Here is a 59,514-nt window from a genome sequence, read left to right on the forward strand (position 1 = left end):
CCCGTGGTGAGGGAGTGGGTAGTGAAGGTGACTGTGGTCAACATAGAGGAGGCAGCTGAGGAGGGGCCAGTGGTGATGGAGTGGGTAGAGAAGGTGACTGTGGTCACCATAGAGAAGGCAGCTGAGGAGGGGCCCGTGGTGATGGAGTGGGTAGAGAAGGTGACTGTGGTCACCATAGAGGAGGCAGCTGAGGAAGGGCCCATGGTGAGGGAGTGGGTAGAGAAGGTGACTGTGGTCACCATAGAGGAGGCAGCTGAGGAGGGGCCAGTGGTGATGGAGTGGGTAGAGAAGGTGACTGTGGTCACCATAGAGGAGGCAGCTGAGGAGGGGCCCGTGGTGATGGAGTGGGTAGAGAAGGTGACTGTGGTCACTATAGAGGAGGCAGCTGAGGAGGGGCCCGTGGTGATGGAGTGGGTAGAGAAGGTGACTGTGGTCACCATAGAGGAGGCAGCTGAGGAAGGGCCAGTGGTGATGGAGTGGGTAGAGAAGGTGACTGTGGTCACCATAGAGGAACAGCTGAGGAGGGGCCCGTGGTGAGGGAGTGGGTAGAGAAGGTGACTGTGGTCACCATACAGGAGGCAGCTGAGGAAGGGCCAGTGGTGATGGAGTGGGTAGAGAAGGTGACTGTGGTCACCATAGAGGAGGCAGCTGAGGAAGGGCCAGGGGTGATGGAGTGGGTAGAGAAGGTGACTGTGGTCACCATAGAGGAGGCAGCTGAGGAGGGGCCCGTGGTGAGGGAGTGGGTAGAGAAGGTGACTGTGGTCACCATAGAGAAGGCAGCTGAGGAAGGGCCAGTGGTGATGGAGTGGGTAGAGAAGGTGACTGTGGTCACCATAGAGAAGGCAGCTGAGGAAGGGCCAGTGGTGATGGAGTGGGTAGAGAAGGTGACTGTGGTCACCATAGAGGAGGCAGCTGAGGTGTGGCCAGTGGTGATGGAGTGGGTAGAGAAGGTGGCTGTGGTCACCATAGAGGAGGCACCTGAGGAATGGCCAGTGTTGATGGAGTGGGTAGAGAAGGTGACTGTGCTCACCATAGAGGAGGCAGCTGAGGAAGGGCCAGTGGTGATGGAGTGGGTAGAGAAGGTGGCTGTGGTCACCATAGAGGAGGCAGCTGAGGAGGGGCCCGTGGTGAGGGAGTGGGTAGAGAAGGTGACTGTGGTCACCATAGAGGAGGCAGCTGAGGAGGGGCCCGTGGTGAGGGAGTGGGTAGAGAAGGTGACTGTGGTCACCATATAGGAGGCAGCTGAGGAGGGGCCAATGGTGATGGAGTGGGTAGAGAAGGTGACTGTGCTCACCATAGAGGAGGCAGCTGAGGAAGGGCCAGTGGTGATGGAGTGGGTAGAGAAGGTGGCTGTGGTCACCATAGAGGAGGCAGCTGAGGAGGGGCCCGTGGTGAGGGAGTGGGTAGAGAAGGTGACTGTGGTCACCATAGAGGAGGCAGCTGAGGAGGGGCCCGTGGTGAGGGAGTGGGTAGAGAAGGTGACTGTGGTCACCATATAGGAGGCAGCTGAGGAGGGGCCAATGGTGATGGAGTGGGTAGAGAAGGTGACTGTGGTCACCATAGAGGAGGCAGCTGAGGAGGGGCCCGTGGTGAGGGAGTGGGTAGAGAAGGTGACTGTGGTCACCATAGAGGAGGCAGCTGAGGAGGGGCCAGTGGTGAGGGAGTGGGTAGAGAAGGTGACTGTGGTCACCATAGAGGAGGCAGCTGAGGAGGGGCCCATGGTGATGAAGGAGGCGGAGAAGGTGACCGTTTTCACCATAGAGGAGGCAGCTGAGGAGGGGCCAGTGGTGATGGCGGAGCATGTGACCATCATCCCCATGGAGGAGGTCGTTGAGGAGGGGCCCGTGGGGATAGAGGAGGCAGAGAAGGTGACTGGGTTGTGGTGGTTAATTTATTTACTATCAAATGAGAAGAGACACACTTATCACACAAGTCAGAGTTATACTTAAACTACATTTTTAATCACTTATTAATAAGGGAGCAGGTCAATACAACGCACACATCGATGGGGTGCACTACGATAATGATGGCTGGTCATGGCTGGTCGGCGATTCACGCTCAGATGATTGGTTGAGAGTCCCGAGACAAAAGTCCAAAAGTCTTTTATAGCCAAGATACACCTCTTTCAACCTACATGACAAACAACATATATAGAATGGATCACAAGGTTAAGATCTGTATGAAAGATACCTATTTATTTATTTATTTTTAACCAGGCAAGTCAATTAAGAACAAATTCTTATTTTCAATGACGGCCTAGGAACAGTGGGTTAACTGTCTGTTCAGGGACAGAATGACAGATTTGTACCTTATCAGCTTGGGGGTTTTAACTTGCAACCTTCAGGTTACTAGTCCAACACTCTAACCACTAGGCTACCCTGCCGACCTAATACATAGCAGACAGTATCTGCTGTGTCAACAGTTTCTATTGTATAGAGAGACCAGTGTCTGGCCCTCTGACTCTAAACTGGAACCATCTCTCCCTGGCACGGTATAGAACAGAAACATTAACTCTTTAGGTTTTATCACCCAAAAGACATGGTAAATCTCCTGTCAGTGTTATCTCCCAGAGGCCCATCCTCAGTAGAACACACACACAATAGTTAACAAAATACTCTATTCTGTTGCATAAAACAACCATTTGATGCAATAAAAGTATTATAAAATAGTCTTGCAATTTTCAACCATAAGGGTCACCATGGCGTAGGCCGTTGAGGATGGGCCCTTGGTGAAGGGGAGACGGAGAAGGTGACCGTGGTCACCATGGAGGAGGCAGTTGAGGGGGGGACGTGATGATGGAGGAGGTGGAGAAGGTGACTGTGGTCACATTGGAGGACACAGTCAAGTTTATAAACGTAGAATAACGTAGCATTCATAGATTGCTTCATAAGCACTAGTCTATACATAATGTTGGCTTGAAATTAAACTTATTTACACTAAAGAGACACTTTTTAAATTAACTTCACAAACATGTTGACATTTGCCATCACGGTTGTCCTGGAGGCAGAATTGAGTGATTTCCCCCTAGATAGGACAGCTGGCTATATTGTAAAGATTCATGGTCAACAAAATTAGCTTTTTGGTCTTAATTTAGGGTTATGGTCAGGCATTAGGGTTAGCATTGTGGTTTGGTTCAAAATCTAATTTTATGGCTTTGTGGCTTTGCCAACTAGTGACCACTTTGCAGAGCTGCCTCTAGAACAAGATTCATGGCGGAAAATGCTAACCTGCACTTCACAATTTCAGACTCGGGAACAATGCACAAACTGTCTATTTTCAGAGAATGTACCAGCTCGTTTTACAAGCATTGCGGCGTGAGAAAAATAGCTTCTTATTTGGCAGGATATTTCAAACTTTTTTAACAAATCAAAAACTGAAAAATTGGGCGTTAAAAATTATTCAGCCCCCTTAAGTTAATACTTTGTAGCGCCACCTTCTGCTGCGATTACAGCTGTAAGTTGCTTGGGGTATGTCTCTATCAGTTTTGCACATCGAGAGACTGAATTTTTTTCCCATTCTTCCTTGCAAAACAGCTTGAGCTCAGTGAGGTTGGATGGAGAGCATTTGTGAACAGCAGTTTTCAGTTCTTTCCACAGATTCTCGATTGGATTCAGGTCTGGACTTTGACTTGGCCATTCTAACACCTGGATATGTTTATTTTTGAACCATTCCATTGTTGATTTTGCTTTATGTTTTGGATCATTGTCTTGTTGGAAGACAAATCTCCGTCCCAGTCTCAGGTCTTTTGCAGACTCCATCAGGTTTTCTTCCAGAATAGTCCTGTATTTGGCTCCATCCATCTTCCCATCAATTTTATCCATCTTTGCTGTCCCTGCTGAAGAAAAGCAGGCCCAAACCATGATGCTGCCACCACCATGTTTGACAGTGGGTATGGTGTGTTCAGGGTGATGAGCTGTGTTGCTTTTACGCCAAACATAACGTTTTGCATTGTTGCCAAAAAAGTTGCCAATTTTGGTTTCATCTGACCAGAGCACCTTATTCCACATGTTTGGTCTCCCAGGTGGCTTGTGGCAAACTTTAAACAACACTTTTTATGGATATCTTTAAGAAATGGCTTTCTTCTTGCCACTCTTCCATAAAGGCCAGATTTGTGCAATATACGACTGATTGTTGTTCTATGGACAGAGTCTCCCACCTCAACTGTAGATCTCTGCAGTTCATCCAGAGTGATCATGGGCCTCTTGGCTGCATCTCTGATCAGTCTTTTCCTTGTATGAGCTGAAAGTTTAGAGGGACGGCCAGGTCTTGGTAGATTTGCAGTGGTCTGATACTCCTTCCATTTCAATATTATCGCTTGCACAGTGCTCCTTGGGATGTTTAAAGCTTGGGAAATCGTTTTGTATCCAAATCCGGCTTTAAACTTCTTCACAACAGTATATCGGACCTGTCTGGTGTGTTCCTTGTTCTTCATGATGCTCTCTGCGCTTTTAACGGACCTCTGAGACTATCACAGTGCAGGTGCATTTATACGGAGACTTGATAACACACAGGTGGATTGTATTTATCATCATTAGTCATTTAGGTCAACATTGGATCATTCAGAGATCCTCATTGAACTTCTTCTAGGGCTACTAAAGTTGTTCAGACCAATCCACTGCTCACCTCTATCAATCAGCATTGTGCCAGGTGCCTATCTTAGTAGGCTATAGTTTGTGAAATGTATACTGTCAAATTCAGTTTTTTTATACCATGAATATAATAAATGACAACAATTAATTTAGGTAAAATAACTATTAAATCATATGCTGCTGTAAATAGGCATACTACGTTATTGTCCTTCATCAGGCAGTAAGCTTTAACAGGACACATGTCCTACCATTTGAAATGATCATGTAGGGTACAATGCACTGCTGAAATGTATGGGTTGGGCAACAGTACATTCCACTCAATATCAGATTACAAAGATGATGTTGTACTTAGAATGTTGCAAGGGGCAGCAATGGCTTGCAGCATGCTGCACCAACATGTTTTATTATATCAAAATAATTCATTCATACTATGTAAACGATTGAAACACACACTCAGAGCTGTTAGTGGTTAATGCATTCATTTATTAAGACATTTATTTATTTATTTTAGCAGTCCTATTGAGACCAAGGACTAATTTGCAACTCACAATTACACAAAAATCCCAATCAAGGCAGCATGGAAAATACAAAAACATTATTTTTAAATCATGAAGAACAACCACATTCCACAGTAAAGAGGTTCTTAACCAACAGACTGAGTTGCTGATGATGTCGCTATAGTCTAGGATCAGAAGAAACGAAGGTGAGGAGAGGAAACATGGCAACAATGACACATTCCTTCTCCACTAGCGCATCATCAGACAAATTACATTTCCCTGGATGGGTTCAGAAGGTGAGGGGTCAGGGGTCAATGTCAGGAGACCAGGCTGCTCCCAAGGGAGGTGGTGGCGGCCTTCTTCCTCTCCTTCATGAGAGAGAGAGTCCGAGAGAAAGAGGCCGGGGTGGTGTATGATTTCAGAAAGCATAGCAGTCGCCATCTGAGCTCTCAGCAATAGGACTTCTATCTTCATCTGAGGTTTCATTTACATCAGAGTCATTAAACATAGCCCCTTCTCCCAGAATCAGCTTGTGGTAGGTGTTCCTGCTGTTGTCTTGGTCTTGTGTCAGTTCACTCAATCTTCTCTTCAGGAGGAAGAGAAGGCCATTCCTCCCTCCCTCTGACAACTCTACTGCATTGCCTAAAAGTCACATGTAAAGTAGTCAATTATTAACAATTTCATTACACAAAATAGTAGGAAGGGTATTTGTAAAGCAAGACAAAAAGTTCAGTCCAAAATATAGTATAAACCTCAACTCACTCTGATCTTGCAGCTGTACGGACAGTACCTCCAGAGTTCCCGCTGCTCTTTGTAGGCTCCCCAGTGCCTCTTCATCTCCTGCACCAGGATCCTCTAATCCTCCTGCAGTCTGTTCACCAACATCAGTCTGTCGAAGATTGCCTTTTTGATGGCAAGATGGCTGTTGTCTGTGAGATGTAAACTCACAGAGGTGTATAACAGAACAACAGCAATGACTGCAGCCTATGCTGAAGGTAAACATTTCATCACAAATAGATACCTTCTGCAATCATATACTTATACTTACTGGTGCCAAGTCTCTCCCATTGCCACACAAAGTTGTCAGTATTGAGCAGCGCATCCATTGTGGGGAGACTAAACTCTGCCTGTTGCTTGTGAGGTTGAACAATGGCAGCTGTCAAGGCTGCTTTGTCCTCAACAATTTTTTCTCAGAATCTGATGCTTCCTGTTGTTGCCGTCTGAATAAAAAAGGGTGATAAGATAGACTGTATATTCAGATACATTACATGACTATAAGTTATAGAGCTACTATAGAGGCACAAACAAAGAGAGTACAAAGCTATCAACTAATTTCTGTTTATGGTCACATGATTTCTCAGTTTAATTAAATGTTTTGCATTAGATCAATGAATAACATAGGGCGTGCCGGCATTTGACCATTAACATGGTCTGATGTGAACGACTAATGCATCTTCTTTCACAAATCAGTTTTACTGCTTGATTTCTAATGTGTTTGAGGTCATATTGTTGTTGGACCTTACCTGTCAAACAGTAGAGGTAGTGTTTCCTCTGTTTCACAATGAGGTAAAGCCCCTCAATCTTCTTCTGGAGATGCCCTGTCTGACTATCCTGAAGATTGGCTGTCAAACATAGGACAAGTTACAAACATGCCTCCACTGAGCAGAGAAACATTCACTTTTCTACCTGTTGGATTCTGGCTTGAAATATAGTTATTCCTATCATCATATTAGAATGTATTGATTACTTTACTTGTATAATACATGTATAGGTTAATAAAGGGTGAATGAAGGGTGAATAGGAACTTTGGGTATGGAAAATTACTGAGTGAGACAAGGGGAAGGGCAGAAAGTGAATATTCTGTTGCTGAATATTGATATTTCTAAGGAAGAAGACAAAGGGGAGCAGTCTAGTTTCAATTCCTGATACTGCAGGCCAGTTGCTGAGGAACTAGGACAATGAGGGATGTGGAACTTAACTGGAGATAAGATCAGCAGTTGAAGAGAGAAGACACTGCTGGGAGGGGGGCCATAGGGACCCACCCCGAAAATCATCTGACTACAGTCCTATCCCATACACACACACTTCCACACCTATGAGGGTCCTAGACTTAGGCAGGCCATGAAAATACCAGTGAGAGGAACATACTGTGTTTCTGACTAACAACAGAGAAGGAGTGTTTATCTTAGACATGCAAGGTGGCAACTCCGTCTACTCAGATGGTATAAATATATGTTTGTGGGTCGAATAAACTTGGTTTGAACTTTTTCTGGTTGTCCGTTTCAGTTTTTGCTCTATTTGTTCAGAACCTAACGTACCTTCAGACATGTAGAAATAGATAAACATTAATGAGAAAGCAGATACAGCAACAACAAAAAAGATTATTAAACCCCCCCAACGTAAAATTGGCAACAGTTTGCCAACATAAAATACATGTTAGTGAACTTCCTCTTATTCCAACCCATTGCCAGTGGTGTATAATGTCTGTCTGTACTGTTGGAAAAACATCTTCAGTCAGCTATTCTAATAAATTACTACTCTGTGGCTCAACAATCAACATAAAGATTTGTCATGTAAGATTTTAAAAAAATACAAGAAAAACATTAACATTATATACAGTGGCTTGCAAAAGTATTCACCCCTCTTGGTATTTTTCAATTTTGTTGTCTTACAACCTGGAATTTAAATGGATTTTTGGGGGGTTAGTATCATTTGATTTATACAACATGCCTACCACTTTGAAGATGCAAAATATGTTTTATTGTGAAACAAACAAGAAATAAGACCAAAAAACTGAAAACTTGAGTGTGCATAACTATTCACCCCCCCAAAGTCAATATTTTGTAGAGCCACCTTTTTATAGCTAATTATAAATCAATAATACATATGTTTCACCTAATGTTGTTTTTGATATTTTTATCACCTTAAGTTCTTGTGAACATTACACGTTTTGAACTTCGATTTGCCAGTTATGGCCTGTAGGCCTCATTGACCTGAGCTCATACAACTCGTTTTTGAGTAAAAAAAGCATAATGTATGGCTTATTTTATCTATAACAAATACTCCGATGAAACATATTGTGCTATTTATCACAGACTACTTCATGTCGAAGTTTAACAAGGACTCTGTCCTCCTCACCAGTGTCACGATCAAAGATGTGATCAAGAGCCTCACATACAGTATATCGTTTGGTCATTGTGCTGCCACAGAATTAATTGTGAGCAAGGCCTCAAAAAAGTTGTATATACCTGTGCTACGAGAAAAGTTCAATATATTATTGAATCAATGTTTGTGAGAATGCCAACAGGTGTGATTCCCGTGGGGGAAAGATGTTATTGGTTAAAGGTTCCCGTGGGGGGTTGCCATGGAAGCCAAGAAGGGGAGTGAGGTGTGTGTATTATCAAACACACATCCATGTGGGCGTCTGGGAGAGGAAGTGTGTTGCCAGAGAATGCCAGACTTTGATGACAAAGTTTGATGACAAAATTTGCCCACGAAGGACCACCTCGCCACCTTCCTGTTCAAGTGAGCACAGCACAACAAGGTGAGTCTCAACATGTCTTGTATGCTGCTGTATAAATGATGTAATATGCCATGGAGATATGTTACTGTAGCTAAGAAAGTAATACTAAGTGTATGTTGTGTAGTAAGCTGTTAGTAGCCCTTGTGCCTCACCTTAATAATTTGGTCTATTTTCCTCTCTTAATTTTGCCTACTGTTCTGACTTGGTGGTGCACATTTAGCCTATAACCTGTTTTAGAGAATTGTAATCATCTAATATTGTAAGAGCTTTCATTGTCTGCTTATAGTCCCTCTTTATTTGGTGTACAGGGAGAATACTGTAAGAACGGCCCATGTTTTGAATTCTGTCGCTGTACATTTCAAAAGTGCTGAACAAATAGTTATATTGACTATGTCTGTCCCTGCTTGCTCATTAATGTCTTATTCAAAATTACAGCTTGGCTCTTACCTGCTTGTCATCCCCGTATGCCATAGTTTGTGTATATCAATTGTCAGTAGAAACCACATTTGTTTAAACAAGTCAGCCATAACAGCTATGTTTTTTTAAAGGCAGTAAATGAGGCTGAATGAACTGTTTCTCTGCCAGACAAGGTGTAGCAGTGGTAAGGAGTAGCAGTAGTAAGGTGTTGGTCCTGCTGTTGGGACTCTGCTGTTGGGACAGCTTTATGTAGACCCTAACAGCACCGTTTGTCACCGTTATTGTGCAATTCATGTATTGTTTAGTGTTGTGCTGTGCTGTGTAGTGGCTTTGCTGGCATGCATCCCACATTTGTTTTTACCCCACAAGATTGACATGCTAAAATCACCACTGACAATGAAAAGGGTGAATATGCAGAGTGCACACTCACCTGGGATATTGCTGATGCTCTCTGCTGGTGCCAATAAGGTAGGCTACACTGTTGTTCGCTCAATGAAGTTGAGAAAATGTATAACTAAAAGACAGATTAGAGTCTTTTCATTGTCTTCTGTTTCCAGCAACCATTTGTTTTCCAGCAATTGTATTTTGAAATATTGTGAGGTGCATTGCTGGGCCTCTACTTCTCACTGACAGTTGCAACTCATAAATAATGCATTTGGTATTTTCTGCGCCCGCTGCCCAAGTTGCGCATGCTGCCTTTCCTTCTGACTGTAGGCAATGTGATTTAAAACAATCCAAGCTAATGATCCTTTGTGGCCAAATCATGCTTTAATAGTCTATTTTGAATGCTTTTATTTATTTTTGGATAGACAGGAGTAGCCTAATAGGTGTATAATTTTGTCAATTCAATTTACTTTAGGGAAGGCTTCCCCTAGCCTTATGGATGCGTTGCCTATGATCATAACTTTCAAGGATTTTATGTTTACATAAGAGGTACATTGAGTCATTGTTGCTTCTGAAAATCTTATGCTCTTCAGCCTACCTTGTCTTCATCTACATCGATCAACTGTGTGCATCCGTTGATGGTTAAATTAGTTATAATGATTGCACAGCTACAATCCACAGATTTGAAGTGTTTCTGTTGCCTATGTCATCACAAAACCGCGTTCAATTTTGCACAGATTGTCTTAATTTTGGGCTCGAGAAGCACCATCGTCCTGGTACAGTACATGCCACTGGCCACGTTTTTTTAATGCTCTGGAATTGAGATTATTAGCAAAATATTCAGAGACTAAAAGGCTGAACAGATACACATTTCTTAGTAGTGGGGAATTACATTGAATCGAATGATTATTCCAATGATTTACTGCACGTAAGGGTGGGGTGCTACTACTAGCCTACTTTGTAATTCACTTTGACCAAATTAAACTTCCATTAAATGTTTGATATTGACATTGGATTGTACATTTCCAATACAGCCAATAACGTAGCACCGATTATATACCATAGATGACCACACCATTCCTTGCTCCTCTTTCATACTCAGAATGTTCAATGATTTTCTAGATGCTGTTGTGCTCGCACATGTCCACAGGGAGAGAGGCAGCAGAGTATATGTTACTGGCCTGTCCTCCTCTGCTCCTCCTGGTACTATGACTGGGGCCAGGAGTTAACCCTTGTCAGGTCCTGTAGAAAATGTTCTTGTCTGACTCATAACTATGTTCACTGACTGGCATGTGAGTTAAGCTTTAGAGCTGCTTAATTTGAGGTTATGTGATATCATTATAATTGCTTTCCATTATCTTCGAAGGTGTTGGATTCTGGGGTAATCTTTGAACATTGTTATACTCAGAGTATAGGAACATTAGTTACAAAGGAGACATGCAGGGTGCCAAAATGAAGCTTGGGAGGGGCTGAGTGCAGAGAAAACAATTGCATGTTACAGTATGCTAAGGATAGAAACCATTAAAGGCTCATATCACTTCGTTCCCTACTTAGCAAGAATGATGCAATGTTTAGAGATAAGGAGGATACTTCACCCAAAGTGGGGTATGAATGTCACCACGGGGGAAGCCATCTATTGGTCTGAATTACAGCTCTAATGACCCTTTGGCAAGAATTAAACTTGGTTAATTAAGCTTCTCTAGTGTCCGTAAGTTATTTACTCTGAAAAATTAAAACCTAACAAATGATATACATAGGTTTAATGACAGTTTAATAACAGTTCTATTTTTGTTCTTCAAAGAAAAGATCTAAGGACAGGATCGAGTTAACACACACAAGTGAGTAAATGATGGAGAGATTATATTTTCTTGCTTTCTCTCCCTACAATGGCCAAGAAAGGCTAAGAAGAAAATATATCTTAAATTTATATTTTACTCAAAAACTATTTATTAGTGTTTTGTTCATTAGACAATTGATAACAGGATCCAAAAAGTTTTGCATGTAAGCACTTATATTTTGAAGATAAAGCACTTTCAGAATAGAGCAAAAACTGTGATGACAAGGCAAATAAAATGTGTATTTAAAAGTTTTTTGTAAAATATCCCTTTAAGCTTAATGCATGTGTAACAGTTTTCTTGACTTGAAGGAGAGGCGGACCAAAACACAGCGTGGTGGTTATTCATGTTTTAATTTATAAAGACACTATACATGAATAAACTAACAAAAAAAGAATTGTGAACAAAAAAAAACTGCCCTATCTGGTGCAAACGCAGAGACAGGAACAATCACCCACAAACACACAGTGAAACCCAGGCTACCTAAGTATGATTCTCAATCAGAGACAACTAATGACACCTGCCTCATAGAAAAACAAACATAGACTGCCCACCCCAACTCACGCCCTGACCATACCAAATAATGACAAAACAAAGGAAATAAAGGTCAGAAAGTGACAGCATGCACATACACTACCGTCAAAAGTTTTAGAACACCTACTCATTCAAGGGTTTTTCATAATTTTTACTATTTTCTACATTGTAAAATTATAGTTAATAACTTTTTATGTTCAAAACTGCGCACTCTCTTCAAACAATAACATGGTATTCATTCACTGTAATAGCTACTGTAAATTGGACAATGCAGTTAGATTAGCAAGAATTTAAGCTTTCTGCCAATATCAGATATGTCTATGTCCTGGGAAATGTTCTTGTCACTTACAACCTCATGCTAATCACATTAGCCTACATTAGCTCAACTATCCCGCGGGCGACCCACCAATCCTGAAAAGGTTGCGTTTGAGCCAATCATTTTTGTTGTTACAAGGTAGGGGGGTATACAGAAGATAGCCCTATTAGGTAAAAGTCCAAGTCCATACTATGGCAAGAACAGCTCAAATAAGCAAAGAGAAATGACAGTCCACTGACCACTGCCTGTGTCCACTGTGTAAACTAAGGTTTTATAGGAGACCAGATCTCTTTGTCAATACTTTCATTGCTGACATGGCTGATCAATTCATGCATGCAGTTCAAGAGAAATCATCCATCAGCCAAGCACAACGTCCTAGCAAACCTGTCGAACTGGGACAAACCTCAAGGCCTGCAAGTCCTGCCTGGTGGGTCTGACCTCTTTCTGTGAGACTCACCTGCAGCCTCATCAGATAGAGCCAGCCCTAAAGAGACACACACTGATTGACCATGTGGACAACCTGGAAGAAGACAGGACGTGTAAGAAGCACAACACATTCCTGGAGGTGTTCTGTAGGACTGACCAGATGTGTGTCTGCCAGTTCTGCACTGAGACAGACCACAAATATCACCACACTGTCCCTATAGAGGAAGAGTGTGAAGAGAGGAAGGCTCAGCTGGAGAAGACAGAGGCACAAGTGCAGCATCTGATCCAGGAGCGACTGCAGAAGATTCAGCAGATGAAACACTCAGTAGATCTCAGAAACAGAGAGAGAAAGCAAAAACCATTCAACTCTTCACTGATCTGGTGCAAAGCTTTCAGAAAAGCCAGACTGACTACATGGAGGTGGTTGAGGAGGAGAATAAAGCAGAAGAGAGGTGGGCTGAAAGGCTCATTTGGGGGTTGTAGCAGGAAATCGTACTGAGCTGGAGAAGCTCTCAAACACTGAAAACCATCTCCACCTTCTCCAGAGCTCTGCATCCCTCTGCAGTTTTCCTCCCACCATGGACTGGTCTCAGATCAGTATTCACACTAAGCTGTGTGTAGGAAACTTGAGGAGAGCTCTGTGTCAGCTTGCAGAGACTCTGAGAATCATGCCCCAGCTGTTAGATACAGTGAATACTTTACATAAGTCATTGTGTGATTCTGAGCACCAGAGGATGCAGCAGTATGCAGTGGATGTGACTCTGAACTCTGATACGGCAAACTGCAAACTTGTCCTGTCTGAGGACAGAAGACAAGTAAGACTTGGAGTATAAAACAACATCTTCCTGACAAACTAGCAAGGTTTGATACTACTCTTTGTGTCCTGGGAAAGGAGGGATTCTCTTCAGGGAGATTCTGCTGAGTTGGAGGTGAAGGGGAAAACTGACTGGTCTATAGGAGTGGCCAGAGAGTCCATCAACAGGAAGGGAAGGATTACACTGAGCCCTGAGAATGGATACTGGATTCTGTCACTGAGGAATGGAGATGATTACACCGCTGGTGCGCCGCTCTATCCATACTTCTGCCCTGGTAAACGTAATGGAAACTCTGTCCCTCTGATCATCTCTACTATCGATGAAATTGAACTTTTTCCGGTCAGCTGATTGTCATTCCTCATTGGGGTTGTGCAAAGAGAGGGAACATTCCCGGAAAAGTACCAATAATCAACAATTTGGGGATTCTTCAATAAAATGTAAAATGAAAAAAAATGCTGAAGATATAAACTATGTTTTTAATATTTTGTAATTCTAGCAGACCTCAAGGACACATCGACAACATTTTTCACCTAGTCAGTTCTGGGATTTCAGGTTTCTGGCCCAACGCTCTTAACTGCTAGGCTACCTGCCACCTTTATATGAAAAATAGAATCCCAAAACTGTAAAATATGAACCTAAATATAACTTAACAATTTAGTGAATATCGTCGCTGCTTTTTATGAAGATTTCAACATGGAATATCCTTTATATTCTTACATTTCTTTATATTTTATATATCTTTGTTGTATTTTTATGGGGCCGAAGTGGTCTCAATAGTTAAATACTTTCAGATTTGCTTTCAAATGCCATCATTGTTGATAAGATGCTTGTTTAATGAATAAGGCTGTTTTCTCCTGAACCATATGGTCTATCCACTAGAAATGCATGGAAAACATGGGCACAGTTATAAAGAATCAGAAAAATATGTATAATTTTAAATAATCAAGTGTAAATTCTCAAAGTTTCCATTTCAAAAATTACCTGTTAATTAATTATAATTTATTTCTGAAAAATTCCGGTAACTTTGGTAAATTTCCTGAATTTTTGCAACTAATTCGTTAAAGAGGAGATTGCAGTATGTAATGAAATGTCACAAATGACTGATCTTTGTCTCTCAAATCAAGGAAAAATAACACTAAACTTATCAACCTAAAATATTTTAAGAACATTTACTTTCCATTTAAGTTCTGTATGTATTCTGTACCATCAAATGGCAAGTCTCTTTAGGGCTGGGACTATCTGATGAGGCTGCAGGTGAGTCTCACAGTAAGAGGTCAGACAAACCAGGCAGGACTGGCAGGCCTTGAATTATGTAAAGAATTCAGACCCCTTGACTTTTTCATATTTTGTTACGTCACAGCCTTATTCCAAAATTAATTACATTGTTTTTTCCCCTCCTCAATCTACACATAATAACCCATAATGACAAAGCAAAAACAGGTTTTTTAGAAATGTTTGCAAATATAAAATAAACAACTGAAATATCACATTCACGTAAGTATTCAGACCCTTTACGCAGTACTTTGCTGAAGCACCTTTGGTAGTGATTACAGCCTTGCGTCTTCTTGGGTATGACGCTACAAGCTTGGCACACCTGTACAGTTTCTCCCATTCTTCTCTGCAGATTCTCTCAAGCTCTGTCAGGTTGGATGGGGAGCGTCTCTGCACAGGTATTTCAGGTCTCTCCAGAGATGTTCGATTGGGTTCAAGTACGGCCTCTGGCTGGGCTACTCAAGGACATTCAGAGATTTGTCCTGAAGCCACTCCTGCATTGTCTTGGCTGTGTGCTTAGGGTCGTTGTCTTGTTGGAAGGTGAACCTTTCCCCCAGTCTGAGGTCCTGAGCGCTCTGGAGAAGGTTTTCATAAAGGATCTCTCTGTACATTGATCCGTTCATCTTTCTCTCGATCCTGACTAGTGTCACAGTCTCACAGTCTGCCACCACCATGCTGCCACCACCATGCTTCACCGTAGGGATGGTACCAGGATTCCTCCAGACATAACGCTTGGCATTCAGGCCAAAGAGTTCAATCTTGGCTTCATCAAACCAGAGAATCTTGTTTCTCATGGTCTGAGAGTCCTTTAGATTGTTTTGGGCAAACTCCATGTGGGCTATCATGTGCCTTTTACTGAGGAGTGGCTTCTGTCTGGCCACTCTACCATAAAGGCCTGACTGGTGGAGTGCTGCAGAGACGGATGTCCTTCTGGAAGGTTCTCCCATCTCCACAGAGGAACTCTGGAGCTTTGTCAGAGTGACTATCAGGTTCTTGGTCACCTCCCTGACCAAGGCTCTTCTCCCCGAATTGCTCAGTTTGGCAGGGCGGCCAACTCTAGGAAGAGTCTTGGTGTTTCCAAACTTCTTCCATTCAAAAATGATGGAGGCCACTGTTTTTGGGGAACTTCAATACTATAGACAATTTCTGGTTCCCTTCCCCAGATCTATGCCTTGACACAATCCTGTCTCGGAGCTCTACGGACAATTCCTTCAACCTCATGGCTTGGATTTTGCTCTGACATGCACTGTCAATTGTGGGACCTTATATAGACAGGTGTGTGCCTTTCCAAATCATGTCCAATCAATTGAATTTACCACAGCTGGCCACCAATCAAATTGTAGAAACATCTCAAGGATGGTCAATGGAAACAGTATGCACCTGTTCTCGATTTCGCGTCTCATAGCAAAGGGGCTGAATGTTATGTAAATAAGTTATTTGTGTTATCTTTTTGTGTAAATTAGCAAACATTTCTGAAAACCTTTTTCACATTGTCATTATAGGGTATTGTGTTTAGATTGATGAGTTTTAAAATAAAATGTAATCCATTTTAGAATAAGGATGTGATATTACAAAATGTGGAAAAAGTCAAGGGCTCTGAATACTTCCCGAATGCACAGTAGACTATAATGAAGATCACATCCTTCATTGTCATAGTATCATCATTGTCTTTGGTGCTGAATCTCATATTGCCTCTATTGACACTATTTGCTTTTTTGTTTACTTATAATGTTGCTATCGTGAAACACACACACACACGCACGCACGCACACACGCACACATGCACACACACACACACACACACACACACACACACACACACACACACACACACACACACACACACACACACACACACACACAAACCATCCCCTGATTCCTGACCTACAGCATAGAATTACATATTCTAAATCTAATTTCATAGCATCTCTTTGGCCGACAGTGGGTTATCCCATCCTGAACCATGGTTTATGCATCTTTATGTAGGTGACCCATCCTTCCATCTGTCCTCCTCAACTGTTGCCTAGAAACCAGCAGTGGGTTGGAGCTGGAACATGGACGATACAGTATGTTATCACAATCAGATGCACCCAACCCCCGGGATACAGCCATGACACTTCTCCCCATGGTGGCATGACTTTGCCTTATAGGTCACATTCTTGGACGGCTCTTTTTTCTCAGTGTCTCAGAAAGCAAGATGCGTCCTGTTACACTTTTGATCCATTATTTTGTGTTAAGGACAAAGAGCCTTAAGGCTCAGTCCCGATCAGCCGCCAGGGCTGCATCCCACCTGGTTTGGTTATAAAATGCTGCAGGATTAGGTGGAAATGCCAGTGAGAATGATGGTGAACCTCACACTCAGTGATGTAATAGCATCTTGAAAATGGGCACGTAATCTGGGGATTAGCCACATTAACATGCTTGAAGTGAAGTGAACCTAATTTCCATAGTGCCACCCAACAACCACTGTTTCAGAGGTGGCAGATAGCCAATGTCTGCTGCCGCTCACATTATGTCACATAGGCCTATAATGTGGATACAATGAAGGCTGCTGAGGGGAGGACAGCTCATAGTAATGGCTTGAATGATGTCATTGGAATGGCATCAAACACATCAAACACGTGGTTGATACCATTCTTTTGACTCCATTCCAGCCATTATTATGAGCCGTCGTCCCCTCAGCAACCTCCACCGGTGTGAGCTACACGTGCTGTTTAGGGTGAGCATTGTGTTCATCTATCACACATAGTTGTCGTGACGTTGTATTAGTTAATGTGACGACTGTTGCTCATCGAATGATTACAAGTTTCTAATTGCGTGATTAACTGAATCAAGCTATTACTAACTCATTAACCTGGGGCACCATGGGAAAACTCATTTTTACTGAGTTTCTATTTCCCAAATTAACTCAAAGAATATCAGAATATCAATTTTACAACAGCCGCTAATTAACCAGTTACCTCTGCAATCTCTTTCTGAACATCGTATAGTCCGTGAATCTGCACGGACCCGGGTCTCCAATGAGTTCGTACCACACCAATCTTAGTTGAGTATTTATTTACTAGAAAGCTAAAATGATGATAAAAGATACACATACACAAAAACAGATTCTAGGCTATTGATTAGAACTTAGTATAATGGGCCAACACACTATGGCGTGTGTTACCCAAAATGGGGATTTCAAAGAGAGAGATAAAAAATAAAGTATATGAGAGAAAAATACATTTGGGTGAATTTATCAGCTATGCTATTCTAACCCTAGCTTTGCCCCAAACTGCTGCTCTTATGGGTCAGAATATAATGATGCAATTATGTGGGGGAGGTGTCTGAGGATTCTCTGCATGGACCGTTCAGGGGACCGTTCAGCTGCTCGATGATGCACCTCTCCGGCGCACCTCTCTGATCGTCCTCCCGATGTCAGTGTCCTTTTGTCTTAGGAGTCTGTTCCCTCACCCTTTGCTCTGGAAGGGGTCTTCTGAGGACAGACAACTCTGTAGCTCAGAGCTCACAGCGTTGGAATGAAACAGTGTAGTTGCCACGATTCAATGGGAGGCGGAGGCTAGGTGGTTCGACTTGAATTCACCCGCTTAGACACAGCTACTCATCCATAGCTTGGGTAGAAAGATATTTCTTTGTCTTCAAACTTGCGCTGCGTTTTGGGTTCGTTGACTTTTTAGACCTTGGCTGCAGCTTGGGTCACGTAGTTTTCTCTGGAAATTCTTTACTACAGGTTTTATACCCTTGGGTCAGAAGTGGGCGTAACCGCCTTTAGGGCAATTCTCTGGGCATACCGAGTTAATGTTCTGAGGCTTGTTCTCCATAGTAACATGACAAAGGAATTTGTCTGTGGCCTGAGATTTACCATGGGCGTGAGGGGTCATAAAACCCCCACATCTTCAGACCCCTAGATCTCTCCTCCTCTGTTGGGGTCTCTCCTCCTCTCCTGTAACCTGACCTGATCAGAACATTCATGACATAGTTATACGGATGTGTTTTCATTGTTGGGAAAATAATTGAGAGAAACCTTGTTGAGTAATGTGGAGATTCAATTCAGTGATTTCAGATTAGTGTTGGTTCATCCCAGTGTAACAGGTGGTTGCCTATATGACCGCGTGCGTTCTTATGACTAGGTGACTCCTTTCCAAAATAGCAACAGTGGAGAAACAAGTGTAGATCTTGAGCTCTACTCTTAACCCGAACACTCAGTTACATCGTGAAGTTTAGTCCTTATTCAGCACAATGGTCAGCTCCCTCTCCACAGACTACAGATCACAGACCACAGAACACGGACTACAGACCACAGAGACCCTACAACAGAGCCAAAGCTTATTGCTATAGCTGTGAAGAAAGTGACTACATTGCCAATATGACATCTCCCACTGGGTACACCCTGGTTGAAACAAGGTTGTTTCCTCATAATTTCAATGAAATTACGTTGAACAACGTGGAATAGATGTTGAATTGAAGACTGTTCCCAGCGGGCCGTTTGCAATTCAATGAAACATACTTGGCCACTCCCTCTGGAAACAGCAACCATTCTACATGAGATGGTGTTGTGTAATTACTCTCCATCTGATCCGGGAAATTATTCAAACTCAATGAGACGGAAAGAATCCCACAGTCTATCAAAGGCAGTCACATTGTTCATTTCCCACTTGCATATCACTCTCTCCCTCTATCTCTCTCTCTCTGTGTGTGTGTGTGCGAGTGTGCGTGTGTGTGTGCTTGTGTGTGCGTGTGCATGTGAGTGTATGTGTTGAGTTTGTGTGTGTGTGGCTGTCAGTCTGACTGTAGTTAAAATAGAGGGGTTCTTCAGATTGAAGTTGCTCCTACTATGTACTTGGCAACAGAGTGGATAGCCTTATTCAACTCAACAGGAGTATGTAGTGACGTGGAGGAGAAATCAATTTGTTGCTCTCCAGTATTTGTGTACAGAGGCATGCATATTCAAATAAATATAGAGGTGTATTTTATAACGGAATGGGTTATACTCAACATCACACAAGAGTTTGGACGGACTTTATTGAAGGCAAAAACAATGTATCTCTATGGAGAAAGTAGATTTTCCAAGGTAATGAAATGGTACCTCAGACTGAAATTATGTCCCTCAGGACATGCACATTTTTGTTGTAGCTCAGCACTAACCTACTTGATTCCACTAACAAATGGTTTGGTGACTGGTTGATTAGCTAGTGAGGTGTGTTATAGCAGGGATAGCTCAAACATTTTCACTCAATGGTGTCCCCTAGGAATGATTTCAGAAATACTTGTTTGGTAACGGTACCGTCGTTGGTTTGCAGTTGTGCAGTACCTGTATTTGACCACATGATGGCAGTGTGACCCAGCTGCTCAAAGTAACGTCACTGCTTCTTCCTTTTGTTCTCCTGCCAATATTTGTGCTATTAAGTTTTTTCCTAAAATACCTATGAAAGAAAAAAAAATACGCATCCTCGGGTTAAAATAAATAGCCTTTCACAGTTAATTTAATTTACTTTTTTGGTACATAATCAAGGTAATTCTGTCTAAAGCAAACAGGAATAGCACTGTTTGTTCGATTGGTTGCTAAGGAAAGCTTACTGACAAACTACTGCTTTAGTTAGTGACACCTGTTTTCATGAACATTTGTATAACTTTGTTAGTAGCACTTTATTTAACGGTACCATTTACTCTATTTCCTGGTAGGAAATGATGTGGTAACAATGGGTACATTCTACTTATATTATATACTGTATATTATATACTTTATATAGAACAATATTTCAAAGAAATACATATGCAACTCCCTGGTACAGAACAGGTGCAGGTTTTGATGAATTCCAAGGACAGAAGCAAGTCACTAATAAATATTATTATGTCATATATTTACACCATGTGTTAGTGTTATCTAGATGTATTGTCTTCATGTCAGTACTGTGTGTGGAGTCGTTGGGCAGAGAAGGCAGTGGGAATCGAGGTCACAGCTGGACTTTGGTCCCCTTATTGAAGTAACTTCTTAATCATCCTGTCCCCACCGCTTGTTTGTGTGTGTGTGTGTATGTGTGTGTGTGTGTGTGTGTGTGTGTGTGTGTGTGTGTGTGTGTGTGTGTGTGTGCGTGTGTGTGTGTGTGTGTGTGTGTGTGTGTGTGTGTGTGCCGGGTCTGTCCAAGGCGCTGCTGTCTTCACCCCCGGCAGGTGTGGTAGGTTACCCCACGCTGACGTGTTTAATTGTGTGCAAGTCCCATAGCTCGCTGGCGACTGTGTCCCCCTGCTGGGCCAAGGAGGACAAGGGGGACACAGGGCCCAGACGTGTTTGGCTACGTAAAGTTTAAAAGTTTTGATCAATATTACCTTCTTCCTTGTCCTATTAACAAATGAATGACAACAGGTCCCAACCATAGCCAAAACATGCCTCATTCCCTCAGCCCAGGCCAGCTGAACCCTCTCTCTAGGTGGTAGGGCCTGTGAAGTGAAGCTGGCTGACTATGGCCTACCCATTCTCCTTCCCGTTGTCTTCCATCTCTTCCTCTCTCCCTCCCTCTCTCTCCCACTTTCCCGCTCTCCCTTCCTCCGTCCTCCTCACCCGCCTGGGCTGGTAAATAAGTCCGGGTGTGTGAGAATCTCATTACCGCGACACAAAGCAGCATTTCCTCTGAGGATTCAGTATGTGTATCAGAGTGTGCCGTGTGTGTGTCTTGTGTGTGTATCATGTGTGTGCCGTGTGTGTGTTAGCCAGGTTCAATCACCACTCTGCTGATGGGGAGGGAGAGAGAGGCAGCTGGGGCCTCCCTTGCCCAGGCCTTCAATTTCCCTCCCAGTCCAGCCACTGGAGTGTGTAATTACTATGGGGGGCTGGCGTGGATGTGCGATCACTTCGCCTGGTAACACCACCCCCGCACCCCCCCCCTTACCCTCCATACATTCACCCCCTGCCACCCCCCACCGGCCCCCCCCCCTCTACCCTCCATACAGGCATTCCCCCCACTACCGTCCATTCAGGCACCCCCTGCCACCACCCGCACCCCACTGCCCCCCCCCTGCCCTCCATACAGGCACCCCCTGCCACCCCCCGCACCACACTAGCCCCCCTCTAACCTCCATACAGGCACCCCCTGCCAGCACCCAAGTCACACACTGAACACCCATGATCACCAACTGAGACAACCATGACACACTCATCCATGCACACACACACACACACACACACACACACACACACACACACACACACACACACACACACACACACACACACACACACACACACACACACACACACACACACACACACACACACACACACACACACACACACACACAGTCTTCTCTTCATACACTCATACCCTTCCTATCTATGGTTTGTTGGTGTGTATTCACTTGTACACTGTACTACGCAGTATGCTGGCGCCAAGTCCTTTGTTGGCACCATTTAGCATTTACACACTGCCGTCGTGCTGTATGAACACTTCTCACATGTACAGTGTGCAAGGGAGATGGGCTTAAAAGGTCACTGCATCTATGGTTTGAGGAAACTGGTTGATAGGATACAAACCTTTTATATTGACAGGCTATGCTGGTTTGATGCCTTTTCTTTTGTAAAAGTCTAACCAAACGCAATGCACCATAAATCTCCCAGCTAGGCCGATAATACAGAGCAGATACAGGAAGCTAGTTGGAGAGTCACTCACAATACACACACAAACATCTGCGTATACTATACGTATGCACATGCACACACTGTGTGTGTGTGTGTGTGTGCGTGTGTGCGTGCGTGTGTGCATATGTGCGCGTGTGCGTGTGCGTGTGCGTGTGCGCGTGCGTGCATGTGTGTGTGTGTGCGTGTGTGTGTGTGTGTGCGTGCGTGCGTGCGTGTGCGTGTGTGTGTGCGTGTGCGTGTGTGTGCGGGGGCGATTGCGGCTGTGTGACGGAGGCTGACTCTTTGAGGATTCTGTGGTGTTCGCTTGCATACCTCTTTGAAGCTGTTCGATGACCGCACAGGGCAGTTCACCACAGGAGGGGGGTGGAGGGGTGTGCTGCATGGCTGTCATTTGTATACAGCTGTTTCTTTCATCTAGTCCTGCCTGCCCCCCACCCTACCTCTTCCCCCCCTGTCTCCCCCCACTAAAACCCAGATTTTGGCCTTTCTTGAGTTCTGCACTAGTTGTGAAAAAAATAAATGTGGACTGACTGCTGCTTGGCTGGATGGATGATCTAGAAATCAAAGTGACAGCTGTAGATCTAGAAGGAAATAGAATGACCATGATCAATTCAAAAGGCATCACTCAATAATCAATCTTCATCATATTGCATAGGCCCCCTAAAACAAATATCAATGAATGTCCCACACATTCATTGATACGACCACATCCACACCAGAGTTCTGTGCTCACCTGTCTGTTGGCTGGTCCAGCCTCAGAGAGACAGGCTGAGACATGGGCCAACTGGGGCCTGACAGGATCCACCTGGGGCATCTCTTTGCTACACACCACCCAGTCCTTCTTACATGGCCCAGATACTAACGCTGTACACACTGCACAGGTGCTCTGCAAGCCAGTGTTAATTGCTGCTAATTGATGTAGCGTCGCGCTGAGGCATATGTTCTTTCTGTGTGTATTCTAATGAGAGGAGAGAGGAAGGAGGTTTGGAGGTACTGTTACCCTGTCATGGCAGACATGCAGACCTGTCATGACAGTACACTACCGTACGTAACAATAGATGTTACTAGTTTTGGTACCAAACATAGAAATGGATGACTTCACAGGGGTATCAGACTTGCATCTAGGACCAGAACATCTCAAATGTAACTGTCAGAATGGTTGGAATAATTGAAGCTAGACAAAGTGACACTTAGTCGAGGGAGACACATTCCTAACTGTCTGTCTGTCTGTCTGTCTGTCTGTCTGTCTGTCTGTCTGTCTGGCTGGCTGGCTGGCTGGCTGGCTGGCTGGCTGGCTGGCTGGCTCTCTCTGTCCCACAGAACAAGAACTTTGAAATAATGAGTCTCCCTGAAAGAAAATATGCTTGATTTCCACTGTGAATTATTCTAGCTTTAGTGGCTGATTTATCGAAAAAGGAGGGTTGCATTTGTAATAAAGCAGAAGAAATTATTGCTTGGTATTAATATTGGAGATTTGATTGAAACGGATACAGGAGCATTGTAAAATTGTCCAGTAAATCATTGTGTTGCAGCCAGGCTTGCTATTCTGAGGCAGGCTCAGAGGGTATTGACAGATAATGGCTTTTCTCTTTGCTAGAGATTGGCCATTACAGAGCCCTTATTGTCATTACCAGCCTATTTTCATTGTTCTGTGTTGAACGAGGAGACTTGATTTCCTTGGATTATCGTATTTTTGCTTCGTTTGTGTGCGTGTGGGAAGACATGGTGCGCACGCACGCGCGCGTGTGTTTGTGTGTGTGTTGTACGTCAAACACAACATGTCAGTGTCAGTGAAGGCTGCTAAGGGGAGGATAGCTCATAATAATGGTTGGAATCAAGCGAATGGAATGGCATTAAACACATGGAAACCATTTATTTCATACAATTCCACCGATTCCTCTCCAGCCATTACCACAAGCCCGTCCACCCCAATTACGGTGCCACCAACCTCCTGTGGTCAGTGTCCATCTCATGTTACCAGCTAGTTAGTGACAGTGGGAGACACTACTGTTTAGAGCAGTTTTGTTTGGTGTGCAACCACAATCCTGAGTATTGTGTTTTTGCTAATAATGGATGCTCCTCCACACCCTGGAAGTGTAGCTACATATTTACCATGTCAATAAACCAGTTTGAATAGAATTTAAATGCCTATGAGAGAGAGGGGGAGAGAGAGAGAGCAAGACAGAGCGAGAGAGGGCGAAAGGGAGTGAAAGAGAGTCCTATGGAGAGAACATTAATTGTCCATGACTCTGTGACTGTGTCTTCTCCTGTTTGCCTGCCACTAGCCAATCAATAGTTAACGTTGTCTGATTATAGAGGGAACACCCCCTCTCTTAAAGAGGCATTGTACACAACACCAATCAATAAGGCCACTGAAAGGCAGCTATCCATTGGTGCTCTGTGAGTCAGAGTAGGAAGACATGTTTTCAAGTGATGGGTAGCGACACACATCACTGTTTATGTTGTACCCTAAATGTTTATGCTGGCTACACGTGGTGTTCATTAGAATTACCGTAGGTTGTCAGCTTGCATCTTTCCCTTAGTACAGTACAGAAAATGTCTTTCATGACTATGGTAGTATTGTGTGGCAAATGTAGAATGACTATGGTAGTATTGTGTGGCAAATGTAGAATTACTATGGTAGTATTGTGTGGCAAATGTAGAATGACTATGGTAGTATTGTGTGGCAAATGTAGAATTACTATGGTAGTATTGTGTGGCAAATGAAGAATGACTATGGTAGTATTGTGTGGCAAATGTAGAATGACTATGGTAGTATTGTGTGGCAAATGTAGAATTACTATGGTAGTATTGTGTGGCAAATGAAGAATGACTATGGTAGTATTGTGTGGCAAATGTAGAATGACTATGGTAGTATTGTGTGGCAAATGTAGAATTACTATGGTAGTATTGTGTGGCAAATGAAGAATGACTATGGTAGTATTGTGTGGCAAATGTAGAATTACTATGGTAGTATTGTGTGGCAAATGAAGAATGACTATGGTAGTATTGTGTGGCAAATGTAGAATGACTATGGTAGTATTGTGTGGCAAATGTAGAACGACTATGGTAGTATTGTGTGGCAAATGTAGAATGACTATGGTAGTATTGTGTGGCAAATGTAGAATGACTATGGTAGTATTGTGTGGCAAATGTAGAATGACTATGGTAGTAATGTGTGGCAAATGTAGAATGACTATGGTAGTATTGTGTGGCAAACGTAGAATGACTATGGTAGTATTGTGTGGCAAATGTAGAATGACTATGGTAGTATTGTGTGGCAAATGTAGAATGACTTTGGTAGTAATGTGTGGCAAATGTAGAATGACTATGGTAGTATTGTGTGGCAAACGTAGAATGACTATGGTAGTATTGTGTGGCAAATGTAGAATGACTATGGTAGTGTTGTGTGGCAAATGTAGAATGACTATGGTAGTATTGTGTGGCAAATGTAGAATGACTATGGTAGTATTGTGTGGCAAATGTAGAATGACTATGGTAGTATTGTGTGGCAAATGTAGAATGACTATGGCAGTATTGTGTGGCAAATGTAGAATTACTATGGTAGTATTGTGTGGCAAATGTAGAATGACTTTGGTAGTAATGTGTGGCAAATGTAGAATGACTATGGTAGTATTGTGTGGCAAACGTAGAATGACTATGGTAGTATTGTGTGGCAAATGTAGAATGACTATGGTAGTGTTGTGTGGCAAATGTAGAATGACTATGGTAGTATTGTGTGGCAAATGTGGGGGTCATCCTGAAGGTTTGAGAGCTCTGTGAATCTTCTTGTGTCCTCTGTGGAATGACTATGGTAGTATTGTGTGGCAAATGTAGAATGACTATGGTAGTATTGTGTGGCAAATGTTGTGGTCATCCTGAAGGTTTGAGAGCTCTGTGAATCTTCTCGTGTCCTCTGTGACCTGCGACCGGTATTTCTGTCTCAAACACTTGTCTTCCCGTTATACGACCCCCAAACCCCTGCCTCCCCTATCTGCCTGCCTTCTGCCTAAGTCTCTGCATGTAGTAAATGGGAAAAGATGAGTCAAATCTAAACCTAAGAGATGAAGACTTTTTTAAGCTTTTGCACTTTGTTCTTCCCCTAAAATTGATTTGCCCACAATTTCCAACCCTCTGTAATTTAACCAATTTGAAAAAGGAAAATTACCATTGCTAAATGTTTCATTTCCCCTTTGGTAGTGCTGAGGAAGTTTGGTTCAATTTCCGACCTCTCAAATGCATTATGTTTCCTGAATAAGAAATAATTGCAAAAAAAAATCAACTACATTTCTTTTTCAAATGCTCTTTGAAAATGCTTTATGGTTTCAAGATTCGAGGCAAATCTAAGACATAAGGGATGGGAGGAGCGGTGTAGCTGACCCTGCATCGTTGACCTTTGACCTTGGTGTCATAAAGCACTAGCATTCCTGCCTTGCCTGGCGGACGAGGGCTTGAATGGATCACTGACGGCTAATAGAAGCGTGTCTCAGGAAGGAAGGAAATGCTGTTGGAATGACGACACTTTGTCCCATCACTCCAAGTCTCTTTTACTACCAACACACATTACCCATGTCTGTATTAAGATAACACTTACACCCAGGCTTCATTCAGGGCCTGTGACTGGGCCCCCACTTGGTTAACTCCAGAAGTTAACATTGAGGGACAGAGGGGGCCAGAGAGGAGTGACTCTACTCTCCAAAGTGTTCTACTTCTCTTGGCCTTGCAGGGCTCTTTACGTATGGCAAAGGGTGCAGGCGCTGAGTTAAGAGGATTAGTGACTTGAAAAAGGTAGCCGTCATTTAATTGAAGGCTTACAGGCTGCAGCAGAAAAGAGGAGAAGTCAAAGTGAAGGTAACCCAGCCCAGAACATCCTGAAGAGACCACATTTGCCAAAGTCCATGTTTCCCTCCTCTCGCCTTGCCCGCCTCCTCTTCTCCCCTTAGTAGCAGCACATCCCACTTTATCGCCAGGCACCAGCTTCTTAAAAGACATTTACACGTTTCACAATTTTAATCTCTTCTGCTGGTGAAAAAGGTGCCTTCTACTGGCATTATTCAAATGCTGTGATCTCTGGGGCTGCCGAGGCTGATTCCCTCCCAGTGTAGCTGGGACATGTTGGAGGTTTATGATACATGTGCAGCTAACTCTGCTGCCTGTAGAACACTTTGATTATGATTTTGTGGAACAGCGCTGTTTGTATTTTTCTAGGCAGGGTAAAGCAGACTTAGACCTCTCTGAGCCGCAACGTGTTTTGTCTGGTGGTCAACTCTCCCATGCGTACACTTCTGAGACATCTCAGGCTCTATTTGATGTCTGAGTCCAGCACTGTGGCAGCCTGAGAGGTTGTAAACGCCTCTTTAAGTGTGCTGCTCGCCGGAGAAAGTGGGCCACTCAGACAAGTGGAAAAGGTGGAAGTAAAATATGATAATGGAAAAATGGGAAGTTGCTTGCCGGCTGCGCTTGGCAGGGCGTGATGCGAGGGGAGCAGTGGCGTGAAGGAGAGAGAGAGCTGAAACACCAAGGCCTCACGAGACAGCCGGGCCCTTTTGTGTTCCTTTGTGAAAATTAGGATCATATCGCTATGAGTGACTGCCGGACGGTTGGAGACAGAGGTGGGATCAGAAGGAGGTAAGGGATGACCTAATCTGGCCTCTAATAACCTGCTTCACACACACCGCCTGCCTGATTCAGCAGCACTATGGTCTGGCTGATAACAGGATGAAAGGAGGAGAGGGGAGGGAGGACAGCCGGACCCCAGCAACCCTCATTATCTCACACACCGAGGCTGATTGGCCCTGTTTGACTCTGAACTACTGGCGGTCGCTGGCTGGTAAGGGGCCCCTCTCACTCTATCTCTCAATCCCCCTCAGTCTGTCTCTCTCTCAATACCCTCTCTCTCTCTCTCTCTCTCTCTCTCTCTCTCTCTCTCTCTCTCTCTCTCTCTCTCTCTCCCGCTCTCTCTCAATCCCCAATAGTCTCTCTCTCTCAATTCAATTCAAGGGTATTTATTGGCATGGGAAACATATGTTAACATTGCCAAACCAGGTGAGGTAGATAATATACAAAAGTGAAATAAACAATAAAAATGAACAGTAAACATTACACTCACAGAAGTTCTAAAATAATAAAGACATTACAAATGTCATATTATGTACAGTTGATGTCAGAGGTTTACATACACTTAGGTTGGAGTCACTCGTTTTTCAACCACTCCACAAATTTCTTGTAAACAAACTATAGTTTTGGCAAGTCGGTTAGGACATCTATTGTGTGCTTGACACAAGTAATTTTTCAAACAATTGTTTACACACAGATTACTTCACTTATAATTAATTCACTGTATCACCAGTGGGTCAGAAGTTTACATACACTAAGTTGACTGTACCTTTAAACAGCTTGGAAAATTCCAGAAAAGTATGTCATGGCTTTAGAAGCTTCTGATTTACATAATTTGAGTCAATTGAAGGTGTACCTGTGGATGTATTTCAAGGCCTACCTTCAAACTCAGTGCCTCTTTGCTTGACATAATGGGAAAATCAAAAAAAATCAGCCAAGACCTCCACAAGTCTGGTTCATCCTTGGGAGCAATATCCAAACACCTGAAGGTACCACATTCATCTGTACAAACAATAGTACGCAAGTATACACACCATGGGACCACGCAGCCGTCATACAGCTCAGGAAGGAGACGCGTTCAGTCTCCTGGAGATGAACGTACTGTGGTGCGAAAAGTGCAAAACAAGTCCAGAACAATAGCAAAGGACTTTGTGAAGATGATGGAGGAAACAGGTACAAAAATATATATATCCACAGTAAAACAAGTCCTATATCAACATAACCTGAAAGGCCGCTCAGCAAGGAAGAAGCCACTACTCCAAAACCGGCATAAAAAAGACAAGACTACGGTTTGCATCTGCACATGTGGACGAGGATCGTACTTTTTGGAGAAATGTATGTCGTTATACATGTACGAGAAATGTACTCATCATGTTTAGAGGAAAAAGGGGGAGGCTTGCAAGTCGAAGAACACCATCCCAACCGTGAAGCACTGGGGTGGCAGCATCATGTTGTGGGGGTGCTTTGCTGCAGGAGGGACTGGTGCACTTCACAAAATAGATGGCTTCATGAGGATAGAGAAGTGTGTGTATATTGAAGCAACATCTCAAGACATCAGTCAGGAAGTTAAAGCTTGGTCAAAAATGGGTCTTTCAAATGGACATTGACCCCAAGCCTACTTCCAAGTTGTGGCAAAATTGCTAAAGGACCACAAAGTCAAGGTATTGGAGTGGCCTCACAAAGCCCTGACCTCAATCCTATAGAAAATTTGTGGGCAGAACTGAAAAAGTGTGTACGCGCAAGGAGGACTACAAACCTGACTCAGTTATACCAGCTCTGTCAGGAGGAATGGGACAAGAGCTACCTGAAACGTTTGACCCAAATTAAACCATTTAAAGGCAATGCTATCAAATACTAATGAAGTGTATGCAAACTTCTGACCCAATGGGAATGTTATTATTCTTACATTTCACATTCTTAAAATAAAGTGGGGATCCTAACGGCCTTAAAACAGGGAATTTTTACTTGGATTAAATGTCAGGAATGTCAGAAAACAAAGTTTAAATGTATGTGGCAAAGGTGTATGTAAACCTCCAACTTCAATTTCAACTGTATATATATACAGTGCCTTGCGAAAGTATTCGGCCCCCTTGAACTTTGCAACCTTTTGAGTTTTGGGTCTAGAGTTTTAAAAAATGAGCCACATTCAGGGATGTGAGAGGAGTTGGAAGGAGGTGAAGGGTTCATGACCCTTCCAACTCCTCTCACATCCCTGAATGTGGCTAGACGACAACAAGGCTTCATGTTATCCTTAAATGGCGGGATTAGTACCTGCAGCAGCATTTGATTAGACAAGACAGGGCCTTGATTGCATCCAGTCCTATAGGTTTCCTGGCCCTAGGAGGTAATCACCCTCTTCATGTGTCTCCTCCTCTATCTCCTGTATTTGTCAGGTGTTCCTGTCTCCTGCAGGAGAATGTGCCTTGGCCCAGTCTTCCATTGACTTGGCTCCCTGTCTCCCTCCCCCATCACTGCTGAATGAAATCCTATTAAATGATCCTTCCTTCTCTCATAGTTGCTTTGTTTTCTGTTTAAAGAGACCCTGGCTGTGTTTGGAGCCGAGGAGAGGATAGGAGGAGGGGGAAGTGGATTGTGAGTCACTCACTCCCTCCTTCATGCTTTGTCTGCCAAACAGGGGGAGGAGGTGGGAGAGAGAGTGGGGAAGGGTGTTTGCGTGAGGCACTGATGCATGGCGTGGGACCACAAACACACATTCATTTATATGCACAAACATAATCAGAAATGTATGCATGTACATACGCATAAGCACACACAAATACACACAAAAAACACACGCTTGTATAGCGACACACATACACAAACAGTCACGCACGGACACACACACACTTACTACACACACACACACACAATCGCACACACACAGGCACAATTGGCTGAATTGTGAATACAAATTGCTGGGTGCTATGCCGTAAAACTACAGCCGGCCCTCCAGTAATGAAAATTGCAGTGTAGCCGTTGGCTATGGCTCTACCAAATCAGAACGCTACAAGTGATGCTGCCAATAGTGCCTGGGTGGCCTGGTGTAGGTCTATATGTCTATGGGAGCTCAACTGAAGCGCTACTGATATGATGCACAATCATTGTACTAGCCCAATCAGCAAGTCTCTGTCTCTAACGGAACATTGTCTAGGGACTAGGCCTCCCAATGACCTTTAACAGACAGCAGCCATACTCCCTCATCCCTGTTCCCTTTGGAGCTGCCTTTGTACACATGTTTAATTCAACAATTAGGTGATTTCTCCTGTAGGTGGACAGAAGCTGATTGCCAGTTTCTATTTACTGTCATTTACTCTAAACACTATGAGGCCAGTCCCGGAGGCAGATTACTACTCTAAACACTATGAGGACAGTCCCAGAGGCAGATTACTACTCTAAACACTATGAGGACAGTCCCGGAGGCAGATTACTACTCTAAACACTATGAGGCCAGTCCCAGATACAGATTACTACTCTAAACACTATGAGGACAGTCCCAGAGGCAGATTACTACTCTAAACACTATGAGGCCAGTCCCAGAGGCAGATTACTACTCTAAACACTATGAGGCCAGTCCCAGAGGCAGATTACTACTCTAAACACTATGAGGACAGTCCCAGAGGCAGATTACTACTCTAAACACTATGAGGCCAGTCCCGGAGGCAGATTACTACTCTAAACACTATGAGGCCAGTCCCAAGGCAGATTACTACTCTAAACAATATGAGGCCAGTCCCGGAGGCAGATTACTACTCTAAACACTATGAGGCCAGTCCCGGAGGCAGATTACTACTCTAAACACTATGAGGCCAGTCCCAGAGGCAGATTACTACTCTAAACACTATGAGGCCAGTCCCAGAGGCAGATTACTACTCTAAACACTATGAGGACAGTCCCAGAGGCAGATTACTACTCTAAACACTATGAGGCCAGTCCCAGAGGCAGATTACTACTCTAAACACTATGAGGCCAGTCCCGGAGGCAGATCACTACTCTAAACACTATGAGGACAGTCCCAGAGGCAGATTACTACTCTAAACACTATGAGGCCAGTCCCGGAGGCAGATTACTACTCTAAACACTATGAGGCCAGTCCCAGAGGCAGATTACTACTCTAAACACTATGAGGACAGTCCCAGAGGCAGATTACTACTCTAAACACTATGAGGACAGTCCCAGAGGCAGATTACTACTCTAAACACTATGAGGCCAGTCCCGGAGGCAGATTACTACTCTAAACACTATGAGGACAGTCCCAGAGGCAGATTACTACTCTAAACACTATGAGGCCAGTCCCGGAGGCAGATTACTACTCTAAACACTATGAGGACAGTCCCAGAGGCAGATTACTACTCTAAACACTATGAGGCCAGTCCCGGAGGCAGATTACTACTCTAAACACTATGAGGCCAGTCCCGGAGGCAGATTACTACTCTAAACACTATGAGGCCAGTCCCAGAGGCAGATTACTACTCTAAACACTATGAGGACAGTCCCGGAGGCAGATTACTACTCTAAACACTATGAGGCCAGTCCCGGAGGCAGATTAGTACTCTAAACACTATGAGGCCAGTCCCGGAGGCAGATTACTCCTGATCACAGTTCTCTATTTTCTGTCATTTACTCTAAACACTATGAGGCCAGTCCCAGACGCAGATTAGTACTCTAAACACTATGAGGCCAGTCCCGGAGGCAGATTACTCCTGATCACAGTTCTCTATTTTCTGTCATTTACTCTAAACACTATGAGGCCAGTCCCGGAGGCAGATTACTACTCTAAACACTATGAGGCCAGTCCCGGAGGCAGATTACTCCTGATCACAGTTCTCTATTTTCTGTCATTTACTCTAAACACTATGAGGCCAGTCCCGGAGGCAGATTAGTACTCTAAACACTATGAGGCCAGTCCCGGAGGCAGATTACTCCTGATCACAGTTCTCTATTTTCTGTCATTTACTCTAAACACTATGAGGCCAGTCCCGGAGGCAGATTAGTACTCTAAACACTATGAGGCCAGTCCCGGAGGCAGATTAGTACTCTAAACACTATGAGGCCAGTCCCGGAGGCAGATTAGTACTCTAAACACTATGAGGCCAGTCCCGGAGGCAGATTACTCCTGATCACAGTTCTCTATTTTCTGCAGAGATACCCACAGCTTGCAACTTGGTTGTGGAATGAATCGTTCTACACAGTGAGTGAGTGTTTGCAATGTTTCTGAGGCCTTCCCCTCTAACAGAGACTTCTTCCAAGCCCCCTGGTCTGCAAATCAAAATGTTATTTGTCATGCACACAGTTTCCAGCAGGTATAAAAGATGCCATGAGATGCTTGTGTGTTAACTTCCTCAACATTACAGTACAATAATCAATATCAATTAATAAAGACTATAATAAAACATAACAAGTAATAGAAGAGTCAGTATGCGTACTAATGGGATATACAGTATAGATAATGAATGTGCTATCTCAAGTGTGACTGGATCTACAAATAGAAATAGTGTCTTGGTGGCGCAGTTTAAAAAATAGTATGTAATAGAACAGTGTGCGAGTGAGTGTGTGTGGTTTTGTGTGTTTGTTTATGGGTGGTCGTGTGTGTGTGCTTGTGTGTAAGGGTTAGCTATGTGGAGAGTCAGTGCAGATAGTCTCTAAGGTGCACACTGTACAGTATTTACAGTTTCTAATGGACTCACAATGCGTTCACCATTAAGGGCCCCCCAAGTACCAGGCACCCAGTTTTCCATGCTTGCCGGGTAGTTAGCAGTGTCATGAGGCTAGGTCTCTCCCAGATTGTTCTCCAATCTCCTGGCTAGCAGGGGGCCACGTCGGGTTAATTCCAGGGCATCATCAGGATTGTTTTCACAATGTTGATCAGATTAGAGCTCAGTGGGAGCCTCTTGCTCGGGCACACAGGACTTAGATAGACCCCCTCCACCCTGCCCCTCCACCCTGCCCATAGACCCGCCCCTACACTTACTCATCTGCACGTTTTGACAAGCAAAGTTAACTTGAAATGAGCATGTTTGCAAGTAGTTTTTAGAAGAACCAACACAAAAATCTCTGTCATTGCTAAATTTCCCCACTCTCTTTCTCCCTCTCTACCCTCTTCTCTCTCCCTCTCTATCCTCACCTCTTCTTCTCCCATAACCTCTCTTTCTTCTCTCTCCTGTCTATCTGCTGTCTCTTTCAGAGTGCTGATTTGCATCTGAAACGGTGTTGGATCGATTCTCTGTTCTCTCCATCACACACGAGAGGCATCTGGCTGAAATAACAGTGGTGTGGCATGTTTGTATAGACCAGTCTCTCTACGTGTCCAGAGTACTCAGGAAACTCAATGCACAACCATCATTTAGGTCTGTGCAGGAAAAACAGTGAGGATGAGCACACTGGAGAGCAATGACCTGGTTTTATACAGTATCCCTGGCATGGAAAATCCAACCTGCCATTTCAAATTGTTTTTAAAAACAATCTTCAGCAAAAAGATGATCAGATGTCAACATGTAAAATGTAAAAATTGCATTGAAGTGTCTCGCGTTTGTGAATAGTTAATTGATGCATACAGGGTATATAAATATTTATTTTTGCGGTGGGTTGAGCTATTAGGAGTGTAGAGAGACTTCAACATACCCTCTAGATGACATCATCACATGTCTGTCCCCTGTATGTCCCCATGGCGTGCTGTGAGTGTCCTGATGTCTTGATCAATGGTGGCCCTATCTGTGTTCTACTCTGGCCAGGCCAGGCCAGGCCATGGCTCCTCAAAAGCTGCCTGCCTCATTACTGTAATGAACTTTATAATTACTTTCACCCCCTCAGAAAAAATGGCTCCCATTAAGAGGATGTGATTGCCTTTGATATCATTTACTTAGCCCAGGCCACAAACTATCAGCCATTTTCCATCTCAATAAACTCCCTATCTGTCAAGCAGTTGATCATCTTCCCTTTTTCTTCACATTCAGAGACAGATAAAGCAGTTTTCTCTCAAAAAGAGTTGAACTGAATACTATATTGGAAAAGGAAATCCTCCTTCAGGCACCAGGTTAAGCCTATGACCTCTAAACTCTAGGCTGGAGGCGCAAGCTTGTGTTTCTGTCACTCGCTGGCTGGCCTATTTCGATTGTAAGAGGACAACTATTTGCAGGCTTAACTGACTTGTATGTATTTGTAATTGGCACAAACAAATTACGAAAGATATAAAAGTAACTTTTATCAACATAAATCAAACTTACTTTCAATCTGCTCCTTGCTATTATAAACCCACTGGAATTTAAAACATAACAATGTCATTTCTAATCCATGAAAGCAAAATGGTTTCATTACATTGCTAATATACTGTTTTGTTACCTTAACATGAACATTTAATTGGACATCGTTATTATAGGGTTTGTTTGTTCTCTATTAAACACAGTTCTAGTTATTGCGCTGCAATAATGCATACACGGATATGTTTGTAAATTACTCCAGCTTTGTAGTTGCTTTTACAAACTCTAAATGAGTCTTTTAAAAGGTGTCTTATTTACATAATCATTAGTAGCCATGAAGAGGAAGTTGTCCCGAGCCATAGACAATTGACATTACAACCATAAACTCAAACACAGACATGGAGACTTAATATTACACCTACTGCCTTTTAAAACATGTTTTATAATTACTTCACACATACTGGCTAGTGGCCTCAGTAGTGAATAGAGACATATGGGAGGATTTCATTCCTACTCTATTAGAGTTTCTAGACGACATTAAACAGGGATCCAGTTGAAAACACATTGTATTCACTCTCCTTAATTAACACCTATACCAGTATAGATGTGAGGCAAGCTCATTCTTGCCTCCGAATAATGGGCACCATTTTCAGTGGTTGGGTTTGTGGACAACAAAGCATATTTTTCATTCAAAGACAGATGATTATTTTGGAAAGCTGCATTTCTTTGCCCCTGAAACCTCAAGCTGGTAGGAGGAAAGGGAGGGGAAGGTTTGTCTGCAGAGTACATGTATAGAGTACATGTAGAGTACATGTATAGTCTCTCCAAGTGTGTGTGTGTGTGTGTGTGTGTGTGTGTGTGTGTGTGTGTGTGTGTGTGTGTGTGTGTGTGTGTGTGTGTGTGTGTGTGTGTGTGTGTGTGTGTGTGTGTGTGTGTGTGTGTGTGTGCGTGTGTGCGTGTGTGTGTGTGTGCGTGTGTGCGTGTGTGTGTGTGTGTGTGTGTAGCCTATAAATTCACCCTGTGTCCAGAGTACACTGTAGTGCTATAATATGGGAGCACATGTATAGCCAAGCCTTGGTTAACAATGTGGTGAAATAGTGGAGAAACAAACCCAAAGCCCTGTCTTCTGGCTGAAAAACACTGTCATTCAATCATGTTTTAATATGTGTAGCCTACTAGAGAATACTGAGTATGTTGAATGGAGAGAAACACATTTCTTAGACAACACATTCAAAACACATTTCCTTCAGAACAAAGTGATTCCTTCTCATTCCATGTGCATTGTTTGGCTGTTCACATCCAACTAGCCTCTTTTGACTCTGAGCACATCTCAACTGAAGAAAAATTACAATTTGACAGAAGTGGATCATCTACAGTGTGAAGTTCCTTCTTTTCACCAACAGGTGTCCCTCTTTTTCTTCAGAAATCCATTGCATTGCTGTTTAACTGGTTGATCTCTTGCTAAGCAGTGTGTGTGTGTGTGTGTGTGTGTGTGTGTGTGTGTGTGTGTGTGTGTGTGTGTGTGCGTGTGTGCGTGCGTGCGTGCTTGCGTGCGTGCGTGCGTGCGTGCGTGCGTGTGTGTGTGCGTGCGTGTGTGTGCGTGCATGCACATGTTTGTGTGTTCATGGATACTGCCGTGGCTACCTCCGAACTCCAAGCTAGTCCCCTCAGTCTTTCCATATCCCGGCCCCTTAATTCAAATGGGGGGATTTGGGGGTTGCGTTTTGATCTGCACATAAAAACACATCAGTAACTACCTCTCTGGTGTGCTAGGACAATCTCAGGCACTTTGTCTAAATCTACCCACTGATGCAACGGCTTCTCATTTCCTTGGAAATTGCCAGCAAGGCCGGGAGCACAGGACTATCATGGTGTTGGGGTGTAACATGGAGATTTTGGAAGGGACTTGAGCTGTATGTTGATGTGAGAAAGTGTGTGTGTATTCTCTCTCTGATGGTGATTGCCCCAGCCCCTGTCTGGCCACCTCTAGCCAGCCACCCAGAGTGGTATTTATTGTAATGTATTCCATACGGATGGCTTTGACCCACAGGGAAGTAATGTGAGATTGAGCGCGCTGCCGTTTTATGACCATCATTAACATTAACCCCAGAAAGCGAGAAATGAAGGCGGAGGGTTAATACCATGCTCTTTAATGGATCCGAGCCCAGTAAATAACAGCCTTTCTTGGGCCAGTCCACTGGGAGATAACCAATCCAAAACATTATAGCTGTGGAAATGGTTTGCCTGAAACAATCCACACAGACCAGGGTATTGAGTTAGCTTTTTTATGTGTGTGTGGTTTTGTATGTCAAGTCCACTGCCTCTGAATGCTATATAATGCATGGTAAATGTGTTAACGCCAGGTCAGCTTGTTAGCCTACAGATCCAATTTCACTCTACCTCTGGGCAATGACTGTCATTGTCATGAGCAGGACATTCCCATAGGATGACGCTGTACGTGCTGGATAGGGGAAGCACTGTTCATCTAGACTCTGCTCTATTTCTGTCCCACTATGGATTTACTATAGGTGTGCCCTCCTCCTCCTCCAGGAGAGAGACTGGGCATGCAGGCTTTTGCTCCAGCCCCTCTTTATTAATACGGCATCTACTTCTCATTACAACCTTGGTGAGCTGAATCAGGTGTGTTAGAGCAGGGCTGGAACAAAAGCCTGCATATCCGGTCACTCTCCTGGAGGAGGGTTGGCCACCCCTGTTCTACTGTATTACAGCTTCAGCTCCAGTATCATGACATGCAGTGCACTACAGTACAGTACATTATATTGGCCTGTCTGAAAGGACGCCCCGCGGGTTCCCCATCATCCCACAGACCCCTTCCATGATAAGAGCTCTCTGGCGACTCCCCCCTGATGCAGTATTATAGACTGAGACATGAGTAAGGGCACCCAGCTCAGTGGGAAGCTGCCTGGGACTGAGAAAGAGAGAGTTACAGCCTGTATAGGGCTGCTCTCCTCTACTCCCCACTGCCAGTTCCCTGCTGGATAGTTTTTAAATTAGGCCCACAGACAGGCCAAGGCAGGCAGTCCCAGTCACCATGCCCACCTGGTCCATGGAGACAGAGTAGACAGGGTAGGGGGAGAAGAGAGGGGTGGTTGCAAGGTGGAGAGTTGGGCGTTCTCATTTCTCCACAGTGGATTTATGGAGGGAGGAGGGGGGGGGGGGTTATGTGGAACACTGCCACAGAGAGTAGCTTCCAGTGTGGCTTTGGCAGAATCCCACTATGTGTCCTATCCTCTCTCATGTTAGCTGGAGATTGTTTCTCTGCCTCTTTCTTTGCAATTCTCTGCCTCTCTCTCCAGTCTGCCTTATTTTCTAATTGCCGATCATTCCTTTTACATTGTTGTTTTACATGTAATAGTAACAAACAGCAATCATAGAAAACGCATAAAGAGCCAACATTCAAATCTCTTTCAAAGTAGCCGATGGGCACCTAGAATTAAATAGATTCCTTCCCAGGTTGAAAAAGAGCTGCTCTAAAATCTCTGCTTTTCCTGAGATGTAAAGTCCAGTGGTGAGGGAGATTTAAGATGTTGTGCTGCAAGCGTCCCTCTGCAGAGCTCGTCTGGCAGTGTCATTGTTCAGGAATAGAGAGAGAGAGAGAGAGAGAGAGAGAGAGAGAGAGAAGAGAGAGAGAGAGAGAGAGAGAGAGATAGAGAGAGAGAGGTAGGTACATCACGAAGCACAAAGCATATTGCTGCAGGAGAGGCTTACATACTTCATCTTAAAATTCACACCACTTTTTCTCTCACTCTCTCTTCATCACTCTCTCTCATCTCGTTCTGCCTTTCTCTCATCTGCTTTTTGTCCATCTCTGTGTGTCCCCTCCTCTCTCTCTACTTTCTTTTCTCCTTCTTCCTCTTTCTACCACACATACAGGACATCCATACAACTGTACACACGCCACAGGCACAATGGCAGGGATAGGTGGACAGCATTGCCAGCCGACACATCTGTAGTCACAAACTGAGAGTCCCTGTCTTTCTCTCTCTCTCTCTCTCTCTCTCTCTCTCCCTCTCTATTCTTCCCACTTTCCCTCCATCCTTCCCTCCCTCTCTCCTTCTCTACCTCCCTTCCTCTCTCATCTCTCTCTTTCCCTCCATCCTTCCCTCCCTCTCTCCTTCTCCCCCTCCCTTCCTCTCTCATCTCTCTCTTTCCATCGCCATGGAAATTGAAATAATGATAATGTGTCCCTCTGACTGCATCAAAATATTGCCACTTCAGAAAAAAGAGCCGGGAGGCATGAAATGCAAATGACAATGTGTAGCAGATGGATTGAGTGCCTTCGCCTCACACCAGCTGACTCTTAAGGAGAGGGGAGGGGGTGGAATGGAGGGGTGTGGAATTGGGTTTGTGTGAGAAGTCATTCGCAGGTTGTCTCCGTTTTCCCGACTCACAGGTAATAGTGGCTAGATTTATCATCGCTGATGTCGGGCTATGATTTGTTTTGCCATCACTGGGCTGAGTGTTCTCTCTCTCTCACACAGACACACACACACTTACTTTTTGGACATATCAGGGTCAGCCCGCGCCATATGGAGGAAGGCGCAATTAGTCACTAACCAGCATGTTGTTTGACTGCAGTTGTTTTACAATTCAGTTCCGGTTTGGTAGCGAGCTGCCCCCTACAGGGTGCCTCTGTCTGTACTCAGGGCCCGTCTGTGCAGGTGGACATGAGGCTGCGCAGTCACTCCTCCTACCCCATAAACCTTCTCCTCTCGTCCCCTTCGCTAGCCCAATACAGACACAGGAACAAATCAATCAGTTCTGCCAACTGAGTGGACATGTGTCTGTTGTTCAGAGCACTGACTGTGTATGAAGAGAGAGAGAAAGAGAGAGAAAGAGAGAGAGAGATGGAAAGAGACAGAGAGGGAAAGAGAGGGAAAAAAGAGACAATAGAGATAGAGAGTGTAATAAGACAGGGAAAGTGGGATGGAGAAATAGAGAGAGGAAGAGGGATGGAGAAATAGAGAGAGAAAGAGGGATGGAGAAATAGAGAGTGAAAGAGGGATTGAGAAATAGAGAGAGAAAGAGGGATGGAGAAATAGAGAGAGGAAGAGTGATGGAGAAATAGAGAGAGGAAGAGTGATGGAGAAATAGAGAGAGAAAGAGGGATGGACAAATAGAGAGAGAAAGAGTGATGGAGAAATAGAGAGAGAAAGAGTGATGGAGAAATAGAGAGAGAAAGAGGGATGGAGAAATAGAGAGAGAAAGAGGGATGGAGAAATAGAGAGATGAAGAGGGATGGAGAAATAGAGAGAGGAAGAGTGATGGAGAAATATAGAGAGAAAGAGGGATGGAGAAATAGAGAGAGAAAGAGGGATGGAGAAATAGAGTGAGGAAGAGTGATGGAGAAATAGAGAGAGGAAGAGTGACAGAGAAATAGAGAGAGGAAGAGTGATGGAGAAATAGAGAGAGGAAGAGTGATGGAGAAATAGAGAGAGAAAGAGGGATGGAGAAATAGAGAGAGGAAGAGTGATGGAGAAATAGAGAGAGAAAGAGGGATGGAGAAATAGAGAGAGAAAGAGGGATGGAGAAGTAGAGAGAGAAAGAGGGATGGAGAAATAGAGAGAGGAAGAGTGATGGAGAAATAGAGAGAGGAAGATTTATGGAGAAATAGAGAGAGAAAGAGTGATGGAGAAATAGAGAGAGAAAGAGGGATGGAGAAATAGAGAGAGAAAGAGGTATGGAGAAATAGAGAGATGAAGAGGGATGGAGAAATAGAGAGATGAAGAGGGATGGAGAAATAGAGAGAGGAAGAGTGATGGAGAAATAGAGAGAAAGAGGGGTGGAGAAATAGAGAGAGAAAGAGGGATGGAGAAATAGAGTGAGGAAGAGTGATGGAGAAATAGAGAGAGAAAGAGTGATGGAGAAATAGAGAGAGGAAGAGTGATGGGGAAATAGAGAGAGAAAGAGGGATGGAGAAATAGATAGAGAAAGATTCATGGAGAAATAGAGAGAGAAAGATTGATGGAGAAATAGAGAGAGAAAGAGGGATGGAGAAATAGAGAGAGAAAGAGGGATGGAGAAATAGAGAGAGAAAGAGGGATGGAGAAATAGAGAGAGGAAGAGTGATGGAGAAATAGAGAGAGAAAGAGGGATGGAGAAATAGAGAGAGAAAGAGGGATGGAGAAATAGAGAGAGAAAGAGGGATGGAGAAATAGAGAGAGGAAGAGTGATGGAGAAATAGAGAGAGGAAGAGTGATGGAGAAATAGAGAGAGGAAGAGTGATGGAGAAATAGAGAGAGGACGAGTGATGGAGAAATAGAGAGAGGAAGAGTGATGGAGAAATAGAGAGAGAAAGAGGGATGGAGAAATAGAGAGAGGAAGAGTGATGGAGAAATAGAGAGGGGAAGAGTGATGGAGAAATAGAGAGAGGAAGAGGGATGAAGAAATAGAGAGAGAAAGAGGGATGGAGAAATAGATAGAGAAAGATTCATGGAGAAATAGAGAGAGAAAGATTGATGGAGAAATAGAGAGAGGAAGAGTGATGGCAAAATAGAGAGAGAAAGATTGATGGAGAAATAGAGAGAGAAAGAGGGATGGAGAAATAGAGAGAGAAAGAGGGATGGAGAAATAGAGAGAGAAAGAGGGATGGAGAAATAGAGAGAGGAAGAGTGATGGAGAAATAGAGAGAGGAAAAGTGATGGAGAAATAGAGAGAGAAAGAGTGATGGAGAAATAGAGAGAGAAAGATTGATGGAGAAATAGAGAGAGGAAGAGTGATGGAGAAATAGAGAGAGAAAGAGGGATGGAGAAATAGAGAGAGAAAGAGGGATGGAGAAATAGAGAGAGGAAGAGTGATGGAGAAATAGAGAGAGGAAGAGTGATGGAGAAATAGAGAGAGAAAGAGGGATGGAGAAATAGAGAGAGGAAGAGTGATGGAGAAATAGAGAGGGGAAGAGTGATAGAGAAATAGAGAGAGGAAGAGTGATGAAGAAATAGAGAGAAAAAGAGGGATGGAGAAATAGATAGAGAAAGATTCATGGAGAAATAGAGAGAGAAAGATTGATGGAGAAATAGAGAGAGGAAGAGTGATGGCAAAATAGAGAGAGAAAGAGGGATGGAGAAATAGAGAGAGGAAGAGTGATGGAGAAATAGAGAGAGAAAGATTGATGGAGAAATAGAGAGAGGAAGAGTGATGGCAAAATAGAGAGAGAAAGAGGGATGGAGAAATAGAGAGAGGAAGAGTGATGGAGAAATAGAGAGAGAAAGAGGGATGGAGAAATAGAGAGAGGAAGAGTGATGGAGAAATAGAGAGGGGAAGAGTGATGGAGAAATAGAGAGAGGAAGAGTGATGAAGAAATAGAGAGAGAAAGAGGGATGGAGAAATAGATAGAGAAAGATTCATGGAGAAATAGAGAGAGAAAGATTGATGGAGAAATAGAGAGAGGAAGAGTGATGGCAAAATAGAGAGAGAAAGATTGATGGAGAAATAGAGAGAGAAAGAGGGATGGAGAAATAGAGAGAGAAAGAGGGATGGAGAAATAGAGAGAGAAAGAGGGATGGAGAAATAGAGAGAGGAAGAGTGATGGAGAAATAGAGAGAGGAAGAGTGATGGAGAAATAGAGAGAGAAAGAGTGATGGAGAAATAGAGAGAGAAAGAGGGATGGAGAAATAGAGAGAGGAAGAGGGATGGAGAAATAGAGAGAGAAAGAGTGATGGAGAAATAGAGAGAGAAAGAGGGATGGAGAAATAGAGAGAGGAAGAGTGATGGAGAAATAGAGAGAGGAAGAGTGATGGAGAAATAGAGAGAGAAAGAGGGATGGAGAAATAGAGAGAGGAAGAGTGATGGAGAAATAGAGAGGGGAAGAGTGATGGAGAAATAGAGAGAGGAAGAGTGATGAAGAAATAGAGAGAAAAAGAGGGATGGAGAAATAGAAAGAGAAAGATTCATGGAGAAATAGAGAGAGAAAGATTGATGGAGAAATAGAGAGAGGAAGAGTGATGGCAAAATAGAGAGAGAAAGAGGGATGGAGAAATAGAGAGAGGAAGAGTGATGGAGAAATAGAGAGAGAAAGATTGATGGAGAAATAGAGAGAGGAAGAGTGATGGCAAAATAGAGAGAGAAAGAGGGATGGAGAAATAGAGAGAGGAAGAGTGATGGAGAAATAGAGAGAGAAAGAGGGATGGAGAAATAGAGAGTGAAAGAGGGATTGAGAAATTGAGAGAGAAAGAGGGATGGACAAATAGCGAGAGAAAGAGGGATGGAGACATAGAGAGAGGAAGAGTGATGGAGAAATAGAGAGAGGAAGAGTGATGGGGAAATAGAGAGAGAAAGACTGATGGAGAAAAAGAGAGAGAAAGAGGGATGGAGAAGTAGAGAGAGAAAGAGGGATGGAGAAGTAGAGAGAGAAAGAGGGATGGAGAAATAGAGAGAGGAAGAGTGATGGAGAAATAGAGAGAGGAAGAGTGATGGAGAAATAGAGAGAGAAAGAGTGATGGAGAAATAGAGAGAGAAAGAGGGATGGAGAAATAGAGAGAGAAAGAGGGATGGAGAAATAGAGAGATGAAGAGGGATGGAGAAATAGAGAGAGGAAGAGTGATGGAGAAATAGAGAGAAAGAGGGATGGAGAAATAGAGAGAGAAAGAGGGATGGAGAAATAGAGTGAGGAAGAGTGATGGAGAAATAGAGAGAGGAAGAGTGATGGAGAAATAGAGAGAGGAAGAGTGATGGGGAAATAGAGAGAGAAAGACTGATGGAGAAATAGAGAGAGAAAGAGTGATGGAGAAATAGAGAGAGAAAGAGGGATGGAGAAATAGAGAGAGGAAGAGTGATGGAGAAATAGAGAGAGAAAGAGGGATGGAGAAATAGAGAGAGAAAGAGGGATGGAGAAATAGAGTGAGAAAGAGGGATGGAGAAATAGAGAGAGAAAGAGGGATTGAGAAATAGAGAGAGGAAGAGTGATGGAGAAATAGAGAGAGGAAGAGTGATGGAGAAATAGAGAGAGGAAGAGTGATGGAGAAATAGAGAGAGGAAGAGTGATGGAGAAATAGAGAGAGGAAGAGTGATGGCAAAATAGAGAGAGAAAGAGGGATGGAGAAATAGAGAGAGAAAGGGGGATGGAGAAATAGAGAGAGGAAGAGTGATGGAGAAATAGAGAGAGGAAGAGTGATGGAGAAATAGAGAGAGGAAGAGGGATGGACAAATAGCGAGAGAAAGAGGGATGGAGACATAGAGAGAGGAAGGGTGATGTAGAAATAGAGAGAGGAAGAGTGATGGAGAAATAGAGAGAGAAAGATTAATGGAGAAATAGAGAGAGAAAGAGGGATGGAGAAATAGAGAGAAGAAGAGTGATGGAGAAATAGAGAGAGAAAGAGTGATGGAGAAATAGAGAGAGAAAGAGGGATGGAGAAATAGAAAAATAAAGAGGGATGGAGAAATAGAGAGAGGAAGAGTGATGGAGAAATAGAGAGAGAAAGAGTGATGGAGAAATAGAGAGAGAAAGAGGGATGGAGAAATAGAAAAAGAAAGAGGGATGGAGAAATAGAGAGAGAAAAGGGATGGAGAAATAGAGAGAGGAAGAGGGATGGAGAAATAGAGAGAGGAAGAGTGATGGAGAAATAGAGAGAGGAAGAGTGATGGAGAAATAGAGAGAGGAAGAGTGATGGAGAAATAGAGAGAAAGAGGGATGGAGAAATAGATAGAGAAATGTTCATGGAGAAATAGAGACAGAAAGATTGATGGAGAAATAGAGAGAGGAAGAGTGATGGCAAAATAGAGAGAGAAAGAGGGATGGAGAAATAGAGAGAGCAAGAGGGATGGAGAAATAGAGAGAGTTAAGAGTGATGGAGAAATAGAGAGAGGAAGAGTGATGGAGAAATAGAGAGAGGAAGAGTGATGGAGAAATAGAGAGAGGAAGAGTGATGGAGAAATAGATAGAGAAAGGTTCATGGAGAAATAGAGAGAGAAAGATTGATGGAGAAATAGAGAGAGGAAGAGTGATGGCAAAATAGAGAGAGAAAGAGGGATGGAGAAATAGAGAGAGGAAGAGGGATGGAGAAATAGAGAGAGGAAGAGTGATGGAGAAATAGAGAGAGAAAGAGGGATGGAGAAATAGAGAGTGAAAGAGGGATTGAGAAATTGATAGAGAAAGAGGGATGGACAAATAGCGAGAGAAAGAGGGATGGAGACATAGAGAGAGGAAGGGTGATGTAGAAATAGAGAGAGGAAGATTTATGGAGAAATAGAGAGAGAAAGATTAATGGAGAAATAGAGAGAGAAAGAGGGATGGAGAAATAGAGAGAAGAAGAGTGATGGAGAAATAGAGAGAGAAAGAGTGATGGAGAAATAGAGAGAGAAAGAGGGATGGAGAAATAGAAAAATAAAGAGTGATGGAGAAATAGAGAGAGGAAGAGTGATGGAGAAATAGAGAGAGAAAGAGTGATGGAGAAATAGAGAGAGAAAGAGGGATGGAGAAATAGAAAAAGAAAGAGGGATGGAGAAATAGAGAGAGAAAAGGGATGGAGAAATAGAGAGAGGAAGAGGGATGGAGAAATAGAGAGAAAGAGGGATGGAGAAATAGAGAGAGAAAGAGTGATGGAGAAATAGAGAGAGAAAGAGGGATGGAGAAATAGACAGAGAACGAGGGATGGAGAAATAGAGAGAGGAAGAGGGATGGAGAAATAGAGAGAGAAAGAGTGATGAGAAATAGAGAGAGAAAGAGGGATGGAGAAATAGAGAGAGAAAGAGGGATGGAGACATAGAGAGAGGAAGAGTGACGTAGAAATAGAGAGAGGCAGAGTGATGTAGAAGTAGAGAAAGATTGATGGAGAAAGAGAGAGAGAAAGAGGGATGGAGAAATAGAGAGAAGAAGAGTGATGGAGAAATAGAGAGAGAAAGAGTGATGGAGAAATAGAGAGAGAAAGAGGGGTGGAGAAATAGAAAAAGAAAGAGGGATGGTTCCGGTTGGAGCGAGGGGTCGCATCTACACTTCGGTCCGCAGGTAGTATAACTTTTCATTACATTTCGTTATAGTACAACGGTTTGATTTGTCTAATCTTAGCAATTTCTTCTTAGCCAGCTACATAGCCGTCTTTGTATCAACGACAATTGCATAATTATCATATTTCGTCGTCCTAACGTATCTGCCCAGCAGCTAGCTAAGCAGCTAGCTAACATCCACTGTCCACTAGCACTGTAGAAACTATTACACTCAACTGAACGACTCGATTAGCGTAGTGTCAGCTAGCTACATAGTTGTCTTCGCTGTCTTCGTATCCAAGATAATTGTGCAGTTTAGAGTGTGTAGACTTAGAGTGATTATCTTAATTTACCAAGGTTAGCTAGCCAGCTATTTGTCGTCCTTAACGTAGGAAATGCTGCTAGCTAGCTAGCCAACAGCTAGCCAACCTCTACCGAATTGAACTCCAACTACCCGGTCAACATTCCGCGTCGCTCCACAGGTAGTATCACATTTTCATTTCACTTCATTACAGTACAACGGTTTGATTTGTTTGATCGTAGCTAGCCAGCTACATAGCCGTCTTTGTATCTAAGACAATTGTGTTGTCTAGAGCGATTTTCTAGGTTAGCTGGCCAGCTATTGTCGTTCTTCTAACGTAGCTAGCCAGCTAGCCCCCGAATAGCAGCACTGTAGTAACTATTCCAGTACAACGGTTTGTTTTGTTTGATCGTAGCTAGCTTGCTACATAGCCGTCTTTGTATCTAAGACAATTGTGTAGCCTAGAGCGATTTTCTAGGTTAGCTAGCCAGCTATTGTCGTTCTTTTAAAGTAACGTAACGCAATCAACCTGCTAGCTAGCCAGCTAGCCCCCGAATAGCAGCACTGTAGAAACTATTACACTCGACGGAACGACTTGATTAGTGTAGTGTCAACATCGCAGCCACTACCAGCTAGCCTACTCCAGCAGTACTGTATCATTTCAATCATTTTAGTCAATAAGATTCTTGCTACGTAAGCTTAACTTTCTGAACATTCGAGACGTGTAGTCCACTTGTCATTCCAATCTCCTTTGCATTAGCGTAGCCTCTTCTGTACCCTGTTAACTATGTGTCTATCTATCCCTGTTCTCTCCTCTCTGCACAGACCACACAAACGCTACACACCGCGTGGCCGCGGCCACCCTAATCTGGTGGTCCCAGCGCGCACGACCCACGTGGAGTTCCTGGTCTCCGGTAGCCTCTGGAACTGCCGATCTGCGGCCAACAAGGCAGAGTTCATCTCAGCCTATGCCTCCCTCCAGTCCCTCGACTTCCTGGCACTGACGGAAACATGGATCACCACAGATAACACTGCTACTCCTACTGCTCTCTCTTCGTCCGCCCACGTGTTCTCGCACACCCCGAGAGCTTCTGGTCAGCGGGGTGGTGGCACCGGGATCCTCATCTCTCCCAAGTGGTCATTCTCTCTCTCTCCCTTACCCATCTATCTATCGCCTCCTTTGAATTCCATGCTGTCACAGTTACCAGCCCTTTCAAGCTTAACATTCTTATCATTTATCGCCCTCCAGGTTCCCTCGGAGAGTTCATCAATGAGCTTGATGCCTTGATAAGCTCCTTTCCTGAGGACGGCTCACCTCTCACAGTCCTGGGCGACTTTAACCTCCCCACGTCTACCTTTGACTCATTCCTCTCTGCCTCCTTCTTTCCACTCCTCTCCTCTTTTGACCTCACCCTCTCACCTTCCCCCCTACTCACAAGGCAGGCAATACGCTCGACCTCATCTTTACTAGATGCTGTTCTTCCACTAACCTCACTGCAACTCCCCTCCAAGTCTCCGACCACTACCTTGTATCCTTTTCCCTCTCGCTCTCATCCAACACTTCCCACACTGCCCCTACTCGGATGGTATCGCGCCGTCCCAACCTTCGCTCTCTCTCCCCCCTTCTCTTTCCTCTTCCATCCTATCATCTCTTCCCTCTGCTCATACCTTCTCCAACCTTTCTCCTGACTCTGCCTCCTCAACCCTCCTCTCTTCCCTTTCTGCATCCTTTGACTCTCTATGTCCCCTATCCTCCAGGCCGGCTCGGTCCTCCCCTCCCGCTCCGTGGCTCGATGACTCATTGCGAGCTCACAGAACAGAGCTCCGGGCAGCCGAGCGGAAATGGAGGAAAACTCGCCTCCCTGCGGACCTGGCATCCTTTCACTCCCTCCTCTCTACATTTTCCTCCTCTGTCTCTGCTGCTAAAGCCACTTTCTACCACTCTAAATTCCAAGCATCTGCCTCTAACCCTAGGAAGCTCTTTGCCACCTTCTCCTCCCTCCTGAATCCTCCTCCCCCTCCCCCCTCCTCCCTCTCTGCAGATGACTTCGTCAACCATTTTGAAAAGAAGGTCGACGACATCCGATCCTCGTTTGCTAAGTCAAACGACACCGCTGGTTCTGCTCACACTGCCCTACCCTGTGCTCTGACCTCTTTCTCCCCTCTCTCTCCAGATGAAATCTCGCTTCTTGTGACGGCCGGCCGCCCAACAACCTGCCCGCTCGACCCTATCCCCTCCTCTCTTCTCCAGACCATTTCCGGGGACCTTCTCCCCTTACCTCACCTCGCTCATCAACTCATCCCTGACCGCTGGCTACGTCCCTTCCGTCTTCAAGAGAGCGAGAGTTGCACCCCTTCTGAAAAAACCTACACTCGATCCCTCCGATGTCAACAACTACAGACCAGTATCCCTTCTTTCTTTTCTCTCCAAAACTCTTGAACGTGCCGTCCTTGGCCAGCTCTCCCGCTATCTCTCTCAGAATGACCTTCTTGATCCAAATCAGTCAGGTTTCAAGACTAGTCATTCAACTGAGACTGCTCTTCTCTGCATCACGGAGGCGCTCCGCACTGCTAAAGCTAACTCTCTCTCCTCTGCTCTCATCCTTCTAGACCTATCGGCTGCCTTCGATACTGTGAACCATCAGATCCTCCTCTCCACCCTCTCCGAGTTGGGCATCTCCAGCGCGGCCCACGCTTGGATTGCGTCCTACCTGACAGGTCGCTCCTACCAGGTGGCGTGGCGAGAATCTGTCTCCTCGCCACGCGCTCTCACCACTGGTGTCCCCGAGGGCTCTGTTCTAGGCCCTCTCCTATTCTCGCTATACACCAAGTCACTTGGCTCTGTCATAACCTCACATGGTCTCTCCTATCATTGCTATGCAGACGACACACAATTAATCTTCTCCTTTCCCCCTTCTGATGACCAGGTGGCGAATCGCATCTCTGCATGTCTGGCAGACATATCAGTGTGGATGACGGATCACCACCTCAAGCTGAACCTCGGCAAGACGGAGCTGCTCTTCCTCCCGGGGAAGGACTGCCCGTTCCATGATCTCGCCATCACGGTTGACAACTCCATTGTGTCCTCCTCCCAGAGCGCTAAGAACCTTGGCGTGATCCTGGACAACACCCTGTCGTTCTCAACCAACATCATGGCGGTGGCCCGTTCCTGTAGGTTCATGCTCTACAACATCCGCAGAGTACGACCCTGCCTCACACAGGAAGCGGCGCAGGTCCTAATCCAGGCACTTGTCATCTCCCGTCTGGATTACTGCAACTCGCTGTTGGCTGGGCTCCCTGCCTGTGCCATTAAACCCCTACAACTCATCCAGAACGCCGCAGCCCGTCTGGTGTTCAACCTTCCCAAGTTCTCTCACGTCACCCCGCTCCTCCGCTCTCTCCACTGGCTTCCAGTTGAAGCTCGCATCCGCTACAAGACCATGGTGCTTGCCTACGGAGCTGTGAGGGGAACGGCACCGCAGTACCTCCAGGCTCTGATCAGGCCCTACACCCAAGCAAGGGCACTGCGTTCATCCACCTCTGGCCTGCTCGCCTCCCTACCATTGAGGAAGTACAGTTCCCGCTCAGCCCAGTCAAAACTGTTCGCTGCTCTGGCCCCCCAATGGTGGAACAAACTCCCTCACGACGCCAGGACAGCGGAGTCAATCACCACCTTCCGGAGACACCTGAAACCCCACCTCTTCAAGGAATACCTAGGATAGGATAAGTAATCCTTCTCACCCCCCCCCTTAATGATTTAGATGCACTATTGTAAAGTGGCTGTTCCACTGGATGTCAGAAGGTGAATTCACCAATTTGTAAGTCGCTCTGGATAAGAGCGTCTGCTAAATGACTTAAATGTAAATGATGTAAATGGATGGAGAAATAGAGAGAGAAAAGGGATGGAGAAATAGAGAGAGAAAGAGTGATGGAGAAATAGAGAGAGAAAGAGGGGTGGAGAAATAGAGAGAGGAAGAATGATGGAGAAATAGAGAGAGGAAGAGTGATGGAGAAATAGAGAGAGGAAGAGTGATGGAGAAATAGAGAGAGGAAGAGTGATGGAGAAATAGAGAGAGGAAGAGTGATGGAGAAATAGAGAGAGGAAGAGTGATGGAGAAATAGAGAGAGGAAGAGTGATGGAGAAATAGAGAGAGAAAGAGGGATGGAGAAATAGAGAGAGGAAGAGTGATGGAGAAATAGAGAGGGGAAGAGTGATGGAGAAATAGAGAGAGGAAGAGTGATGGAGAAATAGAGAGAGGAAGAGTGTTGGAGAAATAGAGAGAGAAAGAGGGATGGACAAATAGCGAGAGAAAGAGGGATGGAGACATAGAGAGAGGAAGAGTGATGTAGAAATAGAGAGAGGAAGATTTATGGAGAAATAGAGAGAGAAAGATTAATGGAGAAATAGAGAGAGAAAGAGGGATGGAGAAATAGAGAGAGGAAGAATGATGGAGAAATAGAGAGAGGAAGAGTGATGGAGAAATAGAGAGAGGAAGAGTGATGGAGAAATAGAGAGAAGAAGAGTGATGGAGAAATAGAGAAATAGAGAGAGAAAGAGGGGGTGGAGAAATAGAAAAAGAAAGAGGGATGGAGAAATAGAGAGAGAAAAGGGATGGAGAAATAGAGATGAAGAGGGATGGAGAAATAGAGAGAAAGAGGGATGGAGAAATAGAGAGAGAAAGAGTGATGGAGAAATAGAGAGAGAAAGAGGGATGGAGAAATAGAGAGGAAGAATGATGGAGAAATAGAGAGAGGAAGAGTGATGGAGAAATAGAGAGAGGAAGAGTGATGGAGAAATAGAGAGAGGAAGAGTGATGGAGAAATAGAGAGAGAAAGAGGGATGGAGAAATAGAGAGAGGAAGAGTGATGGAGAAATAGAGAGAGGAAGAGTGATGGAGAAATAGAGAGAGGAAGAGTGATGGAGAAATAGAGAGAGGAAGAGTGATGGAGAAATAGAGAGAGGAAGAGTGATGGAGAAATAGAGAGAGGAAGAGTGATGGAGAAATAGAGAGAGGAAGAGTGATGGAGAAATAGAGAGGAAGAGTGATGGAGAAATAGAGAGAGAAAGAGGGATGGAGAAATAGAGAGAGGAAGAGTGATGGAGAAATAGAGAGGGGAAGAGTGATGGAGAAATAGAGAGGAAGAGTGATGGAGAAATAGAGAGAGGAAGAGTGTTGGAGAAATAGAGAGAGAAAGAGGGATGGACAAATAGCGAGAGAAAGAGGGATGGAGACATAGAGAGAGGAAGAGTGATGTAGAAATAGAGAGAGGAAGATTTATGGAGAAATAGAGAGAGAAAGATTAATGGAGAAATAGAGAGAGAAAGAGGGATGGAGAAATAGAGAGAGGAAGAATGATGGAGAAATAGAGAGAGGAAGAGTGATGGAGAAATAGAGAGAGGAAGAGTGATGGAGAAATAGAGAGAAGAAGAGTGATGGAGAAATAGAGAAATAGAGAGAGAAAGAGGGGTGGAGAAATAGAAAAAGAAAGAGGGATGGAGAAATAGAGAGAGAAAAGGGATGGAGAAATAGAGAGATGAAGAGGGATGGAGAAATAGAGAGAAAGAGGGATGGAGAAATAGAGAGAGAAAGAGTGATGGAGAAATAGAGAGAGAAAGAGGGATGGAGAAATAGAGAGAGGAAGAATGATGGAGAAATAGAGAGAGGAAGAGTGATGGAGAAATAGAGAGAGGAAGAGTGATGGAGAAATAGAGAGAGGAAGAGTGATGGAGAAATAGAGAGAGAAAGAGGGATGGAGAAATAGAGAGAGGAAGAGTGATGGAGAAATAGAGAGGGGAAGAGTGATGGAGAAATAGAGAGAGGAAGAGTGATGGAGAAATAGAGAGAGGAGGAGTGATGGAGAAATAGAGAGAGAAAGAGGGATGGACAAATAGCGAGAGAAAGAGGGATGGAGACATAGAGAGAGGAAGAGTGATGTAGAAGTAGAGAGAGGAAGATTTATGGAGAAATAGAGAGAGAAAGATTAATGGAGAAATAGAGAGAGAAAGAGGGATGGAGAAATAGAGAGAAGAAGAGTGATGGAGAAATAGAGAGAGCAAGAGTGATGGAGAAATAGAGAGAGAAAGAGGGATGGAGAAATAGAAAAATAAAGAGGGATGGAGAAATAGAGAGAGGAAGAGTGATGGAGAAATAGAGAGAGGAAGAGTGATGGAGAAATAGAGAGAGAGAGAGGGATGGAGAAATAGAAAAAGAAAGAGTGATGGAGAAATAGAGAGAGAAAAGGGATGGAGAAATAGAGAGAGGAAGAGGGATGGAGAAATAGAGAGAAAGAGGGATGGAGAAATAGAGAGAGAAAGAGTGATGGAGAAATAGAGAGAGAAAGAGGGATGGAGAAATAGACAGAGAACGAGGGATGGAGAAATAGAGAGAGGAAGAGGGATGGAGAAATAGAGAGAGAAAGAGTGATGAGAAATAGAGAGAGAAAGAGGGATGGAGAAATAGAGAGAGAAAGAGGGATGGAGACATAGAGAGAGGAAGAGTGACGTAGAAATAGAGAGAGGCAGAGTGATGGAGAAGTAGAGAAAGATTGATGGAGAAAGAGAGAGAGAAAGAGGGATGGAGAAATAGAGAGAAGAAGAGTGATGGAGAAATAGAGAGAGAAAGAGTGATGGAGAAATAGAGAGAGAAAGAGGGGTGGAGAAATAGAAAAAGAAAGAGGGATGGAGAAATAGAGAGAGAAAAGGGATGGAGAAATAGAGAGAGAAAGAGTGATGGAGAAATAGAGAGAGAAAGAGGGGTGGAGAAATAGAGAGAGGAAGAATGATGGAGAAATAGAGAGAGGAAGAGTGATGGAGAAATAGAGAGAGGAAGAGTGATGGAGAAATAGAGAGAGGAAGAGTGATGGAGAAATAGAGAGAGGAAGAGTGATGGAGAAATAGAGAGAGGAAGAGTGATGAGAAATAGAGAGAGAAAGAGGGATGGAGAAATAGAGAGAGGAAGAGTGATGGAGAAATAGAGAGGGGAAGAGTGATGGAGAAATAGAGAGAGGAAGAGTGATGGAGAAATAGAGAGAGGAAGAGTGTTGGAGAAATAGAGAGAGGAAGAGGGATGGACAAATGGCGAGAGAAAGAGGGATGGAGACATAGAGAGAGGAAGAATGATGTAGAAATAGAGAGAGAAAGATTAATGGAGAAATAGAGAGAGAAAGAGGGATGGAGAAATAGAGAGAAGAAGAGTGATGGAGAAATAGAGAGAGAAAGAGGGGTGGAGAAATAGAAAAAGAAAGAGGGATGGAGAAATAGAGAGAAAAGGGATGGAGAAATAGAGAGATGAAGAGGGATGGAGAAATAGAGAGAAAGAGGGATGGAGAAATAGAGAGAGAAAGAGTGATGGAGAAATAGAGAGAGAAAGAGGGATGGAGAAATAGAGAGAGGAAGAATGATGGAGAAATAGAGAGAGGAAGAGTGATGGAGAAATAGAGAGAGGAAGAGTGATGGAGAAATAGAGAGAGGAAGAGTGATGGAGAAATAGAGAGAGGAAGAGTGATGGAGAAATAGAGAGAGGAAGAGTGATGGAGAAATAGAGAGAGGAAGAGTGATGGAGAAATAGAGAGAGGAAGAGTGATGGAGAAATAGAGAGAGGAAGAGTGATGTAGAAATAGAGAGAGAAAGAGGGATGGACAAATAGCGAGAGAAAGAGGGATGGAGACATAGAGAGAGGAAGAGTGATGTAGAAATAGAGAGAGGAAGATTTATGGAGAAATAGAGAGAGAAAGATTAATGGAGAAATAGAGAGAGAAAGAGGGATGGTGAAATAGAGAGAAGAAGAGTGATGGAGAAATAGAGAGAGAAAGAGTGATGGAGAAATAGAGAGAGAAAGAGGGATGGAGAAATAGAGAGAGGAAGAGTGATGGAGAAATAGAGAGAGGAAGAGTGATGGAGAAATAGAGAGGGGAAGAGTGATGGAGAAATAGAGAGAGGAAGAGTGATGGAGAAATAGAGAGAGGAAGAGTGATGTAGAAATAGAGAGAGAAAGAGGGATGGACAAATAGCGAGAGAAAGAGGGATGGAGACATAGAGAGAGGAAGAGTGATGTAGAAATAGAGAGAGGAAGATTTATGGAGAAATAGAGAGAGAAAGATTAATGGAGAAATAGAGAGAGAAAGAGGGATGGTGAAATAGAGAGAAGAAGAGTGATGGAGAAATAGAGAGAGAAAGAGTGATGGAGAAATAGAGAGAGAAAGAGGGATGGAGAAATAGAAAAATAAAGAGGGATGGAGAAATAGAGAGAGGAAGAGTGATGGAGAAATAGAGAGAGAAAGAGTGATGGAGAAATAGAGAGAGAGAGAGGGATGGAGAAATAGAAAAAGAAAGAGTGATGGAGAAATAGAGAGAGAAAAGGGATGGAGAAATAGAGAGAGAAAGAGTGATGGAGAAATAGAGAGAGAGAGAGGGATGGAGAAATAGAAAAAGAAAGAGTGATGGAGAAATAGAGAGAGAAAAGGGATGGAGAAATAGAGAGAGGAAGAGGGATGGAGAAATAGAGAGAAAGAGGGATGGAGAAATAGAGAGAGAAAGAGTGATGAGAAATAGAGAGAGAAAGAGGGATGGAGAAATAGAGAGAGGAAGAATGATGGAGAAATAGAGAGAGGAAGAGTGATGGAGAAATAGAGGGAGGAAGAGTGATGGAGAAATAGAGAGAGGAAGAGTGATGGAGAAATAGAGAGAGGAAGAGTGATGGAGAAATAGAGAGAGAAAGAGGGATGGAGAAATATAGAGAGGAAGAGTGATGGAGAAATAGAGAGGGGAAGAGTGATGGAGAAATAGAGAGAGAAAGAGGGATGGAGAAATAGATAGAGAAAGATTCATGGAGAAATAGAGAGAGAAAGAGGGATGGAGAAATAGAGAGAAGAAGAGTGATGGAGAAATAGAGAGAGAAAGAGGGATGGGGAAATAGAGAGAGGGAGAATGATTGAGAAATAGAGAGAGGAAGAGTGATGGAGAAATAGAGAGAGGAAGAGTGATGGAGAAATAGAGAGAGGAAGAGTGATGGAGAAATAGATAGAGGAAGAGTGATGGAGAAATAGAGAGAGGAAGAGTGATGGAGAAATAGAGAGGGGAAGAGTGATGGAGAAATAGAGAGAAGAAGAGTGATGGAGAAATAGAGAGAGAAAGAGTGATGGAGAAATAGAGAGAGAAAGGGGGATGGAGAAATAGAAAAATAAAGAGGGATGGAGAAATAGAGAGAGGAAGAGTGATGGAGAAATGGAGAGAGAAAGAGTGATGGAGAAATAGAGAGAGAAAGAGGGATGGAGAAATAGAGAGAGAAAGAGGGGTGGAGAAATAGAAAAAGAAAGAGGGATGGAGAAATTGAGAGAGAAAAGGGATGGAGAAATAGAGAGAGGAAGAGGAATGGAGAAATAGAGAGAAAGAGGGATGGAGAAATAGAGAGAGAAAGAGTGATGGAGAAATAGAGAGAGAAAGAGGGATGGAGAAATAGAGAGAGGAAGAATGATGGAGAAATAGAGAGAGGAAGAGTGATGGAGAAATAGAGGGAGGAAGAGTGATGGAGAAATAGAGAGAGGAAGAGTGATGGAGAAATAGAGAGAGGAAGAGTGATGGAGAAATAGAGAGAGAAAGAGGGATGGAGAAATATAGAGAGGAAGAGTGATGGAGAAATAGAGAGGGGAAGAGTGATGGAGAAATAGAGAGAGAAAGAGGGATGGAGAAATAGATAGAGAAAGATTCATGGAGAAATAGAGAGAGAAAGAGGGATGGAGAAATAGAGAGAAGAAGAGTGATGGAGAAATAGAGAGAGAAAGAGGGATGGGGAAATAGAGAGAGGAAGAATGATTGAGAAATAGAGAGAGGAAGAGTGATGGAGAAATAGAGAGAGGAAGAGTGATGGAGAAATAGAGAGAGGAAGAGTGATGGAGAAATAGATAGAGGAAGAGTGATGGAGAAATAGAGAGAGGAAGAGTGATGGAGAAATAGAGAGGGGAAGAGTGATGGAGAAATAGAGAGAAGAAGAGTGATGGAGAAATAGAGAGAGAAAGAGTGATGGAGAAATAGAGAGAGAAAGGGGGATGGAGAAATAGAAAAATAAAGAGGGATGGAGAAATAGAGAGAGGAAGAGTGATGGAGAAATAGAGAGAGAAAGAGTGATGGAGAAATAGAGAGAGAAAGAGGGATGGAGAAATAGAGAGAGAAAGAGGGATGGAGAAATAGAGAGAGGCAGAGTGATGGAGAAATAGAGAGAGAAAGATTGATGGAGAAAAAGAGAGAGGAAGAGTGATGGAGAAATAGAGAGAGAAAGAGGGATGGAGAAATAGAGAGAAGAAGAGTGATGGAGAAATAGAGAGAGGAAGAGTGATGGAGAAATAGAGAGAGGAAGAGTGATGGAGAAATAGAGAGAGAAAGAGGGATGGAGAAATAGATAGAGAAAGGTTCATGGAGAAATAGAGAGAGAAAGCTTGATGGAGAAATAGAGAGAGGAAGAGTGATGGCAAAATAGAGAGAGAAAGAGGGATGGAGAAATAGAGAGAGGAATAGTGATGGAGAAATAGAGAGAGAAAGAGGGATGGAGAAATAGAGAGTGAAAGAGGGATTGAGAAATTGAGAGAGAAAGAGGGATGGACAAATAGCGAGAGAAAGAGGGATGGAGACATAGAGAGAGGAAGAGTGATGGGGAAATAGAGAGAGAAAGACTGATGGAGAAAAAGAGAGAGAAAGAGGGATGGAGAAGTAGAGAGAGAAAGAGGGATGGAGAAGTAGAGAGAGAAAGAGGGATGGAGAAATAGAGAGAGGAAGAGTGATGGAGAAATAGAGAGAGGAAGAGTGAAGGAGAAATAGAGGGAGGAAGAGTGATGGAGAAATAGAGAGAGGAAGAGTGATGGAGAAATAGAGAGAGGAAGAGTGATGGAGAAATAGAGAGAGGAAGAGTGATGGAGAAATAGAGAGAGAAAGAGGGATGGAGAAATATAGAGAGGAAGAGTGATGGAGAAATAGAGAGAGGAAGAGTGATGGAGAAATAGATAGAGGAAGAGTGATGGAGAAATAGAGAGAGGAAGAGTGATGGAGAAATAGAGAGGGGAAGAGTGATGGAGAAATAGAGAGAAGAAGAGTGATGGAGAAATAGAGAGAGAAAGAGTGATGGAGAAATAGAGAGAGAAAGGGGGATGGAGAAATAGAAAAATAAAGAGGGATGGAGAAATAGAGAGAGGAAGAGTGATGGAGAAATAGAGAGAGAAAGAGTGATGGAGAAATAGCGAGAGAAAGAGGGATGGAGAAATAGAGAGAGGAAGAGTGATGGAGAAATAGAGAGAGAAAGATTGATGGAGAAATAGAGAGAGAAAGAGGGATGGAGAAATAGCGAGAGAAAGAGGGATGGAGAAATAGAGAGAGGAAGAGTGATGGAGAAATAGAGAGAGAAAGATTGATGGAGAAAAAGAGAGAGGAAGAGTGATGGAGAAATAGAGAGAGAAAGAGGGATGGAGAAATAGAGAGAGGAAGAGTGATGGAGAAATAGAGAGAGGAAGAGTGATGGAGAAATAGAGAGAGGAAGAGTGATGGAGAAATAGAGAGAGAAAGAGGGATGGAGAAATAGATAGAGAAAGGTTCATGGAGAAATAGAGAGAGAAAGCTTGATGGAGAAATAGAGAGAGGAAGAGTGATGGCAAAATAGAGAGAGAAAGAGGGATGGAGAAATAGATAGAGGAAGAGTGATGGAGAAATAGAGAGGGGAAGAGTGATGGAGAAATAGAGAGAAGAAGAGTGATGGAGAAATAGAGAGAGAAAGAGTGATGGAGAAATAGAGAGAGAAAGGGGGATGGAGAAATAGAAAAATAAAGAGGGATGGAGAAATAGAGAGAGGAAGAGTGATGGAGAAATAGAGAGAGAAAGAGGGATGGAGAAATAGAGAGAGAAAGAGGGATGGAGAAATAGAGAGATGAAGAGGGATGGAGAAATAGAGAGAGGAAGAGTGATGGAGAAATAGAGAGAAAGAGGGATGGAGAAATAGAGAGAGAAAGAGGGATGGAGAAATAGAGTGAGGAAGAGTGATGGAGAAATAGAGAGAGGAAGAGTTATGGAGAAGTAGAGAGAGAAAGTGTGATGGAGAAATAGACAGAGATATATATGAGAAGATGTTCTCTATGTACTGTGTGTAGGTCATAGATAGAATAGTCAGCATGCAGCACTGTATCTGTTAGTCAGTAGGATACAGGAATATACCATAGCCTACTTGGAACAGTACACAGCAGCTCTATGTTTGTAAATGCCACCGCAGACTGGTTCTGTAGAGCACCTCTAAACATTTCCATGTCCATTTATAGTGTTTGCTTGGAAAAGGTTGAGATACGTATTATCAAACAGGCGAAATTCCCTCGTGCTTTTATTATTATAATACAGTATATTGTGCCATTTGTAAATATTGAATATATGAACGTGCTTGATGAGACCACAAATTATGTAAATAGTGGAATACTTGAATTTGGGTGAAATGTGTGCTCGGAATAGCATATGCATTTGCAGATATTTACATATGACACTGAAGAAAGCATGGCACTGCATTGCACAAAATCCCACTGCAAATACCATTATTTCGAGTAGAATATTTGTTCAGAATTTCGTATGCATTTGCAATCATTTTCATTATTATTTATTTGCATAAGATACTGATTTAAAGTGTGTTATTTGTTGCGGTAGTGTGTTATTGTTGCAGTAGTGTGTTATTGTTGCAGTAGTGTGTTATTGTTGCAGTAGTGTGTTATTGTTGCGGTAGTGTGTTATTGTTGCAGTAGTGTGTTATTTGTTGCGGTAGTGTGTTATTGTTGCAGTAGTGTGTTATTGTTGCAGTAGTGTGTTATTGTTGCGGTAGTGTGTTATTGTTGCAGTAGTGTGTTATTTGTTGCGGTAGTGTGTTATTGTTGCAGTAGTGTGTTATTGTTGCAGTAGTGTGTTATTGTTGCAGTAGTGTGTTATTTGTTGCGGTAGTGTGTTATTGTTGCAGTAGTGTGTTATTTGTTGCGGTAGTGTGTTATTGTTGCAGTAGTGTGTTATTTGTTGCGGTAGTGTGTTATTGTTGCAGTAGTGTGTTATTTGTTGCGGTAGTGTGTTATTGTTGCAGTAGTGTGTTTTTGTTGCAGTAGTGTGTTATTGTTGCTGTAGTGTGTTATTGTTGCAGTAGTGTGTTATTTCTTGCTGTAGTGTTCTATTGTTGCAGTAGTGTGTTATTGTTGCGGTAGTGTGTTATTGTTGCAGTAGTGT

The 59,514-nt window shown here is 43.6% G+C and overlaps 1 pseudogene; it reads left to right on the forward strand.

Moving 5' to 3' along the window:
- The first annotated feature begins 1,520 nt into the window (after positions 1–1,520).
- LOC135545079 (E3 ubiquitin-protein ligase TRIM11-like) lies at positions 1,521–13,684 on the forward strand (annotated as a pseudogene).
- Positions 13,685–59,514: the final 45,830 nt, after the last annotated feature.

This window comes from Oncorhynchus masou, chromosome 9, assembly GCF_036934945.1.
Source record: "Oncorhynchus masou masou isolate Uvic2021 chromosome 9, UVic_Omas_1.1, whole genome shotgun sequence".
Taxonomy (NCBI): domain Eukaryota; kingdom Metazoa; phylum Chordata; class Actinopteri; order Salmoniformes; family Salmonidae; genus Oncorhynchus; species Oncorhynchus masou.